This window comes from Podarcis tiliguerta (assembly GCF_965153285.1).
Source record: "Podarcis tiliguerta genome assembly, chromosome: 13".
In the NCBI taxonomy this organism is placed as follows: Eukaryota; Metazoa; Chordata; class Lepidosauria; order Squamata; family Lacertidae; genus Podarcis; species Podarcis tiliguerta.
Window position 1 is genome coordinate 32,100,899 of NC_139546.1, and position 50,597 is coordinate 32,151,495.

General features: G+C 40.7%; 3 protein-coding genes across 3 annotated transcripts in view; all 3 read left to right on the plus strand.

The window, feature by feature from the left end:
- Window positions 1-15,921: 15,921 nt before the first annotated feature.
- Window positions 15,922-23,154, plus strand: LOC310662200 (vomeronasal type-2 receptor 26-like; the record flags this gene model as incomplete). The annotated part of the gene is made up of 5 exons (XM_083408970.1): window positions 15,922-16,404; window positions 18,081-18,941; window positions 20,425-20,652; window positions 21,029-21,155; window positions 22,253-23,154. The coding sequence occupies 5 exons, from the start codon at window positions 15,922-15,924 to the stop codon at window positions 23,152-23,154; spliced, it is 2,601 nt and encodes an 866-aa protein (XP_083265096.1).
- A 2,864-nt stretch (window positions 23,155-26,018) lies between these two features.
- On the plus strand, window positions 26,019-34,010 carry LOC310662201 (vomeronasal type-2 receptor 26-like; the record flags this gene model as incomplete). Its single annotated transcript, XM_083408971.1, has 7 exons — window positions 26,019-26,094; window positions 26,305-26,395; window positions 28,091-28,382; window positions 29,417-30,277; window positions 31,193-31,420; window positions 31,797-31,923; window positions 32,998-34,010. 7 exons carry the CDS (start codon window positions 26,019-26,021, stop codon window positions 33,897-33,899), a joined length of 2,577 nt encoding a protein of 858 aa, XP_083265097.1. The 3' UTR covers window positions 33,900-34,010.
- A 12,674-nt stretch (window positions 34,011-46,684) lies between these two features.
- Window positions 46,685-50,597, plus strand: part of LOC310663465 (vomeronasal type-2 receptor 26-like) — an 11,422-nt gene continuing 7,509 nt past the window's right edge. The window contains exons 1-2 of the mRNA XM_083411303.1: window positions 46,685-47,087; window positions 49,857-50,148. Coding sequence (XP_083267429.1) covers window positions 46,870-47,087; window positions 49,857-50,148 — 510 coding nt within the window. The 5' untranslated portion in view covers window positions 46,685-46,869. The remainder of the gene's footprint in view (window positions 47,088-49,856; window positions 50,149-50,597) is intronic.

Consider the following 50,597-nt stretch of genomic DNA (forward strand, 5'->3'; position numbering starts at 1 on the left):
GACCCCACTACTAAGGTGGTCTCTTTGAAAAATAAGCTACTATGTTGAATTACGCTATTGCAGACCCTCCAAGTGTTTGTATTTTTCAAGGAGAGTCCCAGATTTACAGAAGCCATCCTGGTTTCTGATGTGATCCTGGAAAATCCTGCTTTTCCTTAGGACGTCCCTATTTTTATCAGTGAAATGTTGTACGGTATGGAGTTATTTGACCCCTGAACCAAGGAGTTAAGTAACTATATAACCTTTAGAAGAAATCTGAAGGCTGCCCTGTATAGGGAGACTTTTTAATGTTTAATGCTTTATTATATCTTTTATATATGTTGGAATCTGTCCAGAGTGACTGGGGAAACCCAGTCAGATGGGTGGGGTAATAATAATAATAATAATAATAATAATAATAATAATAATAATAATAATAATAGCACACCCCTGTATTCATTGGAGAAATGTGGGAGGGTATGCCATTGTTGTATTCTGAGAAAGGAGGCCTCATGAAACATTATCCTCCATTCTGTCTGCCAATATATCAATATATTAATGAGTGCCAGTGTCAATGAGATCATCCTGGGGAGGGAATAAGGACATATACATGGTGACATGAGATTCTCTTGTGCAGGCATGCAAGAATCCTAGAAGCATAATGATTTCCCAGAAAGCACTCAGAAAAACTTGGAGGTGAACCTTGGGAGGTAAAAATAACTGGGCTGGGTTCCAGTCTCAATGAGGTTGCCTGCTCATATGATCAAGAAAATGTGTGTTTGTGTTTATTAATTTATGATTATATTAATGTATGAATCAGCTTCCACATGAGTCTCAAGGAGATTTGCATAAAAGTTGCTTTGGGTTGTCCCGGGCAAAATATAGCAACTAACACATTTAAACAACAACAACAACAGCTTTAAAAACATTACAGTGACAACAATTTAAAATAGGTATTTATTTTGTATTGTTTTTGAACCTAAGTCGGAGACATTTTCACCCTGTTGAAGAAACTTGTCTAAACAAAAATGTCTTCAATTGTTTTAGGAAAGTACAAATATTGGGCACCTGTTGTATCTCAGCTGGGCTACTCTTCCATGTAACAGGTACAGTCACACTGAAAAGCTTGATCGGAATTATTGTGTGATTGGGCTTCTGATATTTTGGGGCTCTCCTCTAGAGTGCAGCGCTCTTCACGCAATGACACGAAGTCAAACCCACTTCCAGAAATACAGCGGGATATAATGCAAAGTTGCTGCTCATTTCTGTGCTATTTGCTTCCAGGAAAAACAAAGTCAAATATAATGTAGAAATTAGTATGAGAATGTCGGCCAAATGGAATAAAGTACCATGTGAATGCAGCCTTAGTGTCCAATTTTAATCCTGCAAAAAACTGTGGTACAGATATCATAAAGAAGGGAAACACTGTATCTCATTAGCAGAGCACATGCTTTTCATGCAAAAAGTCGCAGGCATCTACAGAATCACTGGATCAGAGTGTTGGAATTGATCCCTGTCATCTCAGTTGTGGCTGAGAAAGACCCTGGAATCTTAGGCTGCTGCTGCCAACGCTAAGTGAGATGGACCAATAGTCTGACTTGCTATAAGACAACTTCTTTGTAACCATGACTGCACTCTGGTTCACTTTTACCCCTTATGAGGCAATGCTTCTGAAGGGCAGGAGAGACGTTCATTAAATAAATATATAAATACATTATGAACTTTGAAGCTGTGGCCAAATACTCCCCGCCCTTGTGAAAGAAGAAGGAGGTGGATATTTGTGACTTTCACTGGTGGATAGACAAATTCAAAGGACCTGTGAATTGTGGGCTTATTTGAAAATCAGATGACTAATAATTGGGTATACCGTGTGTGTGTGTGTGTGTGAGAGAGAGAGAGAGAGAGAGAGAGAGAGAGAGAGAGAGATTTGGCACTGCTTCAAGAAGTGACTTTGCTACACTTAGCAGGTCTGACAACGGTCTCTTTGAAATCTGAGATGGGAAACCCCATGGGAATGATGCTCTGCCATGTTGTTCCCATGGGACATTCTTAGGAAGATCTCTCCACCCCAATTGGCCAATCTTTGGTTTGATCCTTGGTTTGAGATAAGGGTGTTACAATTATACAAAGGTGTCTGTCTTTTTCATCTGTGAAATCTAGGAGGGTGCATATATGCAAAGAAGAAGAAGCTCAATAATAATTCAGGATGCAGATAAATAATTAAAGTGATGACATACAGTATCTAAGCTTCATATCTACATATATTAACCCATCAATGGCCTTCTTTCATTTATACCCATCTTGGGAGGTGGAGGAACACCAGCCTTGTAAGCCAACGGCCTTAGTTTCAATCCCAATATCTGTAGTTTAAATGATCAGGGAGTAGGGAATGTTGAAAACTTCTATGTAGCACACCAGAGAGTGGCTGCTAGTCAGAATTGTCGAAACTAGGCTAGATTGCTCAATGGTATGATTTAGTATGACACTACTTCATATGTTTAGATAAGAAAAGAAGTTTCATGTAGACTTAGTAAATTAATGAGAAGAGGCAGGACTCCAAGTGGAATGGGAAGTTGTCACATACCTTGTCACACCATAGGTCCATTTAGATCAGTACTATCTACACTGGCTGATGTGCTCTGCTCCAGAACTACATCTCTTTGCCAGTTTTCTACAAGGAGAATTTAAAGCAGGAATCAGTAACTGAACTGGAGGTCATGGGACAAACTGAGCCACTTTCTGGCTCCCAAGCTGAATGCTTAGAGGCAAAGAGAATTGTGACTGATTGCCATCTATGGCCATAGGATTTGACATCAGAGTATTTGGAGCCTCTATCCTCCTCCATTTTCTTCTCAAATTAGCCCTTCTGATGAAACTTTTTACCATCCTGCAATCTCTGGGTTACAACAGAAAAGAGTATGAGGAAGAATTCCCCTGTCTTTGTACAGCAGCAGTGACCCTTTCCCGAATGTCACTGTGTTGAAATGTACCGACACAGCTAAGCTTACTGTCGCCAGAGCACCTCCTGATCCTTAAATGGCACCCACTGTCATGTCATGTTTAATTATCATTAATTAAAACTGATTCTAAAGGGCTGTGCGGGAAAGGTGGAGAGATACATCACAAAAGGGAGAGAAAGAGGAGGCAGCAAATGCCACAGGGAAGGGATTTTGCAATGGGACATTGCAATCAAAGCTTAGCTAAAGTTCCAGAAGATAGAACCCCAAGGAACTAATGTATGGTTACCATATTTTTTTCAATGAATCTGAGGACACTTTTTATTTTTGGAACCTGCGTAGCAACAGGGAGTCAGTAGTGGGGATGGTGAGGCAAATGACCCTGGGCCCAAGCACACATGCATATTGTATAAAGGTGCAAAGCTCTTCTTTCGCACCCTGTGAAACATAAATGCACAGTTTTTAAAAAACTGGGCAATGGCAGGCCGGCCGTGACTCATGAGCCTCCCCCAATCAGTCAAAACAAAGGGGGAAGGGGGCAGGAGATCGGGGGAGGCTTGGGAGTCATGGGCGGGTCATGCGCCATTGCCCAGGTTTTTTTTTAATTGTGTGCATTTATGTTTCACAGGGTGTGAAAGAAGGGCTTTGCACCTCGCCCCGCAGACAAACTATGCACCTTGCACCCCCCCCGGGCAATGGCGCGCCGCCCACCTGGGACTCCTGAGCCTCCCTCGATCAGTCAAAACAAAGGGGGAAGGGGGCAGGAGATGTGTACCGCTGAACGTCCCTGGTTCCCCTTCGGCAGTGGCGGCAGTGACAGTCAGCAGCCCGGAGCCAGCCTGGTAGCACAGTTGGCTCTGGCTGGCTTCAGGAGCTGCTTGCTGGCGCCTGCCATTTTTCCTCACCGGAAGTCCTCAGATGATATGTTGCGCACAAGGCACATCATATGGGGACTTCCGTTGAGGAAAAATGGCAGGCGCCACAGCAGCAAGCAGCTCCTGAAGCCAGCCAGAGCCAACAGCACTACCAGGCTGGCTCCGAGCTGTTGAGGCTGCTGGTGCCATGTTTCCTGGGGACAGATTTGCAAATCTGGGGACTGTCCCCGGAAACCGGGGACGTCTGGTAAACCTAAACTAATGCACAGAATGAACTGTGCTATTAGAAACAATTAATTCAAGGAAATAGCCATTGCCTTTCCCACTCTGAATTTTACTGGGCAATAATGTGCTCCAGCTCCCACCACCCATGAGCATTAGGTTTGCTGACTGACTTCACACTCTACCACTATCACCTTTCACTGGTATGAGCCTTACCTTCCATCTTGGAGCTCTCCCCCAGCCACAACCCGTCTGCAGCTACACCCCTCCCTCCAAGCCACACTCATCAGCTCTACCTCATCACACACACAGAGAGAGATAATTTATAAATAATAATAACAATACCCTTGAAATTTTTTGTCTGGTTGGGATAAATGTTGTAGGGGCAAAAACTGAGGGTATGGTTGGTACAGCTAATCCCCCATGGACGACCTGAGGAGGACTGACTTCCCTCACCTCTTACACATATCCTTTCTCTGTGTGTCTTTGCAGCATCTTAATTTTTACCTGTCAGCAGGTCCAGCCATACCATTAGGCATAATGATGCAATCACCTAAGGCAGTAGATTCTGGGAGGCAGCAGTGACAACCCCTTGCCTTTTTCTTCTAAGCCCCCTGGCCATTCCTTCAGTTGGATGACAGATCTACGGATGTCACATAGCTTGTTCTATCCTGGCCTCTACCTAAACTGGCCTGCTGTCTCAGGTGCAGTGGTGGAATATGGTGTCCTGTCCTGAGGAAGTTGTATGTGCCAGCTTCTGTGTGTGGAAGAGGGAGGGGAGTCATCTTGCCCTTTGCCTAAGGCCAGAAAACTCCTCGAAGACATGGAGCAGAAAAACATTCTGGGTCTTGTAGCTCTTAGTTCCCATTCCTTTCCAAGTCTTATCCAGGAGAAGCTCAACAGCACCTCCAGTTATAATTACACATTCCCCTGTTTTCACTTGATGCACTGAGGGTCATTTGCACCCCACTTATTACAGTTAGCCCTCACCCAATAAAACTGCCCCCAAAGATGCAATCACAAAGTGTTTAAGCACATCCCACACCCTGCACTAATCCTGATACAGCTGTAAAAGATGGACCGAGTGACCTTGCAGGAACCTTCCCTGCCCTCAGTAATGTGTTTGTGTGATTGGCCTCTTGTTAGTGTGTCTCAGAGATAATAACCCTCCCTGACACTCTAGCGTTACACGGATGTCATAAAGATAATTTTCATCAGCACCTGCCAAGTTATGAGTGACACAGGAGTGAAGGGCGTCCATGAGACGCCTGCAAGGAAATTAATTTCTGCTTAATATGGGGCCCGGCAGGTATGTGGGTGATGAGGTCTCTCTCTATCCAGCCACAGGGCAAGGAGGAGAAAGAGGTAAAACTGGAAGGCTAATGAGCCATTTCAAATTTAAAGCAAATTGAAGTTGGGAGGGTGTTGCAATTGACACAGGAAGGGCACTGGAAACCTCAGTGGAGAATGCTGCAAGTTGTACTGTTTGAGGCAATCTTTTTCATGCTCTGGTGCTATTTAGTTTCTCTCACCCAAAATTTCATTGTTTATTGACCAGATGCAAATATGCAAAAAGGAGGCAATTTTATTGTTCACCTTAGATTATCTTGTTGATAGGGCTTCATTAGAGCATGTTTGCAGCACTAGTAAACAGTTTTTAAATATACGATAGGCTGCACCTCCTAGCAAATTAAGAACCACCTTCTACTGCTGCATGAACTGCCCAGAGATAAAGAACAGGACCTTCTGGGAGTGGGGCATAGGGAGTAGAATGCCCCCTTGCCTGAGACTCCTATGTCCTACACCGGAGTGGGGAAACTTTGGCTCTCCATACATTATTGGACTCAAGTCCCATTAGCCTTGACCATCGGCCATGCTGATTGGGGCTGATGGGAGTTATAGTCCAACAACATCTGGAGGGCATATATTCTCTACACCTGTCCTAAAAAGAAATGCACCTCAGACATTCCAATGCTCTGTAAAGATCACTTTATTTCACCAGGCCTTTGTGTTGATTTGTTGGTTTATTATTTTTGTATTTATTTATTTTTAATTTGAGGCTATTTTTCTGCTGCTCTGTGCTAACACACACACACACAATTTTAGTTTGGAATTTTACCTCCAGTCCTACTGGGAGTTATGGAGGATTGAACCTGAGACTGTTTGCATGCAGATTAAGCTGTGAGATATAGATTTGAAAAGGGTAAGCTTGTTGGCAGAATGGAGGGAAGCCATAAGCTCGGCAGAGCGGTAGGGAATGAGAGTTGTAGAAAAATATTTGGAATTACTGTTTATTGTTTAAAGTGAAAATTTAATAAAAATTGTATTCAAAAAAAAAGAGAGAGAGAGACTGTTTGCATGCAAAACATGTGTTCCCCATTGACCTAAAACGTTTCATTGTGCAAGCTGTAATGAGATTTTGGTTGAATCAGATGGGGTTTGGGTCTCCTCTGCCTTCTTTCCAAGGAAACCAAATTTAAGGTATGTGTGTAACTTATTGCAGCAGAAATAGTGGCAAGGAATAGGGAAGGCAGTTAAGAATTGCACACACCTGAGACCCATAGCTGTCAACTTTTTCCTTTTTTTAAGGGAAATTTCCTTATTCTGAATAGGATTCCTTGCAAGAAAAGGGAAAAGTTGACAGCTATGCTGAGACCTGCCACCAATGCACCTGTTCCTTGCTGTAGCTGCCTGCTTATATTCTCTGAGTTAGCAAACAGCCAGGGAAGCAAAGAGAAGGACTTCTGGTCATTTTGCCCTCAGTCCCTGGGCTGTGGTGTGGATTTTAGGGTGCCTCCAGACCATCACTGTTTTGTGGGAGGGAGTAAAGTGCGCATAGCAGGAATTTAGGTTTGCACAATGTGGATTAAAGCACTCCGTTGCAAAAGCACAAGAAACATATTTTCTGCGGTTAGCAAAATGTAATGCGGAAATACATTGAAAAGTGTAGGAAGAATGAATGATTAACAGGAAGATGTGCAACCATGCCACAAGCAAATTAGAAAGAATGAAGGAGGACAATGATCATTGTCATAGAACAATTCCACAAACAAATCAGTCTAACCTGTATCTAAGATTTGTGCAAACAAATCAGGATGAATGCTCAATAAACCAGTCATCCAGAGCTGTCCTTTCTTAGCAGGAGTGATCAAATGGACAGCAGCAATAGTAGCAAGGAATAGGGAAGGCAGTTAAGAATTGCCTAAGGGGGAAAGAGGAGCACACTAAAGTCACCTTTCCAGGGACCCCTAACAATCTTGGAGACAGCAGTGTTGGTGGGCATAAACTCTGTAAACTTCTTCAATCTACTATTTACTGTCTTATGGTGATTAATAAGCCTGAATTCTGATGATGCAACTATCCCTTCCTCGCTGTAGATTAATAATGCAGGAACATTACAATGGAACATGATGCTCATGATTGACACTAGTTTCATCTCATAAAGGGAAGATTTAAGTAAACACAGGAAGAATCTGAGTTACACAGTCAGCCTAAAGCAAGGTGGGGGAACCTCCCAATTGTGAAGTGGATCTGGTCCATGGGGCTTCCCCATCTAATCCACAGATTCCTGTTCCCACATCTCTCTGCTTCCCATGCAGTAATTAGTTTTGGAACCAGTGCTAAATCTTTATATTTCTGACCCATGAAACTGCAAACTTATATATTCCATTCCTCTCGAAGTTTTTGTGTGAGAGAGAACAATGGACGCAGACTAGTTTGCTAGCCCAATTAAGTTAAACTGTGTCAATGGGAACATTGGTCATAGCCAGAATATTCAGAGTAAATCCATTGATGTTAATGGAAATGCCTGACTTAGATCCACTCATATCCGTAGGTCTACTCTGAGCTTAACTTAGATGCAACATGGTATTTCCAAGAAGCTCAGAACAGTAGATTCACATTCCCATGGCTGTGAAAATTATTCTTGCTACATCAGAATCCATGGATCTCTTCCCATGAAAAGTAACCCCCATGGGATTTTCACAAGCCAAATCATGAAGAACTCTGTTATAACTTGTGATGAAACGAGCCTTGTAGGTGTTATCATTCCCTCCACTAACCATTCATCTGAGTTGCCAACTCCGCCAGCCCCAGATATCAGCAAGGCGTTGACATCTTCAAAGGCAGCTTTAAAGGGTAGGGGTAAGTGTGGTGTGGGAAGAGAGGCACATAGCACAGGCAGTTAGTGACTGTGCCATGTGCCAGCCCCTCCTCCAACCTGGGGAATTGTGGTTGTCATATCAGCCAGCCCTTGGGTTTGTGACAGTTGCTGTTGAATTCCAGGTTGGCCCAGAATATAATTTCCCTCATCCATGATCTGATTGTGGATGAAGAGGCTGATCTGGCATGTATCACTGAAACCTGGGTGGGTGAACAGGGTGAAATGAATGAGAGCCAACAAACTGAAACTGAATCCAGATAAGACTGAGGCACTGTTAGTGGGTAGCTCCTAGACTGGATGGGTGGGAGATCACCTGCTCTTGATGGGGTTACACTTCCTCTGAAGGAGCAGGCTCATAACTTGGGGGCACTCCTGGATCCTTTGCTGTCGCTTGAGGCTCAGGTGGGCTCAGTGGCCTGGAGTGCCTTCCATCAGCTTCAGCTGGTGACCCAGCTATACCCTTATCTGGACAGGGATAGCCTAACTATTGTTGTCTATGCTCTGATAACTTCAAGGTTAGATTACTGCAATGTGTTATACATAGGGCTGCCTCTGAAGATGGTTCGGAAACTTCAGCTAGTGCAGAATTCAGCAGCCAGGTTGCTCACTAGAGCAAGATGGTTTGAGCATATTACACCAATCCTGGTTCAAATGCCCTGGCTACCAATTAGTTTCCAGGCCCATTTCAAAGTTCTGGTTTTGACCTTTAAAGCCTTAACTGGCTCAGGACTGCAATACCTCAAGGACTGCCTCTTTCCATATGAACCCACTGGGACCCTGAGATCATCTTCTGAGGCCCTTCTCCTTGTGCCTTCTCCTTGAGAGGTCCGGAGGGTGGCAACACAAGAACAGGCCTTCTCGGGGGGCCACAGTGGGCGCATTGGAAGATGGCTTGAAATAACATCTACACGAGGTAATTTGGAGACTATGATGGGAGTAATTAGCCTCCCTACCCCCCCCCAGGATTGGGGGGGGGACTGCCCTTGCCTGCTGTGCCCTATACCACCCCCGAATTTGTGGGGATGGGGGCACTAGGCACAAAGCCCTCCTGTGGGATTCCGGCGCTCCTGGACGCCGTCCCTGATCCGCGCCACTAGCTGCAAGAACTTCAAAAGAAACAATTTGGATGAAGGAATGCATATATTTCAAGGAAGGAGGGGGAGTAAAAACCTCTAACAGAAGAGATCTCTGATAAAATAAGACAAGAATAAATCATGAGAAGATACGCCAAGACATGGTATGGCAAATGACTGATGGGGGAGGGGGGGGAAACTTTCTTTTCTTTCCTTATGTGATTAAACAAGAATCCCCTCCCCTCACGAGTCAGAAATGTCGTTTTAAGGACTTAAGCTGTGGATTTAAGGCTGTGTGGAGATAAACTTTCGAACCAAAGCATGTTTTAAGAAGAGCGTGGAATGTATAAGAGCTTTGGAATGACGCAGTTAAAAATGCCCTTGCCATATTGGGAAGTGCTGTCGGAGGTCTTGAGTCTGGGAGGAGAAATAGAGAAATAGAGCTGTTTTTATATTGTGGGTGAAACTCCTCAGAGGGACTTAAGAGCGACAGTTTTGCGAGATTAATGATGGAAAGAGGAATGTTATCTGTGAAGGCGATGATATATGGAAACCATCTCGATTTGAGGATTGGAAGAATGGAAAAATTCACACAGGATTAATATTGGTGATTATCGGCTTAAGGAGACTATCAGAAGAGATCATAAAGAAAAAAGAGAAAATATATGAACAAGATGTGATGTGGAAACAGCAAGATAAGACTGGATAGAATTATGAACTCTGTTTGGACTGATTTGGTCTGATTTGGACATTAACGCAGTAGCAAGAAGATGATCAGAATCCCCCTTCGGATCTTGAAATATGGGTCCCCCCAACAAAATTTAAAATTCGGCTTTGTAATTCGGAATTTATGTGATGTGATTTAATTTGATGTGATTGGCTGATTAATAAAAATTATTTTAAAAAAAGAAAGAAAGAACGGGCCTTCTCTGCAGTGGCTCCCCATCTGGGGATTCTCTCCCAAGTACCTGGCACCTTCATTATATACCTTTAGCAAAAATGTTCCTTTTTATCCAAGCCTTTGGTTGATTTGATTGACATCCTATTCCCTTTTAAAATGTGGGATTTGGGGGGGGGGGTATTGGGTTGTGGTTTTTATTTTGATTGTGTATTTTGTGGTTTTATATTTTGATTTTATTCTGGGTTTTATTCTGAACCACCCAGAGACCTCCAGGTAAAGGGCGGTATATAAATTCAATAAATAATATTTTTTCCGCGCTCCATTAACAGCTGATTAAGCTGCTCTCCATGAAGCTGATAAAAGAGACACACCTCAGTTCACCCACAACAGCAGCAAAAAGTTATCGGAGCCGCACCTGATAACACAGCTCCCATCCAACCGGTACCACAGGCCCTGGAAGCCTAGAGCTTTAAGGATTGCTGGTATCAGCAAGCTATCACTAGAGCACTCAACTGAAGTGGGTGGGCCACATGATCCAGAAATGATGCCTGGGAAGATGCAATCATGAATGCCTTCTTCAGACACATGACAATGGACTAGGGTAGATGTGAAGAAGTTGATGGGGCCTTGATGGGGTTTCCAAGAGCAGGCCGAGTGCAGGGATGCTCGATGCATATGCTTTTCACTGAGGAGAAGATGTTAAACATCAGCAGACATGGTTAGTGTCAACAATGCATGTCCTCACTCACATTTGAGAGTCCCACAAGATCTTACAGAGACCTCTAGAGGCCAAACGGAATTATTGTGAAAACAAGAAATATTTGGTGGCTTCTTCTTGTTGTTTTGCTAAATGTTTTCCTTGTTCAGGGTGCTATATTACCAAAAACCGTCCCTGGATGTGATTCTCTATCTCTTTCAGAATCCATTTCTCCCTGCCCCTGTCTTGCTATCTAAAAATAAATGTGTCTTCTACCTTCAGCAGGGATAAACCAAGGAAAGGTTTCTTTCTGGGAATTTGGACACTGACATGAACCCTGGCACTTGAGACTGTTCTCTTATGTGTACCTTTTTATAAAAACGTCATTTGCTAGCAATCAGTATTGAAAATTGCAATTTCAAAATTTGCCATGTAGAAATTTTAGATTCATCTATCAAAAAAACCTTCCAATCTTGTTTCCACTCTAGTCTTAGATGCTTGGAAATTCACAAGCTCCAAGGAACCAACACCTGTTCACCTTACCTTAGAAAATGGGCCATGTGAGGAACTGATCGATCATGGGTGATGTATGGAGAAAGGATGGACATGAATGTGTCAAATTCTTCAAATCCCATGTCATATAATCCCACCTTTTCCATGCTCTGCTTCCTGAATTTCTAAAGCTCCAAACATTCACTCAGGAGCTTCTTGTATGGACATGCCTTCAGTCTATCATTGTCTCTCTGGCTGATGTCAAATAGAAGAGGTGTGTGTTGTTCTGATCATGTCACCTTGATGTCAAATATCTCCTTTCTGAATAGAGACAATAGACCCATTGAAAACTTTCCGCCCTAACTCGTTCCTTTGTGTAGGTGGCATTATTTAACCCTTTTGGTGTGTGTAGGCAAGAGAATAAAAAATTAGCTTCTGTGTGATTGAATTTGATGTGGGCTGATTTACTGGTAGCATAAGCATTGTGAGTCAGTAATGGGATTTCTCAGGGTGGGGCGGATGTAAAATACCAGTTTGTTTGTTTTTAAAGGGTGCAATCAAATAGCAACTTCTCTTCCTATATGCTCTTGTAGGATGTCCTATCAATTCCAGAACATTTTGTTCCCCACCACCACATCAGTAATGGGCTGGGACCGGATACAGCCTTCAAATCATTGTTTAGAAAAGTTGATGAAGTGATTTCTCACTGGTCCAGGGTAGCAATTCTCCAACAAGGTGCTGCAAAAGGGCTTTAGGTCTGGTTTGAAAAACTAAGGCACCATGCAGTGATGCTGTCAGAGCAGGATTTGGGGCAGAAGTCCAGGACACCATTCAACGGAATAGGCAAGAGGGCCCCCCAAAACAGCAGGACTATCTTACCATATTTGGAAGCATTAGCTATTATAATCTAAGGGGATTGATTGACAGGATTCCTGAATGAGTATTACATCCAGAGCCAAAAATTATCTAAGTGCACCACTGACAACATGTTGCATTCATCTACCATAGGGCTGCCATATATCCTGGGTTTGCCCATCAAAAACAGCATCCGGGTGTAATTTCTGAAAAGCGGGAAAATGTCTGGGAAAGCCAGAGCATATTGCAGCCCTATATGAATGCAACATGTAGTCAGTAGTTTTTAGTTTTTTGGGGTTTTTTGTGGGTTTCTTTTGGGAGATTTTGCAAAACAAACAAACAAACCTTCTACATGCTACAGAACCAGGTTATATAATGTCCTGTTCTATATAAGCAGCCTTTCCCTGTAAGCATGAACAGATCACGCTAGAGGTGTATGAGAGAAATGTTTATTTGTGTTTGTTTATTAATTAACTTATATCCCACTCTTCCTCAGTGGCAAACTTCGAAAAGTTAAAACAATACAATTTAAAAGAAAAACCCATTTGAAAATGAACCAAAAACATTTTAAAACAATTTTGAAACATTTAAAAACATCTAGAAACATTTCAAACAATCAAATACCTCAGTTACTCATTTCAAGGTTTCCATGTACAGTATCTTAAGTGCATAAAATATGAAATTAGATATGTAATTAAATACATATTTAAATGTACAAATGTGCATTTTTATCTTACTGTTCACATTTCTAAATGTATTTTATCCTAAACTATTTTCCCCCTCAACTAGAAAAAATTATCAAAATGCATTAAATGTATTGTAAAATCGGGAGGAAATTGTACGGGAGATGCAGATCAGATTAGTTTGCATCAAGATTTTTTCAAATTACATTCGTCAAACACTTTAACAGGCACCCAAGGTTACTTAGGAAAAGCTAAAATTACTCCTTTTTGTAATGTACCTTGAAAACTCAGTGGATATCATTATAACATTATAATCATCAACACCAATTAAAAAGAAAAAAAAATGATATTATGATTAAACCAAGAAATGGGGGGCGGGGAATCTTCTGTATGGTTGGGAGAGAACTCTAAGGTTACCAAGTTTAACCACTGTGCTGCCTTTGCATTACCTACAGAGCAGGCAATAACATCCTGACACACCTAGAATCCTCCAATTTAGACCTCAGGGCCTCACCTGTCATCACATTAAGGTCAGCTAAAGGGCAGTAAAGTTTAAATTGTATTTCCTGATGTTGGATCCTGTAAACAAGTCTCCTGATTGTCAACGGTGTCCTGGATCATCTGATCACGCTGCTGTGATCACTCACAGTGGTGCCTCCAACCTATGGGGGGAAAGGATTGGGGCTGAAAGACCAAGAGAACGTGTTGCTCCATTGAACCTAAGTTATAACTAGCACAAAATGCCAGATCATAGTCTTTATATTCCTAATGTCCTTTTCTTATTACGTTTATACCCCACATTTCCTACATAGAGCTCAAAGTGGTGTACACGGCTCTCCGTCTCCCAATTTGACCATTACCACAACCCTGTTATGTAGGTTAGGCTGAGAGACTGCTGCTTGCCTCAGCTTACCCAGTGAACTCTACTAGAGAGTGCATATTTGAACTCTCATCTCCCAAGTCCTAATTAGGAATGTGGAACCTTTTGGCTCTGGCACCAGATCTATCTGACCCCACCTGATGGGCCAACTTTGGTGGGTGGGACAACCCAGCAGTCACTTCTAGCACCCTTTTCTTGCTGAGGGTTATTCCACAAGTTTCCATTTCTACCAAAGAAAGCAACAGTCAACATGTCTGTTCAGATGTGACAAACATGTTTTCTTCAGCAATTCCACAGGGAATCCCTGGATTTGAGCTGGTGATTACCTTCCTCTAAATTATTAAAAACATGTAATTGAGTCTGCTGCTCACCCAGTCCTCCTTGAACTTTCAGCAACCATGAGAAAAATTAACAGCATATTATAAATAAACCCAGCAGCATTTAGAATTAGGGAGAGCGACTAGGTCTGATACTATGATTTCCAATAGTCTACATTATATACTTCAAGACTTATATCTGTGAGAAAGTACCATTTAAGTCAGTGGTTTTCATCAGGGCAACTCTAACAATTGTGCTGTAGAAAAGCAAAGGATCGTCTATGTACAGGCAAGCTTTCCTTCATTATGAATATGATAGTTTTAGTGGTCTTGATGCTGGCAATGATTCCTCACAATGTATGCCAGGCTCAAACTTTGAAATGCAGGGTTTCCCATCCACATCGCCCACAACACATATACCATCAGCAAGGAAATCTCATCATTGGTGGCATTGCAGCTCATGGTGCCTTCATGAAACCTTTAACAGCTTTTACTGAAGAACCGCCACTAGCATTGCTTGAAGATTTCATGTAAGAAGTTTATTTCATTTCCATGTCCTTCCCTCTGAAAAAACCAGTGCTAGTGCTACAACATATATGCAGAGGTATATCGTTAGCCTATAGAAAAAAGAGTGATTGAATTAAGGTAAAGCTGAAGGTAAAGGTTTCAATTTTTCTAGAGGATGAAGACTTCTGTGGAATAAATTTAAGCTTCCTAAAATAAAAGTGTTTCTTTCAACTCCATTTTCTTTTACCTTTTTATATCTTTTTCCGACTGTTACAAAAAGTTCCCCTCCTGTTTCTTTGGCTCACATTTCGCTTCTGCTTTTATTCTTGCACCACTCATGTCTTTCTTCAACACATTCTAATGTTATATGTTAATGTAAAGATTGTTAAACAATACTGATTTTTGGATGTTGTCTGGAAACATCACTCAGTGGTAATTGCTTCTGGTACATCTGCATTTTATCTTAATTTGCTTATTTCATGTGATGTAAAATACTAGAATCTTTTGACTCATGAGAGCTGTCATCAACTCAGTTCCTTCCTCTGACTTGATATGAAAACAGATATATTCCTACTTGCTTTGTTAAATTCCATTTTCTCATATAATTCTTTTTCATAGAAAATAACTTCATAAGAGAGTAGGTCAATAAAGACCTATATTGAAAAAAGTATATTTGTACCATGGAATTACATTTGAATGAAGTTTATGATATAACTCACAGTTGACTCACAAAATGTTTAGTGTTCTATGTTCTGAAATTGTTGGGCTCTGTTATCTTAGCCCAAAGCATTTAACTCATGATACCAAGGAGCTCAGCCTTGCTTTTTATTAAATATAGCTGCTTTGACTGAGGAATTTCACTCTACTGGAGGGTGTTTAGCAATGGCTTATACAAGCACAAGAAGGGAAGTGTGCTATATTGTACATTCGCTCTCCATTATCCTCATCCATAGGAAGTGATAGAAAGACTCTGGGTGTATGCAAATACCTTGCTCTAGATCTGATTCCATTTACACACTATCGCCACAAGCCTACTCTTCTGCTTGGACAATAAAGAGCTCTGCCAAAAATAATATACCGTGTGAGATAGTCAGAAAGCAAAATCAACACAAAACTTCAGCAATAATTCAGATAGATGGCACTATTCTTCTAGATTCTGTAATCCACACAGGGCAACATCCACATGGTATGTTGTGATGTCAGGCACAGGAGGCATGGATTTGCTCTAAAGCCTAAAATTGGCAACTGCTTGTGGAAAAGCTCTTGTATGCATCCATGTCCACAGAGTTCTTCACGAGCATAGCATAGGTGTTTGTCACAGATGAGTTCTTCTCTGCTATCGGAGGACCACGTCCTTGTAACCCTAACATTCTCCAGCCAGAGAATATTGACTTTAGGATTTCTCTGGAATACTGCATTCAACCATCATCAACACGAAAATGCAGATAGTGGTGTTGGTTTTTCAAAAAGTGTAAAATATCATTCTGATACAGAATGCAATTTTAATTCTAGTGTAGTGCCAAAGAATTATCAGCATATCTTGGCCTTGGCATTTGCGGTAAAAGAGGTCAATGACAACCCTCAGATCTTACCCAATATCACCTTGGGCTTCCACATATATGACAGCTATTTTAAAGAAAAGTTGACCTACCATGCCACAATGCTACTTTTATCTTCGTTAGAGAGGTTTTCCCCCAACTACGTCTGTGACATCCAGCATAATCTGACAGCGGTCATCGGGGGACTGGATTCTGAAATCTCTGTTGCTGTAGCAAATATCCTGGATATCTATAAGATTCCACAGGTAGGGATTATATGCCTTGAAACTATGGGAATGCAATACTTTTTCATGCGGCTTTCATTCTTCTTGATTTTATTTTGCAGTTCGGAGAGAGGGAGGTTTAATTCTGTTAGAGCCACTTCCAACCTCGGAAAGAATTGGTGTTGTGGGCTTCACACCCCCAACACACGCTCGGGGGCTGGGTCTCAGCCCCCACGCGATTAGGGGAATCCTTGGCCGTGTCATCCCCTGGCCAGCCAATCGGCTGTCCTAGGGGGTGTGGCCTGCCCCCATTTAAGGCAGGTGCAGCCGGAAATCTCCCTCTTTGGTCGCAAATCGTCACAACTTCCTTGGTACTGGAGGTTAGGCATTGGTAGGGGTATTGTTATGTAGAAGGACGGGGGAGAGGAAGCGCCATCACCTCCCCCGGATATTGAAGGGTAGTCTGATGAAGGATTCCGGGGGTCATGGACCTGTCCGAACCTATGGAGGTGAGGGCCTCAGGCACGCCCCCGATCGGTGACTCTGGCGGAGTTCCTAGTTGATGTGCATCAGCAGGGCTCCCCCTGCTGGTGTTAACCCTTCCCAGTCTTCAAGCACACAGGCTGAAGCTGGATAGTTGGTTAGGACCAATGCCAAAGCCAATCCCGCTCATCACCTGTAACCAATAAAGTTGTGGCCAATTTTAGCCCCTTAACCTAAAATAAAGGTGTCATGCATCTTTATTCCTACTGGGGGCAGGCAGGAACTCGCCACAAACCCGTATTTATGACTTATGACATGGTAAACCAACAATAATAGCATTATAGACAGTTAAATACCCAAACAATGATAAAGCGAAGTAAACAGAACAGCAGGACAAAGAACATTAGGGCTTGTGTTTTTTCAGTTTTTGTATAAATTCGTATGTGTGTTTCATTTTACTCTTTGCTCCTGCCCCTGTAGTTAAGAAGAAACATCTTTTTACATTATTGTTGTTGTTGTTATTTGAATAAAGAGCATTGAATCCTTCCTTGCATGGAAAAGACTTCATACTGAGAAGGAGTTGCATGAGAGTTGTGGTAAGGAGAGCCTTCCTAGGAAAGGAGTTTCATTAATTAGACATCCATGTTCCAGAAAAACACATCTCACAATATGAATATGTCATATTATAGTATAGTATAAGCAATTTTGCAGATAGCCACATAAGGTAGCAAATACTGCAGTAGGGCGGAACCATCCTCCCAGGACCAGCATCACTGTGGCTTATTTGGACAGTGCTGGGTGCTGGTGTTGTCAGGACTGTGCAGATGCATCAGAAGCCCTTTACACGGATGTATCCATTCTTCCCTGAGCTTGCTTGCACATTGATGCACTTCAGCACCATCCAGGGATGTTGCAGCAATAACAGTGTCAGAAGTGAAGCTGTGCTACACTGCACTGCACTCCAACAAAGAATTCACAATAGAAACCATTTGCTTCATTTTGAAAATCTTTAGTTCCACCTGCTGATGTAATGTACCTGAAAAAGAGAAGTCCTTAGACTAAGCACTTATCTCTCAGGACTAGCCCCCTATCATGATAAGAGGCAATAATATCCACTTACCTTATCACTTGCTATAATCCTTGTGTCTTAATGTATTGAGTGATCAGAGCACATGAAACTACATCTTAAAAATAACTATAACTGTCTCTCTTTCCCTTCCTGCTTTTTCTTTTAGCTGGTATATGGTTCAAATCCAGTGATGAATGATAAAACTCCAGGGCTTGATTTTTACCAGATGACCCCTCAGGAAACCCTTCAGTATACAGGGATACTCTCTTTGCTTCTTCATTTTAGATGGGTGTGGATTGGGGTTGTAGTCGCAGATACTGACAGTGGGGAAAGATGTGTGCAAATCATCATTCCACTGTTTTCTCAGAGTGGTGTCTGTTTTGCCTTCATAGAAAGAATCCCCATGTTTATTTCTTTCGATGAAATTGATGAAAACCTAGAAAGAGGAGGTAAATTACATAATGAAATCATGAACAGTAAAGCCAACATAGTGGTTTTTTATGGAGAATCAAATGCCATGATGTATTTGAGATGGTTTCCATATCTGTCAAAACAAGAATGTGAGACAAGCATACCAAGAGGGAAAGTTTGGATTCTTACAGCCCAGATGGAGCTTACATCAACAGTCCATCAAAGGAATTTTGTTACAGAAATAATCCATGGTACACTAGCCTTCAAGATTCACTCCAATGATGTACCAGGATTCCAGTCTTTTATTGAGAGCAGAAATCCTTCCATCCCTAAAGGAGATGGGTTCATCAGGGACTTCTGGCAGCAGGCCTTTGGTTGCACATTGTCAAAAACGGATATAGGTAACGTGGATGGATACATTTGCACTACAGAGGAGAAGCTAGAGAACCTTCCAAAACCCTTCTTTGAAATGAGCATGATGGGCCACAGCTACAACATCTACAATGCTGTCTATGCTGTGGCCCATGCTTTACATGCAATGTCCTCATCTGGAGTCAAGCACAGTGCAAATCTGGATGGAGCGAGAATGAAACTACAGAATCAAGAGATATCGCAGGTAGTGGCCTGAACATTTTGACGTGAAAATGCATAATATCTACAGTATTATAACATTACTTCCCATTAAATGGCGGGGTAGGGTTAGTGTTAGCTGTCTGTATTCTTTTTTTAAAAAAATAATTTTTATTAAGGTTCCATTTACCAAATTAAACATATCAAACCAATTAATCCAAATTATAACAATACACATCATATAATCCAATTGTTTTCCAAATTATAAATTTTTTGGGGGGGTACCCATGCTTCTTGATCGGCAGGAGTCCAATCCTCCAATATTTCTGCTGCTTTCATATTTACAAAGATATTTTCAATCCCCTCTTCTCACTCCTTGTCGTTACTCATTTTCCTTTTCATTCACCTTTGAGTTATCTCTGCAAGTGGGTTGAAAGACACAGTCTTATTTATATTTCTGTCTGGACTTTGTATTGCTCTCTCGTAAATCACTCTGATCTAATAGTCCAGGCGTTTCCGCTTGAGCAGGCAATCGCCATCTTGCCATTCTGATGAAACACAGTCTAAAAGCCCGCTCGTTAACTTTCCAGACCTGTTGCATCGTAAATTAGTCTTTTCCAGGAGGGCTGCCCCTTCCAGTTCACGATTCCATCCAGATAACAAATCTTCGGCTCACCCTCCCCAAGACCCTGCAACAAAGGTCTGTCCTTCCATATCAAATCTCAATTCTTGCTGCGTCACAAAGAGAGCCTTTCTTCTTTCCAAATCCTTCACAGAGTAAAACTTTTAATTTCATATTATTTTCCCCCACGCAGTTCATTTTTAGTCCCATTTGCCAATTAGTTGTTGTGACGGATCTTCTAAGGGGGAGGGTTATTAGGTAATCACATGAAACAAAAAAATAAAAAGTCGTTTCCCCCCCCCTTTCCATTCTGTTGCATTCCACATACCAGCATGTCTGTAGTACTTTGATGTAATCTTCCGTCTCAATCTTCTTCATTTCAGTGGTAAAATTGTTAGCAGATAAAAACCTCCTGCCTCTCTTGAAGCATGTGCGTTAACTATCTCCAATTTTTTTCCTTTTAAGTAATGCAACTAGTTTCGCTCCTGGAAGCAGCTTCGGAGGAGTTCCGAGAGCCACCGAGGGTTATGCACCCAGTGCCTCGCACCCCCTCCTTCTTCCGAACTCGGGGGTGATTTATGGCAACCGCAGGTGAAAACTGCATCTTTCCCTTCCCTGGAAAGATGAGGGAGACTAATTTACTCCCCATAATCATTCTCAAATTACCTTGTGTGAGCTGGATAGATGGTATTATCCGCCATCTTCCAAGGCGCCCCTAGCAGCCCCCCCAGCTGTGTGTATTCTTATCAGTTTACTTAATAACATAGTGATCATTCCTATTGTCTCTCAGTTATAAAGGGTAAGCAGATATTTCACTAGTTGCCTCCTGCTCAAAACTCTTCAGGAAATCATTCTTGCTACCATTAGACATTAGTCTGAAAACCCTACTCCTTTTTATTCCATCCAGCTCCATCACTACTTGAGACATGTTTCATTTAACAACAGTGCTGGGGACAAGATCTCCTTTGATAATAATGGGCAGTTAGTAGCTGGATTCGATGTCATCAACTGGGTGGTTTCATCCAACCAATCTTTTCACAGAATAAAAATTGGGAGGATGGATGCGCAAGTTCCTCCAGAGGAAGCGTTCACCATCAATGAAGAGGCCATAACATGGCATTACTGGTTTAACCAGGTAGGATCCAATTGGATATTTAGGGTGAAAGTGTTTTAGAGAATAGTGTCAGTAACTGTATCTCTTCAAAACTGTCATCAAACTTATAAGAGCCCAGACGAAAGACTAGTGTCAGTATTCTCTCAAAGTACAACCTAATTCTTTAACGAACAATAATTAACATGATGCATCTGTTTCCAGTGTTGCTGTTAGCCTCACGCCTAAGACTATCATACAAAGCTACCAGGAGGTCTATGATGGAATGGAATTTGTACTTTAATTGGCATGTAAGATGCATATGTGATCGAAATTCCTTAACATTGCAAAAAGAAGTGGAAAGGCCCATGAAACTTAAAGATTCCAAGCTCATTATTTTGCTTTCTCATTTATGGATTAGGCCCAGCCACTTTCTACATGCAGTGAGAGCTGCAATCCTGGTTCTAGCAAGAAAGTGAAAGAAGGGAAACCATTTTGCTGCTACAATTGCATCCCATGTCCAGAAGGGAAAATATCAGACAAGGAGGGTAAGTAAGTATGATTGATGCTACTGGGTGTTTGGTGTTCTTGGTATGTTAATTTGATTTGCGTAGGGACACATTTTTACAATCAGGCTACTCCAAGCTTGATGATTTCCCCTTGTAAATTTCGGTTTAACTGATACAGGATTGATCCAATACGGTGAGGAAAATCAGGCTCCAAACTGTTTCACTTGGGTCACAGACAATTTGTTTTCATGGTTTGGTGATCAGTGAATATGTTGTCACTTTCTGTTACTCCTCTTTCCACACCCCTTATTCCTAGGTGCTTTCATTTGCTTTCTAGTCATGCTCATAACTATTTTTGGTGTGCTTCTCAATGGAACTAGCGGTGTATATTTTTTGTCGGTCCCTCAGATTTACACAGAACCAGAAAACTGCACAGGCAAACTACAGAAAATGCTCTACAGTCTATTACACAGCATGTTAAAATTAAAAGTGTAATCTGAGAATTTAAAACTGATTTCTTTTCTATTCTGGCTGTGCTCCTATTTCCAGTGTTCCTGAAAATATTGCCTATGAGCTCCCATATTTGTGCAAAACCAGAAATCTCCAGAAACAAACTACAGTTAAATATCTGTTTTAATGTGGTATACTTGTGCAGGTTTCTGGTTTTGTTCAATTCTGAGAGATTTTTTAAAAAACAAAAAAAAAAATGAATGGAACTATTTGTGCACATGCCCTGTTGGTACTGATTTACCATAAGTAACTCAACAGATTGGAAAGTTGGGACAAATGTAAGAGGAATACCTACTGGTATGAATAGGAAACACCTAAATTTTTCACATACAAAATCACAGATGTAGGGGTCACTTTATACCACTGTGAAAGGAACCATTTAGGCATACTGTATTATTAAGGTTTTATGTAAGATCAATACCATAGTCCTTTTCACATATTACTGGTGTGTGAGGTTCTATTTCACACATGAATTCTAAATCATGCTATGATCAAGATAGTGGGAGAAAAAGAGTGTGTTACTTTGCAGCTGTGGCTATATGTACAGCCCTGCATATATATTTTTTACAGTAGACCTCAACACTCAGCTAATACAGAAAGAAGGCTTATGTCTTTTCCTGTTTCAGATATGAATGACTGCATTAAATGCACAGATGAGAAGTACCCAAGTAAGAATCAGGATACATGCATTCCCAAGACTGTAACCTTCTTGTCTTATGAAGAACCTTTGGGGCTCAGTTTAGGCTGCATTGCTCTTTCCTTTTCTTTGATCACAGCTCTGGTGCTGGGGACATTTATGAAGCACCATGGCACTCCCATCGTCGTTGCCAACAACAGGGACCTCACCTACACCCTCCTCGTCTCCCTCCTGCTCTGCTTCCTTTCCGCATTGTTGTTCATTGGCCAACCTCAGAAGTTGACGTGTCTCCTCCAGCAAGCTGTTTTTGGCATCATCTTCTCAGTGGCTGTTTCTTGTGTATTGGCAAAAACCATCACCGTAGTTCTAGCTTTCATGGCAACCAAGCCAGGATCAAGAATGAGGAGGTGGGTGGGGAAAAAGCTGGCCACCTGCATTGTTCTTTCCTTTTCCCTTATTCAAACTGGCATTTGTACTGTCTGGCTGGTGACCTCTCCCCCATTCCAAGATGTAGACATGCACTCAATGGTTGAAGAAATTGTACTGAAATGTAATGAAGGGTCTGTGACCATGTTTTACATAGTCCTGGGCTATATGGTCTTCTTGGCAATTGCCAGCTTCACTGTGGCTTTCTTTGCCAGGAAACTACCTGATAGTTTCAATGAAGCCAAGTTCATCACTTTCAGCATGTTGGTCTTCTGCAGTGTGTGGCTATCCTTTGTGCCAACTTACCTCAGCACAAAGGGGAAATACATGGTTATTGTGGAGATCTTCTCTATCTTAGCTTCCTGTGCTGGCCTTTTGGGCTGCATCTTTTCCCACAAATGTTACATTATTGTGTTTAAACCTGAGTTGAACAACAGGGAACAGCTCATAAGGGTTAAACATTGAAGAATTTAATAAATCTCTTTCCTTAACTGTAATTTGAAATCTGGACTTATTTTTGTTTGTCTAAGTATTTGTTTTTGTTTTTACTCAGATATTGTTTTTACACCAGATATGGTGTTTTTTATTATGTTGTACACAGCCTTTGTAGTTTATGGTATTGTATGTGGCATCCTTAAATGGTTATAGTAATAGAAAAATCAATCCTAAGCAGTTCATGTGGAAGTCCTGGGCTGTCCAGATGATAAGACCCCATCTTGGCCTTGCTGAGTTAATACGAAGGAAAGGAAAGCAATACATTTGGCACCAGTTTGGCTGCAGGAATTGCCAGAAGGAAATGTCTTCCCTCTCCCAAATGTTGTGTTGAAGCCTGAGTTGAACAGTCAGAAACAGTTCATTAAGTAAAAAGATGGGAGAATTTGAATACCCCTGTCCTTTATGATAATTTGTAAACTGGATATGTATTTGCTCTGCAATATATTTGTAAATGTTTTCTTACATAAAATTTTTAAACAAACCTGTCTAAGTCTTCTTTGCTGAAAACCCTTGCAAAGGGTTAACAGACATTTCATCAGTCTTCACCTCCTTGAACACTGTCCATGTCATCATTCTGTTATTTTCATGACACCTTAGTCCAAAGAATCCTTCTTGCATTATGAAGAACCTGTGGTGTTCTGTTTAGCCAGCCTTGCCTTTACCTTTTCTTTGATCACAGCTTTGGTGCAAGGATGTTTATGAGGAATGATGACATTCCCATCATTGTTGCCAATAACTGGGACGTCACCTATACTCTCCTTGTCTCCCTCCTGCTCTGCTTACTTTCTGCTTTGCTGTTCATTGGCGAACCTCAGAAGTTGACGTGTCTTCTCCTACTAACAGCTTTTGGCAATATTTTTTCAATGGCTGTCTCTTGTATATTGGCAAAAGCTATTACGGTAGTTTAAACTGGCACTTTACTGTTTGGCTGGTGACCTCTCCCCCATTCCAAAATGTAGACATGCACTCAGAAGAAATTGTAATGCAATGTAACATGGTCACGGAGCCTTCGTTACATTGCATTACAATTTCTTCTGAGTGCATGTCTACATCTTGGAATGGGGTTTTACATTGTCCTGGGCTTCCTGGCAATTGCCAGCTTCACAGTGGCTTTCTTTGTCAGGAAGCTACCTGATAGTTTCAGTGAAGCCAAGTTCATCATTTTTAGCATGTTGGTCGTCTGCAGTGTGTGGCTATCCTTTGTGCCAACTTATATGAGCTCTAAGGGCAAATGCATGGTAGCTGTGGAGGTATTTTCTATTTTCCATTTTAGCTTCCAGTGCTGGGTTGCTGGGTTGCATCTTTGCATCCAAATGTTACATCCTTTTGTTGAGGCTTGAGCTGAACACAACACGAGACAGCTCAAAAGGAGAAAAGACTGAAGAACCTAAAAATCTATATAATTTGCATTAGTTATTCATCTGCATATGTTTGTGTTTGTGCATCTGAGTGTTTGTGTTAGTTTGTTTTATATTGTTGAGATTACCTTGTATTTATTCAATAATTAATTAAGTTATGTTGCACACCACCTTGGTAATTTCTGTTTTTTAACTGAAAATATAACTTATTCTAGTAATAGAATAATAAATCCAGAAGCTGCTTTTTAAATTTTTGAAGAGTATAGGCTTTTTCTGAATTTGTAGCAACTGATAAGGAAATTGTCAATAAAGTTTGCAATTCGTAGACCCCATCAGATATATTTATCATCAATGCAATAATAATGCTATGCCTATGTCATTCTTAATATATTCTATTTTCTATTCTTATGTGTGTAATGCTAGGGGTTCCTTCCTCGAACAAGCAGCTCTCAAGTGATATATATGCATGATTCTTGGCCCTATTCTTCTTCTTGAGCCAGCAGAAGTTCAAGCCTGCTCCCCCCATTATCACATTCTACCCCTTTCACTCCTTGTGGCTCCGCAACTACAGCTCTAGAAATGCCATCAAAACCTACCCCAAAGGCCACCCATTGCCACACAGCCAGCTTCCATACTTTTTAGGAATTTCCACAGTATTCTGTCATTGCTAAAGTCTTTGAGGGCAGGAACTGGAAAATGCTGGAAGATTCTAGAAGGTTCATTTCCATTGCAAATATTGTTTTGACTATCTCAAGGTCACACTGAGACAGGAGAGATAAATTTGTGTGCTCAGCGAGCTGGTGATTCTCTCTCTCTCTCTCTCTCTCTCTCTCTCTCTCTCTCTAACTTTCATTTGTACCTCACATGGCTGAAGTTTTTATCCCCTGATGTTTTTTGTCATAAAGCCTTTACCTTTAGTAAAAGGTTTCCGTTTACTGATGGACCTCTGACTCTGCAATTTTATTTACTACACATCACAGTCCATCATATTCATACATATTATTTTCTCTCCCAAGCAATTTCCACCTCAGCATTGACTTTTGGGCCCCCTGAGCACATGGGCAGGACCCAATGTGGAATTTTTGCTAGTGGAGCCTAACAACCCATACCCCAGTCAACAAGTCTGCTCAGATGTGGCAAACATGTTTTCTTCAGCAATTCCACAGGGAATCCCTGGATATGAGCTGGTGATTACCTTCCTCTAAATTATTAAAAACATGTAACTGAGTCTGCTGCTCACCCAGTCCTCCTTGAACTTTCAGCAACCATGAGAAAAATTAACAGCAAAGACGGTATATTATAAATAAATCCAGCAGCATTTAGAGCTAGGATGAGTGACTGGGTCTGATACTATGATTTTCAATATTCTACATTTCATACTTCAAGGCTTATATGTGTGAGAAAGCACCATTTAAATCAATGGTTTTCATCAGGGTAACTCTAACAATAGTGCTGTAGAAAAGCAAAGGATCGTCTATGTACAGGCAAGATTTCCTTCATTCTGAATATGATAGTTTTAGTGGTCTTAATGCTGGCAATGATTCCACACAAGGTATGCCAGGCTCAGACTGTGAAATGTAGGGTTTCCCATCCACATCGCCCACAACACATATACCATCAGCAAGGAAACCTCATCATTGGTGGCATTGCAACTCATGGTGGCTTCATGAAAACCTTAACAGCCTTTACTGAAGAACCACCACTGGCATTGCTTGAAGAGTTTATGTAAGAAGCTTTTTGTTGTTGTTTTTTCATTTCCAAGTCTTTCCCTCTGAAAAGGACAGTGTTAGTGCTACAACATATATGCAGAGGTATATCAGCTTGGCCTATAGGAAAAAAATGATGGAATTAAGGTAAAGCTGAAGGGAAGGTTTCAATTTCTTCAAAGGAAGAAGACATGTGGAATACATTGAAGCTTCCTAAAGTAATAGTCTTTCTTTCAACTCCATTTTCTTTTACCTTTTTATAATTCTTTCTCCTGTCAGTTACAAAAAGTTTCCCTCCAGTTTCTTTGGCTCACATTTCACTTCTGCTTACATTCTTACACCACTCATTTTTTCTTCAGCACATTCTAATGGTATATATGTTAATGTAAAGATTGTTAAACAATACTGATTTTTGGATGTTGTCTGGAAACATCACTCAGTGGTAATTGCTTCTGGTACATCCGCTTTTTATCTTAATTTGCTAATTTCATGTGATGTAAAATACTAGAATCTTTTGACTCTTGAGAGCTGCCATCAACTCAATTCCTTCCTCTGTGTTCTTATGAAAACAGATATATCCCTGCTTCCTTTGTTAAATTCCATTTTCTCATATAATTCTTTTTCATAGAAAATAACTTCATAAGAGAGTAGGTAAATAAAGGCCTATATTGAGAAATGTATATTTGTATGTTGGAATTACATTTGGATGAAGTTTATGATATAACTCACAGCTGACTTACAAAATGTTTAGTATGCTATGTTCTGAAATTGTTGGGCTCTGTTTTCTTAGCCCAAAGCAGTTTAGCTCATGTTACCAAGGAGCTCAGCCTTGCTTTCTTATTAAATATAGCTGCTTTGACTGAGGAATTTCACTCTACTGGAGGGTGTTTAGCAATGGCTTATACAAGCACAAGAAGGGAAGTGTGCTATATTGTACATTCGCTCTCCATTATCCTCATCCATAGGAAGTGATAGAAGGACTCTAGGTGTATGCAAATGCCTTGCACTCCATCCAATTCCATTTACACACTATCGCCACAAGCTTACTCATCTGCTTGGACAATAAACAACTCTGCCATAAATAATATACCGTGTGAGATAGTCAGAAAGCAAAATCCACACGAAACTTCAGCAGTAATTCAGAAGGATAGCACTGTTCTTCTAGATTCTGTAATCCACACAGGGCAACATTCACATGGTATGTTGTGATGTCAGGCACAAGCTCTCATAAAATACTCATGTTGATAACACGTCTTTGCGACATGCATGTGTGATTGAAAATTTAACCTAACCCTACTGAGAGTCTCAAGAAATACAATTCATTAAGAGCGTTATTCTAAGTGTGGTGAGGCGGGCTTCCACCAACCAAGGCTGTAGCTTTGAGTGTGTTGACTAACACCCTTCCCACATGTAGCTGCCTTTTTTTAAGCCTCCCCATTCCAATCAGCATAAATGCAGTTATTCCAGCTCCTGACTGCTCTTAAGGAGGGGCCCAATCCTGAATTGGCTCTTTGAAGATAAAGGTGCCTGGGAACCACAGGAGGCATGGATTTGCTCTGAAGCCTAAAATTGGCAACTGCTTGTGGAAAAGCTCTTGTATGCATCCATGTCCACAGAGTTCTTCATGAGCATAGCATAGGTGTTCGTCACAGATGAGTTAATTCTGCTATTGGAGGACCACGTCCTCGTAACCCTAACCTTCTCCAGCCAGAGAATCTTGACTTTAGGATTTCTCTGGAATACTGCATTCAACCATTATCAACACGAAAATGCAGATAGTGGTGTTGGTTTTTCAAAAAGTGTGAAATATCATTCTGATACAGAATGCAATTTTAATTCTAGTGTAGTGTCAAAGAATTATCAGCATATTTTGGCCTTGGCATTTGCAGTAAAGGAGGTCAATGACAACCCTCAGATCCTACCCAATATCACCTTGGGCTTCCACATATATGACAGTTATTTTAATGAAAAGTTGACCTACCATGCCACAATGCTACTTTTATCTTCGTTAGAGAGGTTTTCCCCCAACTACGTCTGTGAAATCCAGCATAATCTGACAGCGGTCATCGGGGGACTGGATTCTGAAATCTCTGTTCTTGTGGCAAATATCCTGGATATCTATAAGATTCCACAGGTAGGGATTATATGGCTTTGTGTATATTGAAAGTATGGAAATGAAATACTTTTTCATGCAGCTTTTGTCCTTCCAGGTTTATTTTGCAAGTCGTAGAGAGGGAGGTTGATATTCTATTAAACCCGTATTTATAACTTATGACACGGATAACCAATGAAGGAAGCATTATAGACAGCAAAATACCCAAGCAATGATAAAGCAAAGTAAACATAGAATCGCAGGACAAAGAAAGTTAGGGATTGTGGGGTTTTTTTTATTTATTGTATAAATTTGTATGTGTGTTTCATTTTACTCTTTGATCCTGCCCCTGTAGTTAGGAAGAAACATTTTTTTTCCTTGTTATTATTATTAATATTAGCATTGAATCCTTCCTTGCATTGAAAAAACTTCATACTGAGAATGAGGTACATGAGAGCTGTTGTAAGGCAAGACTTCCTAGGAAAGGAATTCCATCAAATAGACATCCATGTCCCAGAAAAATACATCTCACAATACACATATGTCATAGTATAGTATAAGTAATTTTGCAGATAGCCACATAAGGTAGCAACCACTGCAGTAGGGCGGAACCATCCTCCCAGGACCAGCATCACTGTGGCTTATTTGGACAGTGCTGGGTGGTGGTGTTGTCAGGACTGTGCAGATGCATCTGAAGCCCTTTACACTGATGTATTCATTCTGCCTTGAGTTTGCTCGCACCTTGACCCACCTCAGCACCATCCAGAGATGCTGCAGGAACAACAGACCAACTACACTCCAACAAAGAATTAACAATGGAAACCATTAACTTAATTTTGAAATTTTTTAGTTCTACCTGTTGATGTAATGTACCTGTGAAAGAGATGTCCTTAGAGAAAGAACTAATCTTTCAGGACTAGCCCCCTATCATGATAAGAGGCAATAATATCCACTTACCTTACCACTTGCTGTAAACCTTGTGTCTTAGTTACTGTATTGAGTGATTAGAGCATATGAAACTACATCTTAAAAATGACTATAGCTGTCTCTCTTTCCCTTCCTGCTTTTTCTTTTAGCTGGTATATGGTTCAAATCCAGTGATGAATGATAAAACTCCAGGGCTTGATTTTTACCAGATGACCCCTCAGGAAACCCTTCAGTATACAGGGATACTCTCTTTGCTTCTTCATTTTAGATGGGTGTGGATTGGGGTTGTAGTCGCAGATACTGACAATGGAGAAAGATGTTTGCAAATTATCATTCCACTGTTCTCTCAGAGTGGTGTCTGTTTTGCCTTCATAGAAAGAATCCCTATGTTAATTTCTTTCAATGAAATTGACGAAAACCTGGAAAGAGGTGGTAAATTACATAATGAAATCATGAATAGTATAGCCAACGTAGTGGTTTTTTATGGAGAATCAAATGCCATGATGTATTTGAGATGGTTTCCATATCTGTCAAAAGAAGAATGTGAGACAAGCATACCAAGAGGGAAAGTTTGGATTCTTACAGCCCAGATGGAGCTTACATCAACAGTCCATCAAAGGAATTTTGTTACAGAAATAATCCACGGTACGCTAGCCTTCAAAATTCACTCCAACAATGTACCAGGATTCCAATCTTTTATTGAAAGCAGAAATCCTTCCATCCCTAAAGGAGATGGGTTCATCAGGGACTTCTGGCAGCAGGCCTTTGGTTGCACATTGTCAAAAACGGATGTAGGTAACGTGGATGGATACATTTGCACTACGGAGGAGAAGCTAGAGAACCTTTCCAAACCCTTCTTTGAAATGAGCATGACGGGCCACAGCTACAACATCTACAATGCTGTCTATGCTGTGGCCCATGCTTTACATGCAATGTCCTCATCTGGAGTCAAGCACAGTGCAAATCTGGATGGAGTGAGCATGAAACTACAGAATCAAGAGAAATGGCAGGTAGTGGCCTAAACATTTTGACGTGACAATGCATAATTTCTTAGTGTTGTATTTTTACTCTCAGAGAAAGTTACTCCTGGAATATTCTGCCTCAGGTACCAAATTCATTTGACCAAACTTGGGGCCTTGGGAATTGGTGGGTGTTGTTGTGATAGGTGTCACGGAATGTTTGACCTGACTTGCACCAGCCTGCTAGTGCCAGATTTTGTTCGGCGTTTTATTTGAAAAATTCATGTAGGCATGGAAGGCAGTTTTTGCACAGTCATCTGGTTGACCACTGTGAGAAGAGGATGCTGGGCTAGATGGGCCACTGGCCTGATTCATCAGGCTCTTCTTATGTCTTTATGTCGTTACCTTCTCTCTTGCCACTGTTGCAGTTGTGACTGGTGATTCCCCGTACTTTGTGGATATAATGGGGTGGATTACAGTCAAATAGATATAAGGTAATGCTCAGTGGAAAAGAAGGGTTTATGTTGATTCCTAGAAAGTATAGGGCCTATTCATGGGGCAGAATATGGCTAGCCATATAGGTGAGATGCAGCTAAAAAAGCAACAGAAATGTTGTGTGATGAGTTATTTAAGCTTGAAAAGATTGTGGAGCTCTTTGGGCATACATTTTGAAAGCTATATTTTCTATGTTTTTGAGAAGAAAAACCGATGTGAAATATGGGAGGAGGATGTTTTGCTAAAAAATACTATAAAGTGATCTCCTTGAGGTGTTTTAGCTTATTATATAAGCACCGTGTATTCTTATCAGTTTGCTGAATAACATAGTGATCCTTCCTATTATCTCTCAATTATAAATAGTAAGCAGATGTTTCCCCAACTGCCTCCTACTCAACACTCTTCAGGAGATCATATTTGCTGCCATTAGACATTGGTCTGAAAACCCTACTCCTTTTTCTTTCCATCCAGCTCCATCACTACTTGAGACATGTTTCATTTAACAACAGTGCTGGGGACAAGATCTCCTTTGATAATAATGGGCAGTTACTAGCTGGATTTGATGTCATCAACTGGGTGGTTTCATCCAACCAATCTTTTCACAGAATAAAAATTGGGAGGATGGATCCGCAAGTTCCTCCAGAGGAAGCGTTCACCATCAATGAAGAGGCCATAACATGGCATTACTGGTTTAACCAGGTAGGATCCAATTGGAGATTTAGGGTGAAAGTGTTTTAGAGAATAGTGTCAGTAACTGTATCTCTTCAAAACTGTCATCAAACTTATAAGAGCCCAGACGAAAGATTAGTGTCAGTATTCTCTCAAAGTACAACCTAATTCTTTAACGAACAATAATTAACATGATGCATCTGTTTCCAGTGTTGCTGTTAGCCTCACGCCTAAGACTATCATACAAAGCTACCAGGAGGTCTATGATGGAATGGAATTTGTACTTTAATTGGCATGTAAGATGCATATGTGATCGAAATTCCTTAACATTGCAAAAAGAAGTGGAATGGCCCATGAAACTTAAAGATTCCAAGCTCATTATTTTACTTTCTCATTTATGGATTAGGCCCAGCCACTTTCTACATGCAGTGAGAGCTGCCATCCTGGTTCTAGCAAGAAAGTGAAAGAAGGGAAACCATTTTGCTGCTACAATTGCATCCCATGTCCAGAAGGGAAAATATCAGACAAGGAGGGTAAGTAAGTATGATTGATGCTACTGGGTGTTTGGTGTTCTCGGTATGTTAATTTGATTTGCGTAGGGACACATTTTTACAATCAGGCTACTCCAAGCTTGATGATTTCCCCTTGTAAATTTTGGTTTAATTGATACGGGATTGATCCAATACGGTGAGGAAAATCAGGCTCCAAACTGCTTCACTTGGGTCACAGACAATTTGTTTTCATGGTTTGGTGATCAGTGAATATGTTGTCACTTTCTGTTACTCCTCTTTCCACACCCCTTATTCCTTAGTGCTTTCATTTGCTTTCTAGTCATGCTCATAACTATTTCTGGTGTGCTTCTCAATGGAACTAGCGGTGTATATTTTTTGTCGGTCCCTCAGATTTACACAGAACCAGAAAACGGCACAGGCAAACCACAAAAAAATGCTCTACAGTCTATTACACAGCATGTTAAAATTAAAAGTGCAATCTGAGAATTTAAAGCTGATTTTTTTCAATTCTGGCGGTGCTCCTATTTCCAGTGTTCCTGAATATATTGCCTATGAGCTCCCATATTTGTGCAAAACCAGAAATCTCCAGAAATAAACTACAGTTAAATATACTTGTGCAGGTTTTTGGTTTTGTTTAATTCTGAGAGATTTTTAAAAAACAAAACAAAAAATGAATGGAACTATTTGTGCACATGCCCTGTTGGTACTGATTTACCATAAGTAACTCAACAGATTGGAAAGTTGGTACAAATGTAAGAGGAATACCTTCTGGTATGAATAGGAAACACCTAATTTTTTCACATAGAAAATCACAGATGTAGGGATCACCTTATACCACTGTGAAAGGAACCATTTAGGCATATTATTAAGGTTTTATGTAAGATCAATACCATAGTCCTTTTCACATATTACTGGTGTGTGAGGTTCTATTTCACACATGAATTCTAAATCATGCTATGATCAAGATAGTGGGAGAAAAAGACTGTGTTACTTTGCAGCTGTGGCTATATGTACAGCCCTGCATATATATTTTTTACAGTAGACCTCAACACTCAGCTAATGCAGAAAGAAGGCTTATGTCTTTTCCTGTTTCAGATATGAATGACTGCATTAAATGCACAGATGAGAAGTACCCAAGTAAGAATCAGGATACATGCATTCCCAAGACTGTAACCTTCTTGTCTTATGAAGAACCTTTGGGGCTCAGTTTAGGTTGCATTGCTCTTTCCTTTTCTTTGATCACAGCTCTGGTGCTGGGGACATTTATGAAGCACCATGGCACTCCCATCGTCGTTGCCAACAACAGGGACCTCACCTACACCCTCCTCGTCTCCCTCCTGCTCTGCTTCCTTTCCGCATTGTTGTTCATTGGCCAACCTCAGAAGTTGACGTGTCTCCTCCAACAAGCTGTTTTTGGCATCATCTTCTCAGTGGCTGTTTCTTGTGTATTGGCAAAAACCATCACCGTAGTTCTTGCTTTCATGGCAACCAAGCCAGGATCAAGAATGAGGAGGTGGGTGGGGAAAAAACTGGCCACCTGCATTGTTCTTTCCTTTTCCCTTATTCAAACTGGCATTTGTACTGTCTGGCTGGTGACCTCTCCTCCATTCCAAGATGTCGACATGCACTCAATGGTTGAAGAAATTGTACTGAAATGTAATGAAGGGTCTGTGACCATGTTTTACATTGTCCTGGGCTATATGGTCTTCCTGGCAATTGCCAGCTTCACAGTGGCTTTCTTTGCCAGGAAACTACCTGATAGTTTCAATGAAGCCAAGTTCATCACTTTCAGCATGTTGGTCTTCTGCAGTGTGTGGCTATCCTTTGTGCCAACTTACCTCAGCACAAAGGGGAAATACATGGTTATTGTGGAGATCTTCTCTATCTTAGCTTCCTGTGCTGGCCTTCTGGGCTGCATCTTTTCCCACAAATGTTACATTATTGTGTTTAAACCTGAGTTGAACAACAGGGAACAGCTCATAAGGGTTAAACATTGAAGAATTTAATAAATCTCTTTCCTTAACTGTAATTTGAAATCTGGACTTATTTTTGTTTCTCTAAGTATTTATTTTTGTTGTTACTCAAATATTGTAGTGATGTTATGGTGTTTATTATTATGTTGTACACAGCCTTGGTAGTTTATGGTTTTGTATGTGGCATGTTATGTAAAAAACTTTATGTGGGGAAAACATTTATAAATATATTGCAGATCAAGCACACAAGTCCAGCTTTCAAATCATCATAAAAGACAGGGGTATTCAAATTCTTCCATGTTTTTACTTAATGAACTGTTTCATGTGAAGGTCCTGGGCTATCCAGATGATAAGACCCCATCTTGGCCTTGCTGAGTTAATACGAAGGAAAGGAAAGCAATATATTTGGCACCAGTTTGGCTGCAGGAATTGCCAGAAGGAAATGTCTTCCTTTCCCCAAATGTAATGTAGCCTGAGCTGAACAGCCAGAAACAGTTCATTAAGTAAAAACATGGAAGAATTTGAATACCCCTGTCTTTTATGATGATTTGAAAGCTGGACATGTGTGTTTGATCTGCAATATATTTGTAAATGTTTTCCCCACATAAAGTTCTTTACACAACTCCCCCTTGCTGAAAACTTGAATTACAAAATTGAATCAGTATTTCCCTAAAGGCAGGCAGCACTTGTCACTGGATCTGCCTGCAGGTCTCAGTGGCTTTGTGACATCAGCACCCTTTTTGTTGGTCACCTGTGCAGCTGTTTAGCCACTGCAAATACTGCAGTTCTGCTTTTGAACTGGAACCAACCTCAGCTCCCATGTAAGTATACTCTTGGCAACTAGGAGGGAATAGCATTGCAGATCATTCAGGAGTACAAGTGGGAGCCAGTGGTGGGAGAGAGAAATGTCACGTAATACAATTCACACCAAGTAGAAGCATAAGGCACGGAACTGTTTTTGATTGACAATCCTGTGCTTTTAATTGTTTCAAATTAGTTTATGATGCAACATGTGCATGCTATTAAGCATTTTCATATAAATATAGTTACAGGTAGTAGGGTTTATTGGGAACCCTGCAAGACAAAAAACCTATGAGCACATTTGTATTGCAGAAGCACAGCAAGAATATTAGGCAATAAAACCTATTTCAGAGAACTGAATGGGGCTGGGAATCCATGTGGACATATTGGGCTGCTTTAGTGCTAGCAAATAATGCAATACCTAGAAGAAGATATGTGCAGTCAGTCCCTGTTTGCCTCTCTCAACCCCCCCCCCCCCAACATCAGCACTGTGATATTATATGTCAAAGTGTCTCAACTGGGAGAGGGGATTTTACCCTCCCTTTCCAATAATTTAAAAAGAGGTGATTTGCTCCCTTCCCTTCTTTGTAGGGACAGGAGGGAACAGGGACACATAAGCAAGTAATTGCTGTGATATGTGGTGATGTACAAACAGTGGGTGGGGAATGAGTTCATGTCTCTTTGCACAGACCACAACACTCAATGTTGTTTTTTCAAGGAGGCCTGCATTGTCATCAAGCTTCTATAATTTGTTTTATTGTTCCAGATTGCAGCCTAATATTTCTGGCGTCCCCCTTCTTTGTCATTCATTCCAAACATAATCATCAATTTCTTCCAAGCTAATCATGAGTGAAAACTTTTGTTCAGCTGTGAAAAACATGTTTTCTTCAGAATTCCATAGGGAATCCTCATATCTGAATGTCTGATTTCCTTCTTCTTCAGTTATCGGAAGCATTGCAATATTAATCTCTGGTGGAGTTTCAGTGGCCACGAGTAAAATAAACTTCAATGCTTAAGAAGAATGTTATAAATATGCCTGGTACTATTTAGAGATAAGAGTAGGAACTGGAATAAGGCCAGGATCTAAAGGTTTATTCTCTGATACTTTTGCATTACATGATTCAAGATTTAGATCTGTGAACAAACTACCATTAGAGGAATCTCTAAGCATAGACACTCTGAGTTTAGAAAATCTGCATGTAGAGGGGGAAGTTGCCCTTCTACTGAAGAAGATGGTTGTTTTAGTGGTCTTGTTCATAGTATTCTTTTCTCAGATGCTATGCAAAGCTCATACTGTGAAATGTAAGGTTCGTGATCCACATTATCCACAACACATGTACCATCAGCCAGGAGACTTTATCATTGGTGGCATTGCAACTTACGGTGTTTTCATGAATGATTTATTATCTTTCACTGAAGATCCCCCACCAGGATTGCTTGATAGCTTTGTGTAAGGACGGGAAAATTTGCTTATATTTTTATTCTTGTGTTTTGTACCTGGCAAGACAAGGTCTAACAGTTTATTCTGAAAACAATGGGCGATGATGATTTCTTATCCACCCTTCCCCATAAGGTCCCAGGGCAGGTCACAATAATCCAAAACCACATTCTTAAAAAGCAACTAAAACAGATCATGATCATGAGTGAAAGTAGAAGGAAATAAACACTTATTTTCTGCACAGGAGAAAGTCAGGGTGAAATGTATTTAAGCCTTTATATTTTATTTCACTTCTACATTTTCTTTCTCCTCATTTCAGTTATTTCTTCTACTGATTCTGTGTTGCTCAGAGGTCGTCTGTGGTTTCTCTTAAGGCTCTGAATTCTTGCAATATTTGTTTCTTTGTACAATATTGGCCATACATAGGACACACATTTTAACATTATGGGAATCATTCCAACCACAAGTTTCACAACCACCTTCATATATTCCTGATTCCTGGTCTTAAAACATATCCTCTTTTGCTGGCTATATACATTTCCTTTTCTGGTATAATTCTGTTTCCCCAAAAATGTCTTCGTAAGATAGTAGGTGATAGAGACATATAATGTAAAATGAGAATTTGGAATACATGTATGTGTGTATTAATATTTGAATGTTTCTGGCTCCTATTAGTAAACTCAAATTTATATTCTCACTCATATTAGCATACATTCCCTATGTACCAATCAGTTGTGTTCTTAAGCTGAGCTCTGAAAATGTTTGGCTGTGTGTCTGCTGAGTTCAGCCTTGTAGCCATTTGAAGGATACTCGTCAGCTCTCTGAGTTGAAGAACCTTCATTCTTCAAGTGACACTGGAAAACAGATGAGCTTAATTTCTCCAGATAGATACAGCATATGCCTTAGTCTGTGCCTGGTTCATTTTGCATAGGCACCACAAGCACACCCATCAATTTGGACTGTTAGCAGCTGCAGTAAGAATAAATCACCAGAACATAAAACAATGTCCTGTTGATTGTTAAATTGCTTTTATTTGATTTATTTTATTTTAATATCGTTATTATATCATTCCCACTCTGAGATTGCTCTTGGTAATGAAGGGGGGGGGGAATGCAAATGGAACTTCAAATGCTATGTCAATCTGTGGCACAGCCTCATATATAACTTTGTCCTAGATAAAACCATCCCCTCTGGAGGCAGAACCTATAAGTTCCCTCTCATGGATCCTTGTTCAGGTGGATAGGTATAAAAGGTCTCCATTGCTAATCTTTAACTACTAGCTGCCTGGGATAGAAGTTCTATGGTGAATAATATAATGAAGAAGGTGCAGGACACAGCGGAATTAGCTTTAATTTTTGATGCAGAATGCAACTATTTTTATAGTGTAGTGACAAAGAATTACCAGCACATCTTGGCCTTGGCGTATGCAGTAAAGGAGATAAATGAAAACCCTCAGATACTACCGAATGTCACTTTGGGCTTCCACATCTATGACAGCTATTTCAATTCTAAGAAGACCTATCATGCCACAATGCTACTTATGTCCACACCAGAGAGGTTTGTTCCCAACTACATATGTGGCATCCAAAGTAATCTAACAGCAGTGATCGGGGGACTGGACTACCGAATTTCTGGTCTTGTGGCAGATATCCTGCATATATATAAGGTTCCACAGGTAGGGATTATGTGCCTATATGGATGTGCAGATGATGGGATTTAATCCTTTTAAATGCCCCTCAGATCATTGAATTTCAAATAATATGATGGGTGAGATACATACGCATTATAGCATGTCTACAAAAAAGTAACATTTATGTGTTTATTGATGTTCAAATAATTTTTATCCATTTATCTCCCTTTTATGAATGGGAGCTTATTCCATAAGGCCAATGGTATCCTAACACAATTAAAATAATGGTAAAGACCCCTCCTCCTCCTCCTTCTTCTTCTTCTTCTTCTTCTTCTTCTTCTTCTTCTTCTTCGTCTTCTTTATTGAATTTATATACTGCCCTAAACCAAGGGGTCTCATATAAAACGTATTTAAAAAGTTCATATTAAAATATCAGTACAATCAAACATGTTTTGTGTGTGTGTGTGTGTGTGTGTGTGTGCATGCATACACATGGATGCACATATATGTTTATTTTATTTGTGGCTTAGGTCATTGTAACTATAACATATTTCCTGGGTTATATCCAATGCTAGTCATAGTCAGAGTAAAGTAACTGAAATCAATGGTTCTAAGCTGATTTCAACATGGCTTATGAATGGTTATCACACCTTCTCCATTTTAAATTCACTATTATTCTTTTAGAAAATATAGAAAATAATATAATATAGAAAATGAATCAAATGCTTTAATTGGTGCATAATTTAGTTAATGCATAAGTGTAAAGCTACGTGATTGAAAAAGCAGAGTCTCTGTGCAATGTCAATATGAATATCCCATTCAGTGTTTGAAGCCCTTTACATTCTTAATCTATGGGCATAAAACACTGAAAGAGTAGGAAGGTGGACTTTAAGACTTATATAGCCATTGTACTTAATATAGACGTTCATTGTATAGGTAAATCGCAATGTATGTCTGACTTTAGCTCAATCACCTTTAGGCACTTGGACAATAGACACACACACAATTAAAAAGGGAGTAGGAAGGGGATAGGGTTCTGGGGAAAATGACTTTGGCACTGCCACCTGCCACAGACCCCAATGTGTTTTAACTATGCACATTTTTGGCTTTATGCGCATGACCCATTATGTAACCTGCGTGTAAGATAAATAAAATAAAACAAAGGTACATAAGGAGAGTCTTGCTAGATCAGACCATGGACCTCTCTCACACACAGAAGAGCACAAGCATGACTGCAATACCTTGTGTTATAGGAGATCTAGTATACCTGGAAGAAGTATTTCTTTACTGATCTTCTAATTCAAAACGTAATGTGAGAAGCCATTTGAATATCCTATCTTCTGAGTTTATACCACACATCATCAAACAACGAAGGAAGCTCTAGATATGACCCAAACTGAAATTTGGTTGATTTTAAAGTGTACATCGTTACACCCATACACATCTAATCTTTCTTGAAAATCTTTTGCCTCTGACTGCTAAGGTCAAATATCGGTGACAGAGAGGAAGTTTGGAGAGAAACAGTCTCCACTGATGTTTCTACCCCCAATATAAACCAACTTGACAACCTTAGCATAAAAATGAAGCACCCCATCTTTAACATATTCCCATGTCTGTTGCAAACAGTGTATCTTAATGCATTTTGTAATCTGAGTTCTTCAATACACTGTTTAAACGTGACTACTAGTGTCACCCTTCTCAAATTTCCCCTTAGCTTCTCTATGGCTCTGCTCCAGAGATGGAAGATAAAACCACAGGAGCTTCCTTCTACAAAATGACCCCTGAGGAAACCCTTCAGTACACAGGGATTCTTTCTTTATTACTGCATTTCAGGTGGACGTGGATTGGAATCGCTGCAATGGATAATGATAATGGAGAAAGGTTTCTGCAAATTGCAGTTCCACTGTTTTCCCAGAATGGTATATGTTTTGCCTCCATTGAAAGAGTTCCTATGAAAATTACGTACACTGAACTTAATGACGTGCTAACATGGGGAGCAAAACTACGTGACAAACTCATGGATAGTAAAACCAATGTAGTAGTGTTCTATGGAGATTGTAATTCCGTGGTACATTTAAGATGGCTCCCATATTTATCGGAACAGAAAAATGCAACAAATTTACTAAGTGGTAAAGTGTGGATTATGACAGCCCAGATGGAACTCACATCATTTCTCTATCAAAGAGACTGGGACACAGAAATAATCCATGGTTCTCTCGCCTTCACAATTCACAGCCGTGAACTACCAGAATTCAAACCATATATTGAGAGCAAAAATCCTTCTAGCACAGAAGGTGATGGTTTTATCAGAGACTTCTGGCAGCAGGCCTTTGCCTGTGTATTCCCAAACACTGAGGCAGATGGGAATATTTGCACAGGGGAAGAGAATATTGACAGTCTTCCGGCACCATTTTTTGAAACAAGCATAACTGGCCACAGCTACAACATCTACAATGCTGTCCATGCTGTGGCCCATGCTTTACATGCCATGACCTCATACAAAGTCAAATACAGCAAAATAGCACAGGAGGGACGACTGAAGCCTCAGAAACAACAGGTGTGGCAGGTACTGTCCTCCTGAATATGCTCCTATGGCAATGTATAATATTTTAGGTATTGAAATAGGGCCTACCCAGTATAGTAATTTGTCTCCCAAACTCTTCTTGTGTACACATTTACTTTCTCCCTCATCTCCAAACACTCAAGAAACTCCTCTCTTTTCACCCCTTACGTGATTCCCTTGTTGAAACTCTGTCCTCCAGCCACTCCCCATACTGCCCCTACCCCATACCTTCCTTCAGTCTTTTAATGTATTAGTTCAGGGGTCAGCAAACTTTTTCAGCAGGGGGCCGGTCCACTGTCCCTCAGACCTTGTAGGGGGCTGGACTATACTTTTTTGGGGGAAATTAACAGATTCCTATGACCCAGAGATGCATATTAAATAAAAGCACACATTTGACTCATGTAAAAACATGCTGAATCCCAGACCGTCCATGGCCTGGATTGAGAAGGCGATGTCAGCTGTGGGTTATAAGTCAAATCAGAACCCTTCCTTGAGACCCGTGGATTGTAAATAGCAATCTGTAGCTGGGATGGCAGCCGCACTTTCTTTAGTTCCCATTCCTCTTCCTGCCTTTGGACCTACCGTTTCAGCCAACCACTTTAAAATCTTTCTGGGTTCTTCTTCCCAGTGCATTCTCTTTAGTTAACATGCTGAGAAATCAAATCCTAAGTTTAAGCTCACTGGTTATGTCATCAATCATCCCCTATTCAAAACTGTTCAGGAAACGTTTAGTCTGCTGCCGTTAGACCTTCGTCTGAAAATCCCAAACTCTTTCCTTTTCCATCTAGCTTCATCATTTTTTGAGACGTGTTTCATTTAACAACAGTGCTGGTGACAAAATTGCCTTTGATCATAATGGGAAGTTACTAGCTGGATTTGATTTTATCAACTGGATTGTTTCCTCAAACCAAACCTTTCACAGGGTGCAAGTGGGAAGTGTGGATCCAGAGGCTGTTCCAGACAAAGCCTTCACCATCAATGAAGATGCCATAACCTGGAACAACTGGTTTAACCAAGTATGATCCATTTTGGGGGGCAGTTTTGGGAATGTCCCATTGTTGAATGAGCCCTGATTCTCTGCATGGGTGTGTAAAGTAAATGTCATGGTGAACGCAAGTAAGAATGTTCTTGACTCAAAGTGCAACATTGTATGAATTGATGAATTCTTGGAGTTACAAAACATTCTGTTCTTGATATTCTGCTGTTTCTTTCAATAACTGAAATATAGATTTTTCTAAGGATTAAAAATAATAATTTTACAAGTTGTGTGTCGCATCAGCCCCATTCAACTTGGCCAGTGGGTAGGGAAGATAGGAGCTGTTCCCCAACAACTCTTGGAGTGTGGCACTTTGGATACCTCTGGTGCAGAAGACCTTCTAGGACTTAAAATGAAGAATGCCTTATAATCACCAAGTCGACTTTGGGCAACAAAGTTTTAATATATAGATAGATAATGGAGTACTATCTTCATTCTTTTAACAAATGCCAGAAACGTTGACTCCATTCATACATGGCTACACAGTCTCTTCTGTAGTTCACAGTGTATAGACAGGTGGAAAGCCCCCAGAAGTGCAAGCATTTGAAGCTGTTTCTCCTCCTCCTCCTCCTCCTCCTTCTTCCTCCTCCTCCTCATTCTCCTCCTTCTTCTTCTTCCTCCTCCTCCTTCTCTATGAATTAGGCACGGCCACTTTCTGTATGTTGTGAGAGTTGCCACCCTGGTTCAAGCAAGAAAGTGAAGGAGGGAGGGCCATTTTGCTGCTATGATTGCATACCTTGTCCAGAAGGGAAGATTTCAGACCAAGAGGGTAAGATATATATGTAGATAGATGTTAGATAGATAGATAGATAGATATAGATGATAGATAGAGATATATAGATAATGGATTGATAGATGATACATAGATTAGATGATAGATAGATGATAGATTAGGCTTCATATGCCATGACCCAAGGTTCTTTGGGGGACTGTATGCTTTAAAATTATGCTGTGGGTGTGAAAGCCATCCTTAGATGGGACAAAAGTAAAAAGAAAAGAAAAGAGAGAAATTATTAATGGTATTGATGTTTTCAGTGATGAGCTCACAAGTTCATGGCCATAGACCTCTCCTCATGTGTAAAGACCAGTTGTGGGTTTAAGCTCATGCAGGGAGCCCCAACATATACAGAAAGTTCCTTGCTGAAGACAATATGATCGTATTGAAGAGGGAAAGAGATGGTTTCACAGTGTTAAAATGGAAAAAAGAGAATACACTGTGACGTCACTTGGGTCTTCCTTTGAACACTGCTTTGATGCTACTGCTGATGCAGGGAATTGTGACTTCACCTTGCTGCTTTACATCTAACACGTTCTAAATAATATTTGAAAATTTTTCCAAAGAATTTATTCTATAATTTACATAAACAAATTTTACCAGTACGAAAGAAATCATCTATTCGTATGATTTATAGTCCATGGTATGTTTATGAGTTCCTGAGTTCTTCACCAACTAGTCATATGGGAAGGCTGGACATGCCTTCAAAATTATGCAGAGAGCCTCCACACTTATAGAAAGCTCCCTGCTGCAGATGGTATGATCAGTACAGTAGTGGTGATGGTTGGGTCATGCAGGACTAAACTGACCACAACAAAACTCCTTTTCAGCAGTTTTGCCCTCTATATGTGAGCAGAGTAAGGTGTGAAGAGGTCTTGTTTCTTTCTGTTTCAGATATGAATGACTGCATTAAATGCACAGATGAGAAGTACCCAAGTAAGAATCAGGATACATGCATTCCCAAGATTGTAACCTTCTTGTCTTATGAGGAACCTTTGGGGCTCAGTTTAGGCTGCATTGCTCTTTCCTTTTCTTTGATCACAGCTCTGGTGCTGGGGACATTTATGAAGCACCATGGCACTCCCATCATTGTTGCCAACAACAGGGACCTCACCTACACTCTCCTCGTCTCCCTCCTGCTCTGCTTCCTTTCTGCATTGCTATTCATTGGTCAGCCTCAGAAGCTGACGTGTCTCCTCCAACAAGCTGTTTTTGGCATCATCTTCTCAGTGGCTGTTTCTTGTGTGCTGGCCAAAACTGTCACAGTGGTATTGGCTTTCATGGCCACCAAACCAGGTTCCAGAATGAGAAAGTGGGTGAGGAAAAGTCTGAGCAACTCTATTGTTCTTTTTTGTTCCCTTATGCAGGCAGGAATCTCTACCACATGGTTGGCAATTTCTCCCCCCTTCCCAGATGTGGACATGCACTCTGTGACTGAAGAAGTTGTCCTGGAATGTAATGCAGGCTCTGTAACCATGTTTTACAGTGTCCTGGGCTACATGGGCTTCCTGGCAATTGCCAGCTTCACTGTGGCTTTCTTTGCCAGGAAACTACCTGATAGTTTCAATGAAGCCAAGTTCATCACTTTCAGCATGTTAGTCTTCTGCAGTGTGTGGCTATCCTTCATTCCAGCTTATATAAGCTCTAAGGGCAAATACATGGTTGCTGTGGAGATCTTCGCTATCTTAGCCTCCAGTGGTGGTCTTCTGGGTTGCATCTATCTTCCAAAATGCTATCTTATTGTGTTGAGGCCTGAGCTGAATAACAGGGAACATCTAATAAGGAGAAAATTGTGAAGATTCTGATGAAGGGGAAAGTGGTGTCCATTGAGCTTTCAGCAGCTCTTCTTGAAATTCAGAAGCCCTTATATAGAGTTTGGAATTCTGTGATCACCATAGATGGACAAATCTGTCATTTCCAGTTGTTTAACCTTCCCATTTTTTGAAGAACAGCCATTCATATATATATATGTTACTGGAACATATATATATATATGTTCCAGTAACAAGAAGCCGAAAGCACCAGCCTGAAGATGACGAGTGAGACCTCGTCGAAACGTCGCCTAGACACCCCAACTTTTACACGGGAAGACACCCGAGGACACCAAAACCTGCATTCCTGTACCCGTGAAAATCTACGAAAGCAAATATATATATATATATATATAACCCATGTCATTCTTTCTAAATGCAATATTTAGAAAATGAAGCAGTAGACTGCAATGTGTAAATGTGGGATATAAGTTCCTTTTCACCCCACCACTGTTCTACCAAATTTATAGAAACCGATTTCCGCCCACCCCGCCCCGCCCCCGCCACCATATATTTTAACTTGAATGAATGAATCTTTATTTTTGTCAGCCATCAGCCATAGCAATAAAACAACAATAAAACAACTTGAATGAATGAATTTTTATTTGTGTCAGCCATCAGCCATAGCAATAAAACAACAATGCGATATGCAAAAAATAGAAATACAAATAGAAAGTTGATTATATAAAATACATTTTAGGGTTTTGAATCAATAGTCAAGTAGCGGATCTTATTCTAATTGCCCCAGCTAAAAACCTTGCAACCTTTTCTGTCACCTGCTCATCATATTCTGCCAAGAGAAAGGATAGTGTGGCAGTGGCTGGGCAACCCGCAATGGACAATCAAGAGGGGTAATAACCTCATTCCTCAAGTCTTTATAAAGAGTGCAAGCCAGAAGGATATGTGTCACTGATTCAGTAACTGCCATCTCCACAGGGACATAAGCGTTTTTCGTGTGGAAACTGTTGAAATTGTCCCTCAAGTACAGCCGAGGGCAATACATTCAATCCTGTGAGAGTAAAAGTGCATCTATGTTTTACAGTTGCTAGGTTATGTAGATAGGGTGCCAGAGAATCAAATGGGAAGGTGGAAAATAGTCATACCATGGGCAAAATTTCCATATTGTGGCCAAGTTTTTCTGGTGCTCGATATCATTTAGGCACAGACAAATTAGACTGTTTGCTTTACTAAAACCCAAAGTGAGTAGCTGTTGTGGTGATAAGCCTCAAGAGTGAAGTTTTTGATAGACAATTTTAGACCAGGCACTCTTGTGACAATCTTGCAGCACTAGGGATATTAGACCAGAGGTATTTGAGTTTAGGCAAAGCCAATAGTTAAGTGTCCTGTGCCAGATCTGTAATTCTACCAAGGGAAGATTAGCCTCTAGGTGTAATGATGTGTTTGGGACATAGGGTGGTACTTGATACTGAAAATCTTATTTTAATCCACCAGTACCTGTGGTAATTTAAGTGTGGTTCCAAAAGAGCATAGACACCTCTTTTTGAAAGTGAATTAATCAAATATTTATTTCAATTTTACAAAACAATTATTTAAAAATGGATGGTTATGTTTAATGAAAAGGATACAATGTAAAAACAACAACTCTCAATTCAGTTATTATAATTCAGAATGTTTAATAGGCTGCTGTTTCTTTAACAAAAAGGGGGATGGCTTTGACAGTCTCATTCCCCACCATTCAGATCAATAGCCAATTACACTGACTCAACTCCATTTAACACCGTGTTCACTAGGTCCTGATAACAGCACTTGCAAGTCTTCTCATAAAAAAAAAAACTTAATTTAAATATTAATTCTAATAAACATCATTTTGTATCCAGTTTTTACTAATATACTCATGGGGGGGGGGAATCCCCCATTTTTTGGGGGTTTTTTGTTAACATATGTATTTTTAAACAGCTTTCGGTTTATTCTGTACAACAAAGTGTTTTCTGAAGGGTTTCTTCCTGCAGGCTTCTTCTTCTGGAGGCTGATTTCTCGAAACCCTTTTTGATTCCCTGTATTCTAGATGTTCTTAACTCTTCTTTTTTCATGTTTTCAAAAATTGTTTAACTGAAGGCCTTACTAAAACCTTAAGTAAAAGCATGGGCTGTTGGTGGTTGGGAGGCATTTGTCTGATACCTTGCTATTTTCCTAATACCTAAATGCCATAGTATTCTACACAGTATAAGGAGTAGCTTAGTATAGTTAAACATCAATAAAAGAGCTGTTCAACTGAGGAAGCAAGGGTAAAAACAAGCTAACATCCAGCGGGTGGCAGCAGTGAAATTTGGAAGGCAGGGTTCTGTTGCCTCCATTCCCTCTGAGAGTACAGGCTGCATCCCAACTCCTGGTGTTGTGGAAAGTCCATTTTAATTATGCTTACAGCTTACAATGGAAGAGCAATGACTGGGTAGTGCTAGGAACAACCCATGTGGCTCATCAATCCATGTAATTCTGAAAAGAAGACTACTCCTATCATGAAAGAAGTTAATTTTGTCTCTAGCTCCAGAGCACAACATTATTTCTGGTGCCATTTTTTTTCTTGTATAGTATTCCAAACACATTTTCAGATGTGAGACAAACATAATTTATTTAACAATTCCATTAGGAACCCCAAGAGTGGAACCCATTATTACCTCCCTCTTTAATTACTATCAAATGTCCAACTCTCCGTGGAATTCATGGGCCACAAACAAGATTAACAGCAAACACTGTTAAGCAAAGGCAACCAAGACTGTTATAAATATACCCAGCACCATGTGGGGCAGGGGAAAGGGACTGGGAGCAGAAACAGTCCTCCAGTGAGATCGCTAATAGTTTCTATTAGTCACTCCAAGGCTCAAATAAGAAGGCTGTTAGTCATCAAGACACTATATATAGTGTGGTAAAATAAAATAGCAGAATTTCTGTGTAAAAAATAAAATAAGCCTTGCAGCGAGGATGGTGGTTTTAGTGGTCTTCCTGCTGGCACTGCTTCCTCACAAGTTATGGAAATCTCATGCTATGAAATGTAGGGTTTGTGGTCCACGTCACCCACAACACATGTACCATCAGTCAGGAGACCTCATCATTGGTGGCATTGCAACTCATGGTAGCTTTTTCGACAGTTCAATAGCTTTCACTGAAGAGCCTCCACCAGCATTGCTTGAAGATTTCTTGTAAGCACTTATTCTTTATTTGTTTTAATCTCTTTGTATTTTGTCACTGAAATGAGCAGTGGTAGAACTACAGTCTATAAACAGTGGCTTCTTGTCTTAGATGTATAAAAAGGTAATACATTAATAGAATGCTGAAGTGGAACCCCCCCACCCCCCCGGGAGGATACATTTAACCCTTCAAAAGCTACTTTATTTCTCTTCACTATACCTTTCATTGGCTGTGTTACCAAAATTCTGCTGTGATTTCTTTGTTCCATCATATCTCTCACTTCTTTCTATACTCACACTTTTGTTCTGCTATCTTAGCATAGGGCATATTAGACTCATGTTATCAAGAAACCCTACTTTAAAGTGTATCCCTTAGTGTTTGATGCTCAGAAACATCATTCTGCACATGATTGTGCAGTGCAAGGGTTTATGGAAGCATGGCAGAAGTAGTGAACAATAACACTAGATAGTCTCATGAACAGAAGGTGTAAGTGTAACAAAAGGGGAAGGGTAGCAGAGCCTATTTAATGTTGGTTCAAGGAAAAAAGTAGAAAGAGGGAGGATTTCCTTTGATGCCAAGAGCCAAGTTTGAGGCAAGTACTATTTGGTGAGAGAACCTCATAAGAGATTTTAATTCACAAAATAGGCAGCAAAGAAAAGATTGGAAATATAGGCTTTAAATTGTTTAAGATACACCTTTCCAAGGGAGTTCCAAAATTGCCCTTTATAAAAGTTCCTTCCAAAGATTCCCTCTTCCCCAGCATAGGAAAAGACCACAAGTGGAAAGTTGTTTTTTTTTTTAAAAAAATGCTTACTTAACAAACTCTCCACAGGTCAAATTAATGTGCTGTTGCATATATGAGTCAGAAATGCTGCACAGGGAGTAAAACGTGGCTTTATTACCAAATGATCAAGGTTCATAAATTATTGGTATAAGAACATGAAAATGGCTGGTGAGAGCTGTGTGGCTGAGCTGGAGCAAGCAGCTCAGATGGCCTTGCATGTTGAATTCTCAGGTAGACTTGGGGGAGGAACAAAGGCTTGATTACCTATTTCCTCCTCAGGCAAGGGGAAGTGACAAAGTTACTTACCCCCAAGGTAAGGGGAAGTGAGTCACATGTTAGCTAGGAGAACAATAATCGGTTACTTATCAACTAGTTAAAGTTCAGAGATGGTTCTTCCTGCTTCTCTAAAGTTTCCGTGGAATCTTCCAGTTAAACCCTTTCACCATTACACAGGTATTCCCATTTTCAGTGTTAATTAAACCAATTTTACTTAAAAAGGGCTTCATCTATTGTTAGGCTCTCTGCTTTCTCTCCTAGCAGTCCCAATGGGCAGCAGCTACCACTGCTCCTGGGGAACAGAAACAAACCACAGCTTGCTTTTGTATATGCAGGCTGGGCACAAAATCACAATTTGTCATCTCTCTATAGCCACAAGATGCACTCTTGGATCACCATAAGCAACCTTTACCTTCATACCTTCCATCTTCTCTGAAATGGGGAAATAACTGGAATTCAGCATTTCTTTCTCTGTCTTTTGTTTCCTTTATCTCTTCTCTTGGCTCTCTGTCCTACCCCTTGTGCTGTTGAAACACTGACTCATTTTGAGTTTGTTCCATTGTATTCAGGACTCCTGACAGATCCCTAGTACCACCCCATTTTCTTATGTGGAATCAGAAATCTTTCTCTCTCTTTCCCATAGCTGTAATTGATTCAATGGCTTACAGCATTTCTAAAAACATCAAGCATTAAAAACCTTCCAATACAGGGCTGCCTTCAGATGTTTTCTAACAGTCCAATAGTTGTTTATTTTCTTGATATCTGAAGGGAGGGTGTTCCACAGGGCGGGTGCCAATACCAAGAAAGCCCTCTGCCTGGTTCACTGTAACCTCACTTCTTGCAGTGAGGGAAGCAGCAGAAGACCCTCAGAGGAGGACTTCAGTCTCCACGCTGAACGATGGGGGTGAAGATGCCATTTGGGGCTTTAAAGGGCAGCAACAACACTTTGAATTGTGTGCAGAAACGTACTAGGAGCCAGTGAAGATCCTTTAGGACTGGTGTTATATGCACTAGCAGAGGACGAGGGGGGCAGGGGGAGCGCACCGCCTCCTGCAGCGCGATCCTAATGGGGTTCCACCATGTCTGCTCCCCCACCCACGCTGGGCGCCCCGCTGCCAAAACACATGCCACACCCCTTTGGGCGGCGCACCACACCCCCGGGGCGCACGCCAGCCCTGCCCCCACCTACTCTCTGCCCCCGGTGCTGGAGCATGAAGCTCTGCCACTGGTTATATGGTCCCGGTGGCCACTCCCAGTCACCAGTCTAGCTGTCACATTCTGGATTAGTTGTAGTTTCTGAGTCAACTTCAAAAGTGGCCCCATGTAGAGCACATTGCAGTAGTTCAAGCAGGAGACAACCAGGGCATGCAACACTCTGGTGAGAGAGTCTGCGGGCAGGTAGAGGCTCAGCCTATGTACCAGATGGAGCTGGTAGACAGCTGACCTGGACATAGAATTGACCTGCACTTCCATGGACAGCTGTGAGTCCAAAATGACTCCAAGGCTGTGCACTTGGTTACCCCTCCCCCTGTCCTCCAAAAACAGAACTTCTGTCTTGATATGATTCAACCTCAATCTGTTAGCTGCCATCCATCTGCCAACCGCCACAAAACGGTAGCAAAATAATAATAATGCTGAGGAAGATGCAGAATATAGCGGGTTTATTATTATTATATTTAGATGTGGAATAGTTTGATACAGAATGCAACTTTCATTCTAGTGCAGTGCCAAAGAATTACCAACACATTCTGGCCCTGGAATTTGCAGTGAATGAGATAAATGAAGACCCTCTGATTCTGCCCAATATCACCTTAGGCTTCAACATCTATGACAGCTATTTCAAGGCAAAGCAGACCTACTATTCCACAATGCTACTTTTATCTACATTGGAGAGATTTGTTCCAAACTACAAATGTGACATCCAGAATAAGCTGACTGCAGTGATTGGAGGACTAGACTCCAAAATCTCTATTGCAATGGCAAATATCCTCGATATCTATAAGATTCCACAAGTAGGTAAGGCACACATGCTCATTTGCATGTGGGAACAGTGCAGAATTATTATCTATCTATATCTATCTATCTATCATCTATCTATCTATCTATCTATCTATCTATCTATCTATCATCTATATCTATCATCTATCTATCTATCTATCTATCATCTATCTATCTATCTATCTATCATCATCTATCTATCATCTATCTATCTATCATCTATCTGTCAGGAGTTCAGCCTACACTCGAGTAGGACTCTGGCAGAGACACATGCTTGACTGGCATGTTCTCTCCCTCCTGGTATTTCTTTCGGGAGCTTCAAAAGCTTTCTTCAGCCCAAACACCACAGCGACCGATGCCAACCAACACTGGCACACTTAGGGATCCGCAGAGTTTGCGCAACTTGCGTGACAGACCTCAGCAACTCAGTATTTTGGCTAATCTACTTTATTTATATATAAAC